This window comes from Gavia stellata, chromosome 4, assembly GCF_030936135.1.
Source record: "Gavia stellata isolate bGavSte3 chromosome 4, bGavSte3.hap2, whole genome shotgun sequence".
Lineage (NCBI taxonomy): Eukaryota > Metazoa > Chordata > Aves > Gaviiformes > Gaviidae > Gavia > Gavia stellata.
In genome coordinates, this window is record NC_082597.1 from 51,834,878 (window position 1) to 51,906,054 (window position 71,177).

At 48.7% G+C, this 71,177-nt stretch overlaps 1 protein-coding gene across 2 annotated transcripts; it reads right to left on the reverse strand.

The window, feature by feature from the left end:
• Positions 1-11,225: 11,225 nt before the first annotated feature.
• NTN4 (netrin 4) lies at positions 11,226-56,810 on the reverse strand. Of its 2 annotated transcripts, XM_059816304.1 has the most exons (9): positions 56,295-56,810; positions 38,095-38,382; positions 28,494-28,620; positions 26,987-27,175; positions 20,493-20,709; positions 19,653-19,765; positions 18,445-18,513; positions 16,467-16,637; positions 11,226-12,945 (listed from the first exon to the last, which is right to left on the reverse strand). In XM_059816304.1, exons 1-9 carry the CDS (start codon positions 56,766-56,768, stop codon positions 12,809-12,811), a joined length of 1,785 nt encoding a protein of 594 aa, XP_059672287.1. In that variant the 5' UTR covers positions 56,769-56,810; the 3' UTR covers positions 11,226-12,808. The 2 variants fall into 2 exon arrangements, with proteins under 2 accessions (XP_059672287.1, XP_059672288.1); XM_059816305.1 differs by lacking the exon at positions 18,445-18,513 and having other exon boundaries at positions 56,295-56,787.
• Positions 56,811-71,177: the final 14,367 nt, after the last annotated feature.

Sequence of the window (71,177 nt, forward strand, 5' to 3'; positions counted from 1 at the left end):
CGCTGGCTGCTGTGAGCACCTGGGAAAGCAGCCAGGAGATGTGCGGCGAGCAGGAGGTGACAGCAATGGGAAGGAGCCCAAGCAGGAGAAGGAGAGGGCACCAGAGAGTGCCAGGAATAAAACCTCCGGAAATGGAACGGGTCAGTGGGAGCAAGGTGCCAGATTTCTCCCTCTCTCTGGCAGCATACCAGCATGATTTCACTGATGGCCTGGTCCTCACTAAAGCTGCATGGCCTGGGGGGCCACAGCCCAAAGCAGCAAGGAGGTTCCCCAGGAGGTCAGGGAAGTCCCTGGGTGAAGCCCGGCAGCAAAACATGCACAGGAGGGCAGACGGCCTGCGGGTGCCAGGGCCACGCATGGCACCTCTCGCCCAGGGGTCTGGAATCCCAGCAGTGAGCCATACCTCACAGACACAGCCCTGGGGGGGATCCAGTCAGTCCCTGTGGCCCAGGGCTGTTGTGGGCCTGCTTCACACCGGGAAAAGCTAGTAGCACAAGCCCTTGTACTTGGCGAAGCCTCTTACTCCTCCCGACAGCTTTGCAGAAGTTGGCTTTAGCTGGCTGCTCTGCTCAGGTAATACCCCGATGGGGTGTCCACCTCAGGGATGCCAGGGACCTTTTGGAGACTTTGGTGTTCCTTTCTGGCTAGCTTTATCATCAGTTGTGGTGCAGCTATTTCATTCTCACTGCATATTACTGGTTAAAATAGTCCCATACTGGCTCATCTTTATCCTGAAGCCTCAGAGAGCCAGCAGACTGAGTTCTCCTGAAGGTATTAATCAATACCCACAGATAAGGGCCGAAGTTTTGCAGTATAACTTGAACCAACATCAGGTTTCATTTGGGTTTCTCAGTTTAGATTTGACTTCAGGCAATTTGAAGATGGTAAGGTGGTAAAGGGCACATTCCCAGGTAGCTACGCTCAACTTGTAGGCACAGGCTTTCTTGCTGGATGTTGGCAGGGTCTTATTGCATATCCACAGGCAGTGCCTTGGGGGACAGAGCGTGTTCAGGGCATCAGAGCTGGTGAAAAAAGTTCCATGTGCAAGGAGATGGATCCATATGGCTTTGCAGAAGGGAAAGATTTTGGGGGGATCTCTGGGCTAAGCAGGACCCTGTGTACCAAGTGTTCCCAAACCACACTGTATGCCAGAGAGCTCATTGACTTGGCTGGGAGGTGAGTGTGCTCCCTTCCCACCGCCATCCTCACCACCTTGCAGGACTGTGCCCGTATTTTGACTCCTAAATGCTTGTCCTCAGGGTGGCCAGGCGCTGGTCCCAGCCTCTTCAGCAAGCAGAGTGTGTTGTTCCGCCTGTCTGCTCACAGCTTTCGCCTTTCTTCTGTCCTCCTGCTATTCTATCGCTACCATAAAATGCAGTTCTGACCTTTTTGTCCTCAGCAAGCTATTCATTTAAAATACAAATGCTGTCCTCAAACAGCAGTCATTAATATGAGGCAGCAAATTCTTTTCTTTGTTCTTTATTGTTGATTTCCCCCCATTGGGAAACTGGGTGGCAGGAGAACTGCATAGCTGCAGGAGCAGCTTCCTAATTGCATACTTTCGAATACTAATTTGTATGGGTTTGTTTAGTTATAAAGGGAAAAAGAAACAAGCCAGGGGGTGATAAAAAAATGTCAAGGTTATAAACCCCGCAGAAGCTCTCTGGCCTGGAATTTTTATTAATTCTTTAAATGTAAATTGCGGGCCCATGGCTGCACATCCGTGCCTCCCGCTGAGTGCCAGGTAGCATGGTGAAATTCGCCCTGCAGACCTTCAGCACGGCACTCAACCCGTGTTGAGCTGAGCTCTGCCCTCGGCTGCCCAGGAGCAAGGCCAGGAGATGCCAGCCAGGCCACTGTTCCCATTGTGGGCATCACTCCCAGCTGGCACCCGGCTGGCTGTAGGCAGGAGCTGGCCCCTGAACCAAGTGGGGTCAGATTGGGGCAGGGGGGGGCGAAACCATTTCTGCCTTCAGGGAGCTGTGGTTTGGAGTGCTATCATGTTAACATGGTGTCTGTGATGGTCTAAGGAAAGAGGTGAAAGAAGGTACACATCAAGGAGTGACACTTTTTACTAAACCAAGAGGGGTAGCTGAAAAAAAGACACGTCTTTGGGCACCTGTGCTGAGAGCACTGCTTAGAGTTTCCCCTAGGTGTGTGAACCTCTCAGCCCCACCAAGGAAAATGCTTACTAAACATGAACTGCAAGCTTTCACCATTTTGTAAAGCAACTGGAAGAATTGTAATAGAAAGCAAAACAAGACTTATGGATATTCAGCTCTTTTAAGTAAGTGGTCAAACCCTTGGGTACCAGCTCCTGCTAGGTTATTAGAGATGCTTTTTTGAACAGTTGTCTTTTTTTGCCTGTTTCCAGTTTTTTTGCCATATTCGATGTCTTTCTGTAGGTTCTCCCTTGCCACCAATGGATGTCTGGCACTTCTCTTTTTAAAAGGATTTTTTACATGCTGTCTTCTAAGAAGCTCACAATACCCATGCATGGTACTCACACATAGCAGGGGCATTTCTGCCTACAGCAATCAAATCTGTCCCCTTTGGACATCATTATCACTTTATCTCCTTCCCTGTCTCTGTTGCGTACAGTCCCAGGTTTGGAGAAGCACACCAGCACCCTGACACCCAGCAAGAGCAAGAGCAATCCTATGCTCACCCTCAGCACCAGCACTGCTCTTGCGCCCGAGGACTGTGGCTGCCGGCAGGCCCCGCTGCCTGTGCGAGGGTGCCTTGAAACGTCTGCCAAGCTGCTGCAAATGTCGCAGATAAACAGCTCTAAGGACCTGCTTTGGTGCTCCCGTGTGAAGGACGTGACAGTGGCCAGTGCCAGGAGGGACCTTCCCAGGGCAGCGAGCGTTGAAGGGATGGGCACAGCACGGGGCCCTGCGATTCACCGCTGTCCTGGTCAGAGCTGCCACTGTATCAGCAGCTAAAGATACCGGAGGGCTCCAAGGCTGTGAATGTGAGGGAGGCAAAATTTTATTAACTGTGTTATTTTGTGTCTGTTTGCACGGGAAAGGTAGCTATCTCTGTTTGTTCACTCTCTTGTTGTCACATAACATGATACAGAGTTAAAATAGATTTTATTGTGTACCACTTGCATTAAGAAAAAAAAAATTTCCCAGTATATACGACAATAGGTCACTGTTATTTCCCCCTCTGCTTAATAAAGTAATCATGGTTGCATGACAGTATCGAGGGAAAAAAAGCATGCAGAGGCACCAGCTCTCTCAAAAATATTGTATTTCATTGATGAGAAAAGGTCAGAGTCATTGGCTAAGTCACACGGCTTGAGTGGGTTTACAGTGCAAAGCACTGTAACCACAGGACTGTGCAGCAACAAAACCAATATCTAATTATAACACATACAAATGTCGTGTTGGCTGGGAACTGATACCTGCAGGTTGTTTCTCAGTTTATAACGGGCAACACAGTGGATCCCTTGACAGGAACCTTTGGTTTTTTGAGTTATGTGATGCTTAAGATAATTGACCAATTAATTTCCTTAACTGGAAGAGGAATGGCTCATTATTATTAAAATAGTGTTTATTCAAGGAGCGGCAAGGAGACAATTGGAGTGGAGGCCAGTGCTCAGCAGCTTGCGAGTCATTAGGATAAACCCACTCAGCCGCAGCGAGTAAGACCCGTAGCACCTCTGGTTTGCAATAGGTGACACTTGCTGGCTCTCAAACCTCCACGCTCTCTCAGTGGAGGGATGCCCCCTGCAAAATCTGTGTTGGGAATGCGGCAAGTGACAGTTGTGGTGGTCTCACCATGAGACCACTGCCGGTCACGAAAGCCCAGCCCTGCTCTGCTCCTGACTAATGTCAGGGAAGGAAAACAAAATCCTCCCAGCAAGACAAGGGTGACAACGCTTCTCCCCCAAGTCCTGGTCTCCCTGGAGCCCTCAGAACCTGCAGTCTTTGGGGAAAAACCTCTTTGGGCAGCACGTAGTATGAGCCAGCACCAGCCTCCCTCAACAAGCCGGGTGCAATCGCTGCACTGGCTGAGGAGGGGGAATCGGGAAGACTATAGCTCTGTTACTCCCCAGCCTTTTTCATGGATGTATCTCCAGGGACTACAGATAATTAAAATGAAAATGTTTCTTCAGCGTAATGTAGAAATATTCAGAAGAGCTCAGAAACTGTACTAAAGTTATGATAACACTCACAGTCCTTTACCAGCAAAGCAACAGGCTTTCTTCATTGCAATTCACTCAGAAAAAAACATCCTTAACATAACATAAAAGCAAAATCCTTGCTTCCACAGGTGAGGGAAACTCAGGCATTAGCCATTTGTGCACCTCGAGTTTCATTTGTGCTTCCTGCAAAGTATGTTGAGCACTGTAAGTTTAGACTCTCATATTTACAAGTTTATGAAAAAAAAAGTTTTCAGAAGACACTTTAACATTTAGGTTTGTCATGAAAGTTTATTTTTCAGGATGCCTTTGGATAAGCTGTCCCCCAGAATACGCTATGCTGCTAACTCACGCCACAGGAACAATAATAGTGCAGAAATTGTACCTTGAAGCAAGAAGTTATCTCAGATGTGGATTCGAGCTTGATGCTGGCATCCAGCTGGCAGAGACTGGATGGCTATTAAATATGTCAACAGCCCCAGCTAAATGCCAGGATAGCCTTGTGAACAGGAACTCCTGATGGTATTTTCTCTTGTACTGCTGCTATTTCAGTTCTATTTGTTTTCTCTCTATTTTGGACGTTAGACAGAGGAAAAAAAAGACTCTGCACAGCTAGAAAAAAATAGAGTCCTGGAAGGAGAAGAATGTGGATGCCAGCTGGTCACTCCTTTGCTCCTGGCTAATATAACTGCTGCATGTTTGATTTTTTCCAAATCACAGAGGGTTTAAATAACTGGTATGGTACATCCTCTGTGTATGTCATCATCTGCTGGGTAGTCAAGGATCTCTAAGGATTTAAGCTTGCCCGCTGTTTGAATACAGGACGAGCAGTGATCCCTGTTCTCTGGCATCTGTAGGGCTTCCCTGAGGGTGGAAAGGGAGACTGGAATTTTAAAAAAATTTATTTAGTATTTCCCTGTACAAAAGCAGGGAGTTTTCCAAAGGTGACTGGAGTGCAGTCATTTGTGGAGAACAACCCGTGGTTGCTACCTGGGTTATGTCGGCGTGTAACAATACCTGTCTGCCTCATGAATGTCAGACAAAGCTGTCATAAATCTTCAAGCCCCGCAGTAAAATTAATGGAAATTGCAGAGAGCAGGACCTTGTCAGCTTCATAATAGGTCTGTGGGTGGAAAAAAAATTCCCGTGCTTTCCTTCAGGCATCAGGCAACCCAGCTACTGATGCTCAGTGGCCATTATCCAATTATAAGTGTTTTTTTGCTCAGAAGAATTCAGTCGTTATCGCTTTTAATGTGTCAAAGTTAAATAGTCACCAGTGGAGTATGGTCAAGGGAGCAGACCCAGCTGCAGTCTGCAGCAGAAGTCCCCCGGGGCCATCTCCTCCTCTCACCCTTCGGTCTCGAAGCTCTTTGCCATATCGCTTGTATTTTGTCATTTGCAATACTGCTTTTTCGTTTCAGAGGTGACGGGGCCCAGCAGGGGCCCAGCCTCTTCCCTTTTCTGCCCCATCCAGCTGATCGGTATCAGGCTGGGGTGGGGCGTCCTGTTTACATCCCTGAGCAGGACTGGGAATGCTGGCCCGTCCCACCGTCCCTGAGCAGGACTGGGAATGCTGGCCCGTCCCACCGTCACCATCCTGGTCCCTGAAGCGCTGCCACAGGGCGTCGGGCTCCTTGGAGCGCCAAGGCCAGGCTGTTTGTCCGTGCTGCGTTGAATTGTATTTACAGCGCTGTTCAGGGTTTCTGTCGGTCACCCGCTGCGACCAGAGAAATATTTTTTTCACCCTCTGCTGCATAACTTGGCTTCTGTTTTCTTGTTGTTGTTTTTTTCCTCCTGCCTTTGTAGCTGTTGGCTGCAGCCGGGGCCAAGTCACGGGGCAGGATGTGCTGCTTCTCCGGAGGTGCGGACATGCGAATAAATTACACGGTTTTCAGGAACTTTTCCGGGCACTGGCAGGTGATCATCGGTACCACCAAGCTGTTGGCATGGCTCCTGGCACAGCTCTGGCCTGCACCACTTCATCCCTTCCCGACTCCCTGGCCTGGGGGCTGCCAAGGGCCAGAGTCCCTCCCAAAATGTCTGTTTCAGAGGTGTTTGATGGCACTGACAGGGGTTGTTTGCGCTGCAGAGCAGCTCTGGGCATGTTTAGTTTGCACACACAGCTCCGTGCGAATGTTTTCAAACTCCTTAGGCGGCTGCCACCTGCACGCGCTGCAGTGACCAGGCTCGGGCTCCCCCGAGTTGGCCTCCCTGTTCCAGTCACCCCAGCAGCTCCGGGGGCCTTTTCAAGGACCTGCTTTGCAGATCAAGAAACGACCCCCCGTTGCGGCTCTCTGGGGGAAGGGGCTGATCAGGTCTGGGCAGCCATGCCGAGCAGGGGGCGATGGCAGTGATGGCTGAGGCTTCCTCATCTCCCACAGCTGGGGTCCCTTGTCCCTGCGTTTGCCCGCAGCTGCAGAGTTGGCAAAGGATGCTGCTGCCGATGTCCCCACTTGGGCCTCCGCTCTGTTTAACTTCCCCACCTCTACAAAGGGTGGGTTTAATCCTCTGCTCTTCTGCCAAGAGCATCTTGGTGATGCTCTTCGAGCTACAGAAGTCCCTGTCCACCTTCCTGGCCCCTGCCCTGCCCCTGCGGGGCAGTTGGGCAGCTGTAATGGCCCCCTCGGGGTGCGCCTGGGTCTCTTTCGCAACCCTGGGGGGATCAGGGGATCCCTGCACAACTGCCACCTGCCACCAACACCTCAAGTTAGGTGGGACAAACCTCCAGCCCTTGTTTGTGTACCTGAAATAATATTTCCTTATCTCCTACAGGTGTTATTCAGGTAAAGCCCAAATAGAGATGACGCAGCAGATTTGACCACCCAGAGGCTGCACAAATGCTCAAGGTCCAGATGCGAGTTGCACCTGATGCAAACAAAGTAGAGGAGAACCAGCTCCTACAAAGAGAAGAGACAGAGAGCAACCGTGGTTTTTTACAGCTATACATTTTAAGGTTATAATGTTAGAAATATCTCCTACTGAACCAGGTAGGGATGACATTTGTGAATCAGGCATGGGCAATAAAGTGATGAATGTTCTTTACTCCAGGTTAACACCAGCCTAATGGACGGTTGCTTGGTTTTGATCTGTTTTTCCCGTGTTTCAGTAACTCAGTGTGTGTCCTGAGCCTGGAGCTGGACTGCATTTTGCACCCGCTGAAAGGGGTACATATCCATGTCCACAGCAAGCCAGTTCAGGGAAACTTCACTAATATTGGGCTTAGGAACAGTTTTAGTCTTCTCAGCAATTTTCATACAGACCCAAGGGCCTTTTGGTAGCCCTGTTTTCCAGATGACTTAAAATCCATGTCCTGTGCTTAATAAGTATATGTGACTTCTATGTAGAAGACTGAGAGAAGAGGCCAAAGAACGAAATGCCGGCAGTGGGAGCAACCTGCCTGGTCAGGGGGAGTTCAGAGATGTGAGCAGAGAAAACACCATCTGAGAAATGAAGCAGTGAGCAGTCCCGTGGGGATGCACATGCACACGCCCGCACCCACACCTACACCCCCCAGACCTCTCAGCAGCCTGATAAACTTCTTTTACACATTGTCTACTGCTGAGAAAGTGTCCAGGTAGAGCTTGGAGATGCCTTGAACTGCAGATCACATTGCAGGGAACAGGACTTGGGCATGTCAAAATCTTTCCTGGCTTATGTGCATCGGTGGGGTTTAAGCATATCCATGAGCACATCACACCCATAAGCACATCACACCCATGAGCACGTCAGGTCTGTGAGCAGCCCAGCATTATTTTTGCTCCAAAGGAGCCACCGGAGTGACGGAGAAGTGAGGAAATGGGCATGGCCTGGAGCTGGGCTGGGCACACAGAGCGGCTCTCCCAGTGCCTGCTGTGGTACCTTGGCCTCTCGGCCATGCTGACGTTTTCAATACGCCAACAAGTTTCCCATATATAGTATATGTCCCAGCCTGTGAGCCCTGCCGAGGTTTCATTGCCTTCCCTTGAAGCAATAAAAGGCATTCGTGATGTTTCTATGCTGAACTGTGGGAAAAGAGCAGCAAGAAGCTGTGACCCCTGGGCAAGGGCATGCTTTGGAAACACTGTCATTGAAAAATCAACACATCAGCCCAGAAGGCCCACAGGCAGCCGATCTCATCCTGCCTTATCAGAAAGAGGGCTCCTCTGGATGCTGGGGCAGCAGCCACCGGACATTTTTGAGATGTTTATTCTATGCAGTGTTGATACTGAAGTCAATACGATAACTAAAAATAAAGATTAAAAAAAAAATACACTGCAGCTATTTGTTCCTGAGTTGTTATGTTTATCCATACCAGCCCGGCTTTCCATTTAGGCAGGCCGGTAGTACCAGATGTTCAGTCATTTTCAGCAACATGGTCATATCCCAGAAGATTCAGTCCTCAGGAGCAACTATATTAAACACGCCTGTAATTTTCCACTGCGACTGGAAGATCGCGTTCCTCTGGGGCGAGTGAGGGCTGACGGATGGGCCCCATGCATGTGCAGCCGGCACAGCCCTGAGCCCTCTCCTGGCTCTCATGATGGCAGGAGGGGACACCACTTCTGCAGCTCACTGGGGCTTGCTCTGGGAGATGCCGAGGATGGAGAAGGCCCCCATCAGCAGCAGCTTCTGGGAGGTGATGGGACATGCTGTTGGGGTCCATGGGCTGCCCCATCACCTTGTGCTTCCTGCTGAATTGGCTGGGCAGAGGTACCCAGCCCGCAGGCCCTGCAGAGCAGGGGAGCACTCACCCCATTTGCAGATGTTTGCTAGCAAGCAGTCAGGTGTGTAAGGTGACCTCCCTGACGGAGTATGTGGGACACCTCTGAATACAGCCTCCTGCAAGCACCCGGCTTCAGGTTAGTGAAGACTGGTGGGCACATTTGGGTGGCTCATCCTGCTTTCTTCCACAAATACCAGTGGTGGCAGAGGACAGTGGAGAAAGCTTCACTTGCACAGCAGCATATGGATTTAGCTTAGTGCCTGGTACTGACAACCCACATGGCACAGGATTTGGGCTTGGAGAGGTGCATGGTGGAGGGAGGGACCGAAAACTTGTTATTGGGGTTGGGTATTCCCCATCTCTGCACTGTAGCATCTGCTACAGGTTTGGGTCATATGCAGACACACTGGAGGGGCTGTAATTGCCATGTCTGCTTTGGGTCTGTGCTGTGGTGGCAGCTGGCTCTAATACACCCACTTTACCTCCTCCAACCCAAGTGTGTGTTGCCAGCTGAGAGTCACTCCTGCGGTGCTGACATCCAGCCAGGAGCATGGGGTCTCTGGCAGCCATCCCTAGCCCCTGTCACTGACTCCTGGCCACTGCTTCCATCTAGCCTCCTGCATTGGAAACAAGGATGGTTGAAGACTCCACCATGCTTCCTTCAGTGGCAGGGAGGTACTTGCTCTTTAGGTGGAGGTGAGGCATGAGGACAGCATGGGGATGCTCTGGGCAGAGCTGCTGCAGTTCCTGGTGCCGCTGCCACAAATTTGGTCCCCAAAACTCTGGCACCTACCTCTGCTTTCCTCTCACCAGGAGCAACATGGAGTGGGCATAGTGGTGTTGGCTGATGGTTGGACTTGATGATCTTACAGGTCTTTTCCAACCGTAGTGATTCTGTGATTCTGTGATTCTGTGAACACGGTCCAGAGAGGGGCAGCTTGGCCTCTTGTGAAGTTGCCTGCTTTGCCTCCATCAGCAACTCTTGTCTGTAAGGCCAGAGGGGTATTTCTGGAAGAAAAGACCCTTTTGTGGATGCTGCTGCCAACTCTGATTATGACCGGGTTGGTTTTCCTGCCACTGATTTTTGTCATACAGCAGGGCTGGTCAAGGCATTGCTACTCCTGGAGTCGTCAAGCAATAAATCTACTCTTTAGGTGGGCAGGGAAAGATATCTTACTCTTATACATGTAACAGATGGGATTAAACAGATAAACCAGGCAGGCTGCTTCCATGAACTCCCTCAATTGCAAAGATTTACTGTCCGAACAAGCTCTTCTCACTGAGAAGGACTTGACTGGCCATCTTGTCACTGTGAGGTGATCTCATATGGATGGAGGGATATCCAGCTTGCCTGCTCACAGTAAAGGGACATTTCTCCTTCCAGCCAAAATCCCCTCACAGAAATCTCTCATGGGCAGATTTGCCCTACGGAAGCTAATCCCTTTCCTTCATAAAACCATCAGTGCCCAGACCCAAGGCTAGGACTGGGGTCAGACAAGGTGCTGTAAGCAGCGTCTGTCACTGGAGCCATCCCAGTTCCCTGCAGTGCTCGAGCCGGCTGGGACTGCGGGCCTCTCCGCTTACACCCTCCGGCTTTCATGATGCCACATTAACCAACCAGCCATTGCAAATGTAGTTTTAATTGCATGAAAATAAAATGAAGCTAAAAATATGTCAAGCAGGTAAAACTGCCAAGTTTTAAATCGAAATGGAGATACTGGAGGCTCTTAGTCTCCAAGTGTCTCCACAGAGGGAGTCTTTCCCAGCCCTCTCCTCCAGCCGCGGGGAGACGGGTGCTGCTGCAGCGTGGTGCCCCAGCAGTCACTGATTAACCACCTGCCCAGGGAGGTGTTGCCCACGCTGCAGATTACGCTTCGACCCCCTGGCTGCTCATTTCTGATGCTTGACTTCACTCTGCGGTGTTTTTATAGACCTTTTGCCACAGCGCTCGTTTCCCACAGCCTTTTTTTTCCCTTTACAGTTTCAAATGTTTCAAATGTAGGGAGTGAGCCTCATTTCCACCATCCCTGGCTTGCTTTTTATGGGTAACTCCTCTGCAGCTCAGCTATCAGGCCCTTGTGGATGTAAGGATCTGGCCAGCTTTGAAAACATTCCCCTTCTTATGAGAAGACCTTATAAGTCTCCGAAAACAGAGGTGAAATAGGATTTCTGTGAGCCATCCATCCTACTTGGCTTTTTACCATATGGTGAATATTATCTGCCAGAGAGGAAAATAGCCCCTATGGCAGCTTCTCCCTACCCAGCTCCACCTCCGCTGTGCTCCCTAGTGCAGGCATGAAGACTGCACTGTCAGTGGCATAAGCAGTAACAGGAGATGGGAATGTTGAAATCATATTATATTTATTACATACATGAGATATAAAAACAAATTACCAAAATAGTATCATTTTTTTTGTGAGTCCACAAGACCTTGAAAGAAAAATACATATGTAAAGTGGATTGGTAGACTCGTGACTTTTCTGGTGTTGCATGTCTTCATTTTCTTTCCCCTCACACTCATGAACAAAATACACTCTATGCAATGTGGTTTAAAGATGCTTTACAGAAAACATATATTTTAGTGCTGAAAACTGCAGTAAACTGTGCTATATTCCATACTGGTGTTAATAAGGAAGTATAATGACCATATATATTGCAAACAATAACACAGAAGAAAACAAATAAAGTGTTCAGTTTTAAATACTAGCATAAAAATAAAATAAACTCCAGGCCCACCATGAATCGTTGGGTTGTGATAGGTGAATGCGAGTCCTTTCTGTCATCGGCATCCACTCCTTTCCCTGCAGGCAGAGTTTTTCTCCTCTGGCAATTGCATCTTTTGTCTCAAAGTCTCTTCTTCTTACGCTGCTTGCGAAGTGTCGCTGGAGTCCTGCTCACGGGGTCCAAGTGCTGGTCTGAAGCTGGGACTTCAGTGCAAATACTTTATCTTTCAGATTGTATCCTCAGATACTCTGAGTGGCCAGTGCCAGGCTGGCCGTTCCCTTTATACCGTTAACACCATCCAACTGGGGGGGTCTTCAGGAGTGCTTCTGTTTCAGGGAGTTTTTTCACGTGCCACCTTCAACCTCATCTTTCCCCAACACAATTAGACTTCCCGCACCGTGAAGTGGCAGGTAGTAAAGTGCTTTATACAATGAAATATTTACACTAGGGCTAGGTTCATTTTTTAACACTTCAAGGACAAAAGCTCAGAGACACTGCACCTTCTGGAGCTGGCTCTTCTCTGCAGCTGTGTGGTCGGTGGAGAGCCGGCCTCTGCCTCACGCCGCACTTGTGCATGGCAGAGGGATTCGATTCACTCTGGCAACTCCATCCTCACCAGCACCGGCAGAGAATGTAGCACCCGAAACCTTCAGTGGGGTGACCAGGTTAAAAATACGCAGTGCCTGATTCTCTTTGGCAGGTGCCGTGTCCCAACCCAAGGGGGTGTTTCTAAAGAACGGTCGTCGCTGCCATGCTGCCGCCAGTGCCTGCCCGCTGCTGTGGCTGTCGCCTTCCCTGCAGTATCCTCTGGGAGCCCCTGGAAGTCACTCAGGAACCATGCTGGTGGCACTGGCAGTGGTGTTTTACTTCTCAGCTGTAGCTCGTGGGCACGCTTTCCCTCTTTAGGGTGGCAAATTAGTTTGGGATGATCAGTGGCTTCACAGGAGTTGCTCCAACATCGCACTGGAGCGAGACAAGCATCTGCCCTTCCTTTTGTTTCCCTCAACATAATGATGAGCTGGGCTCAGGCAAGCCCCTGGCAGGGAAGCTACAGGTGAGTGAATGAACATTGGCCAGGAAGGGTTAAATTAGACAGCGCCTACAACTCTGAACGCCTCGCTACATGTTTTGGCACTATTTTCTTACATTCCAGTTTTCATCCTAGAGGTCTTCTCTCTGTGAAGGCTGTTGCATTTTGTGCATAAAGAAATGCCCTAGGCAGTCGCGCACCTCTAGTTGCAGTCTCTTTTCAAAATCTCCAGGACCTTTCTTCCGAGAGCTGACTTCCACTGATGGACAAAACTTTTCATATTGACGATCAGTCTGCCTGTTCGGACATCCTCGTGTCCTGCCACGAGGTACTCCAAGCCTGCAAACCAGCAAAGTGGTCGTGGACTGCACAGCACTAAGCTTAAGAGGCCTATTGACACTGCAAAGTCAGCCTGGGTATCTAGTCCCACGTAAAAAAGCACTTATACGAAGAAATATTTATACATATTGATTCTCTCATATATCTGTATATCTATACCTCTATCTATATCTATGGAAAAACAACCCCTGTGGCACATCTGTCTGTGAGATGCAGTATAGAAACTTTGATTCTGTTAGCTTCTAAATATAAATGGAAGTTGAGCTCTGGGGGCTGCACTACAAGTTTTTATATCTCATTTGGGAACTGCTATTACCTTCATTTGGCAGCCATCTGCCTCACGCCGCCCTGAATATACCTGGGCCTGAAAAGGGGTTGGTTTAGCACAATCCAGCAATGACAGCGCAGGATGGCCCAGTGCTGGTGTCTTGCTCAAAATGGCCAGTGCCCCCTTGCAGGCAAAGGCACGCTGGACCTTGCCGAGAGGCAATACTAGATTTGCCGGCACGAGCACCCCAGAAGAGCCTGTGGGGTTGGCAGTCACACTGAAGAGAGCTGCACTAACTTCTGTCTCTGCCAGATGTTTTAGAGACATGACAGCAGCATCTTGCAAAGCCTCGCCTGGTGTCCTGAAGGTGTCAGAAAGGGCTGGAGCGCAGCCCCATAGCGCCCCACCGCAAAGCTTGCCCCAGGCATCCAGGTCTGTGCCTGGCTTTCGGGGCATGACTCAAAGAGTGCTTGGAGTCACGCAAGAACTGCTAAGCTGGGGGACGGGACGAAGCCTTTGGCTTGAATTAGCTAAAGAAACACTGCCACAGATCCCAACAGCCTAAATAGGCTACAAATGTGCCATAAACCGGGATAACAAGGATGATAATTCCTCCTGTGGCAGGAGGAGCTCGCTGCCAGAGCCAGCATCCTGCTGCAGCATGGTTGGGGTACAGCAAGCATGACACCTGCCCTGTACCCCCTCCTCCTCGCACTGGTCTGGGGAGCACCACACAGTGGTATGAACTAGCCTGGGGGAGATGGGTCTCCCGAAGTGCTCTCGGTCACCCCGCTCCATCCTGGCCACAGCGGGGACTCTGCTCATGTTTTCTTGGGTTTTCACTTTGTAGTTCAGAAAAAAGGGAGAGCGTCCCTAGTTAAAGGTCAAGCATGTTTTTCTTTAATTCAGTACAATTTGTTATCTACTTCATCTGAGTTTTTGGGCACACACATCCCCTCTTCTGCCAAGTAAACACAGGATATGCGCATGGCAGTATAGCCCTTTGCAAGACATTCGTTTTGGCCACGTCAAGCCTGCTGTTACAAACATCACTCTTCTAGGGCTCCTAAATCTATCTCCCTTGAGAAAGAAATGTGGCACGCACCCTCAGAGAGCAAGTAAATATTGCTGTGGTTGCTGAGTCAGTAGGGCTGTCTAGATTTTCAACCAGACGTTACAGAAGTGTAAAAATAAAAGGAATCAAGCGACTGAGATGATGCCGCAGGCCAGGACTCGAGGCTGTGAGTTTTGCCCTGCGTTGCTGGCAGGCAGCTCTCTGCTTATATGTGTCTGTGCTTGGCAGAGCTGAGGAGGGGAAGGGCTCCTGTTCCCTCGCAGATAGCAGAGACCTTTAAACCTTTCAGCTCAGTGTCCCCCCAGAAGTCCAACCTGTGTCTGTGGGTGTGTGCACAGGGGAAGGTGTGCAAGGGTAGTGAATATCCTCTCATAGGAACTAAAGCACATTTATCATCTGAAAACAGCCCACGGAGATTTGATAAATGCTTGGAGTTTCTATTATAGCTATATGTCAGGAAATTGTTTTATGTATGTCAGCTTGGCTTTTTATCCGGCTGTTGTTGGTTTATTCATCTGGAAGTCATAAGCTCTTACTCTGAGAGAGGGTTAAATCTGCTAATATAGTATTGCTGACCATCCAGAAATGAATGTGGTAGCTAAAGAAAATAATGAATTTTAAAAAAATATTTGGCATCCTTTTATTTCCATTTTGAAATGATTGAATCTCAAAGATGCACTCAGTTGATGTTTTCAAGTTTCCTGTTAGGACCAAACTTCACAACTTCTTTCCAACATGAAAGCTGAGATTAATTTATACTCATGGGACTCCAGCAGCTGCATTTCAAGAAAACACCAAGCTTTGCAGTATAAATCATGAGAGCTGGCAAGGGGGTAACACCCGATGTGTCAGATGCCTAGATTGTCCCTAAAGACAATTGCACCTCCACCCTTCCACTGATGTCCAAGCGATCTTCATCAATTCTGTGATTAATGCTGTCTTTTCCTCTGCTGGGGAAAATCAGTGAAGGTCCTCTGAAGTTAGTGGAGTTGCAAAGCTGCATGTCAAGTGCGGGACTGCCCTGCACAATCAGTGTCTGACAGCTTTCACAGCATTTCTCCAGGTTCATATTAAGGCTTTCTTGTTTGCATTTGCATTGCATATGGAAAAATAAAACACCTGTATCTATTTAATTATAGATTTATGGTGTTTTACTAATATCCAAAGTCTTACTGTGCTTAAACAGCAAATGCCTGCCTAATGCTGCTGATTCATCCGACCCTTGCACCTGACAAGACTTCCTGACTACAGTTGTGCTATCATGGCAGCTTGCCTTCAAAGCCAAAGACGGTCACTCCGGTGGAGATGAAAGAAGACTGCAAACACCTCATCAGTGAATAACCTTTCTGCATGATCCAGCCTTGCAGACAGCCCTTTCCCCCCAAAGGAAGTTCTTAGTGCTGCACGTGTAAGGGACATCTCAGCACTGAAGTCGACATTTCAAGTCGGTGATTTCCAAGTGATGTGTGCGCCTTACGGAAAGAAAACCCTTTATCTGAATTAGTTGGTAACTGTTGGTTTATCTTGGAGTTGTAAAGAAAGGTGTGTCAACTGGAGATTAGTTTTGCTCTGTTGAAGAAAACCCTGAGTCTGCATCTCCGCGTCTGTACCGGAGACTGCATGAACTGTTTTAGCCACCACTGATTATACTCCATTTCAGTGAAAGAAGATGAGAAAAAACTGTGAAGGCAAAGCTGCCCTCTTACTGCATAAGAGAATCTCTTCCAAATCTTGTAGATGCAAATTAGTGTTATTTTCAGAGACATCTTCCCTTGAATTTAGATTAAAACTTCAGTACAATGTCATGACTCAAATTAGATTTAAATGTGTTTTTATGGATTCAAATTAGCATTAGTTTTGAAAAGATATGTCATGTAGTTGTGGCGTGATACACACCTCCCTCCCTCTGGGAACAGACTGAGACTGGTAAAGCTGTAAGACTGCTATTATGCTTCATAAAAAGAAATGTATGTTTGAAAGTCTATAGAATGAACCAAGTTTTTCTCTACAAAATTAAAATTTGATGGAGATTGCTGTTGGAATCCAAATGATGTAACAGCCAATAATTTAATCAACACTGGGCTTCAATCTCAGCTCATTGGCATGAGAGGATGGAGGGGTGGGAATGAAATCTGTGTTAATGTGGTGAGGATGTAGTGCTCAGGGAGTCAAACCTACCAGGATTGAGGATGGGACACGTGCAGCCTCTGTTAGTCCAGGATTCAGGGTAGAGTGTCCTCTTGCCCCGGAGGATCTTCAGCTTTGTAGATTTCAAGACTTTCTTGATCTTCACATTGACTTCTGCATGGGAGCCTTTGTCATGAGCTGACAAGATCTTTGTCTTGATCACTGGGAAGACACAAATTCAAAACCAGGAATATATAAACTATTTACAGTGCTCTCTTTTTTTTTTTTTGTCTAATGCAGGTGACTGGGTGAAGCAGTGAGGACAATTACTTCGTTACAGTGGAGTTAGCCCAATGCTTCTTGCTGGGGAGCCCAAGGTCAGTGCAGCCACCGTGGGAGCACGTACGTCCCCATACCCATGGGAAGGAATGCTGCCAGTTGGTTTGGCCATGGCCCCTGGACCTGCCACGTGGGCAGCGGGAGAGGTCCAATGACCTCATTTTCAAAACTTATGAGGGCCCCATTTTCTCCCGGAGAACAGCAAAGACTTTGACTTCCTTAGCACTTTGGGAAATCAAGTGGAAAGCACTGCTTTTAGGGATGGACCTGGAGGCTTTGCCGGCTTTGGCCCGGGCACGCCAGGCAGCAGGCTGGGGCGTGAGAGGCTGCTCCCATCCCACCCTGGTGAGCACTCCTGCTGCCAGTCCTCCCACTTTGCAGAACTGCCAAATCCAAATGCAGTGGCAGAGAGTGAGACATTGTTGGGGACCGAGGCAAATCGTGGAGTATTTTGAGCTCACAGATACCCACAGGCACACCCCTGTCGTCTGGTATCCCACCTGCTGAGCCGCTGTGCAGTGGAGGCTCAGGGCTCAGGTCCCATGCGTGAGCCTCCTCCCAACTGCGCTGATGCCTACACTGGTGGGTATCACCATATGGTGGTGCTTTATTCAGTGCTGGACATTAGGAAGCTCAGGGAAACCTCTTCTCCTACAGTATGGCCTCCTGAAGCTCATGATGAGCCCCATAATTCATCTGTCTCTCCAGGTTAGCTGACACCTTTGTATGTTGAATGATGAAAGGGTGGGAAGCCTGAGTGCACTTTAGATAAGATTTATGAACTTGGGGGTTTTGTGACTTTTTTTTTTTTAAATTTCTTATCTTTTGCAAGATTAAACATGGTCACTATCGCGGCCAGGGAGCAAAGCAAAGCAGGATCAGATTTTTTCCTAATATCGCTAAGCCAGGGCTATAATTTCAACAGCTGGCGGCCCCTTGAACTTCCCTTTGTGGGTTGCTCTGCAGCCTGTAGAGGTAGGGGTTATCTCTCTGTGCATTTTCAACTTCAGTGCGAGACGAAACAGGTGCAAGAGACCCCTGGAAGACTGCGAAGGAAGGGAGTGCTACACAGAGCATTCCTTGCTCTGCTGTGCTATGAAGGAGGCGGTTCACTGGCACACACCGGAGAGGTCTTGGGAAACAAAGTGCCTCCTCTCATTCATTTAAATCCAACAGACACATAGACAATATACATCACCCCATTGCAACAGCTGAACTTTGTTGATGGGGGAAGCTCCCAGTAGCTGCTGGAGCCATTTTCTCCATGTAGTGGCTTGTGTGGTGATCACTGTCCCTCCTTACATTCAGTGTAATTCAGATTCAGTGATTTCTCAACCATTCTTGGGGCACCTGGTCTACAGACAGAGTTTTAGCGCCCCATTTTTGGTAACAGTGCTTTTCAGTCTGTCTTGGACCTAGACAACCTCTTAGGGACCCTTCCAGCTCTTGTCCTCCCATGATGTTGGCACAAGAGTATTTTGGCAGCAAGAGAGGTGGGTAGCAGAGCGAGACGATTCACCCACCTTCACTTGGCACCATGATATCTATACATTTTGGAAAGGTCAAAGATCTGCCCCCAGACTAAGTAGCCCATGGGTTTGCAGGGACAGAGCAGTGCACACAGCAGCACCTCTCACACTTTACACTCTTGCACCACCTTGCAGCCCCTGCCACCTCACCCAAAACTCACCGTAGGTGTACTTCATCCCACAGAAGACCTTGGGATTCCCTAAAACTTGCTCTTTACATTCGCATTTACCTGGGGAAAGAGAAGGAAGAAAACTTCTGTGGATTGTACTTAAAAGACAGGAGCCTTCACAGGCAGAGCCTGGGACTTGCCAGAGGTTTTCACGTGGTCCACAAGCCCCGTGCAAAAAAAGCCCTATTTTCAGATCCAGGCTGAATATACAATCTTAGTCCAAGGGCAATTATTCCTTGTTTACAAGTTGAAGAGAAGGAAACAAAGGCCTTATTATTTTGCCTTGGGATGCAAATAACACACATATCTTTCCCCATGGTATTTTCCACACGTAATGTACCAGACAAAACTTTAAAAGGAAATGTTGCAGAGGTTAAGGCAGATTAATGACTTCCGTGATCTTAGAACAAAGAATAACATGATATACTTATTTACGTTTAGAATGAAGTTGCTCAGACAAACGATGGAGCTTTCCCCTCAATTAACTAAATTATTGTGTCTTTGAGATTTTATCATACCGCTTTCTGAAAATGGAGGAAATGACGCTTGCCTGCTTGCATGCAGTGATTGCAAGGGAGGACGGCTTGACACTGCGCTGCGGGGACAAACTGCCTCGCAGCAACCTCACACAGCACGCACCTCCTCCAGACTGGGCGGGAAATAACTTCCCCAGCTGAAACTGTAGTTGAAATGCTAGGCAATCTCAAATTGCGTCGTAAGCTGCAACTGATGCCAAAATTGTTGAGGGTCTCGGGGAAATAAATTTTTATTTGGAAATTTCCAATTCCCTGCCCGTGAAGTGGCAACACCCACCCTCTAAATAATGTTGTTTGAACATGAAGACACATCTAAAACACGATGGACAAAATAGAGTGTTCAGCCTTGAAATTCAGAGCTGGGGCTGCAAATTCCGGCAGGCAATTCTTGCCTTACTGACAGCTAAATGCTGGGTGCAGGCTTTCAGTATGGAGCACCTGCCTAAAGGGTTTGCACATCCTCACATTAATGGGACGAGCCATAAGGCTCCTCCAGCTCATGGAGGGGAAGGAGGTGGTCGCACAGGACATTGACGGGGGAATGCCCATACCCTCCTGCAACTGCCAGGGCACTAACTACAAGCCAGTACAGAAGACTGTATCTGCACTGGCTGCTGGCAGAAGGCATGGGGCAGCAAAACACGCGTGAAGCCACTGTCCTACCGGAGTGCCGAAGTGCCGAGAAGCCCCGCTCGTCCTCCCAGCCCCAGGTGGGCTCGCTCTCGTTGAGCACCTCCTGGAAAGGAGGTGCTTCATGGTGCCAGGTCACGTCCGAACTGTTGGGGTGGAAGGGAGATGGTCAGCCTTCCTCCTGGAGCCAGCGGAAAGCAGGGCCACTACTAACCCATCCTCTGGGCTCAATGTGACTGCACGTCTTGGTGGTGTTAAATGCAAGGGCAGTTTTGGAAAGTGAACAGGTTGAGTGTTGTCAGAGTGGGTCATGAATCCATTTTGGGTTTAAAATGTGTTATAGGGATTTATATGCTATAAATATCCCCAGTGTGGTAAAAAAAGGCAACATGAAAGATCTGGTGAGTGGGGTATTATTAAAATGTGCTGTCTTCTAGAAGTCAAAGCCTGACTCTAGGTCCAGCGCATTCAATGCAAGCTGAGTTGCAACAGAACAGTATCAACCCTTTGGTCTCCTCTCACTCAGATCTCCCCAAGGCTCACATTTTGCTCACTGAGAGGAAGCAACAGTAAAGGTTATGGCAAACACCCCATCCATTAACACCAGCACCGAGAGCCAATAATCCAGCCTTGCTGGTGCCCTGCCATGGTGTCCCAGGCACCCAGGTGAGCTGCAGCCTCAGCTCATGCTCCATCCCCAATTCCTCACCATACCAAACCCCAAATATTTTTTACAATGGATATTTTTCAGACTGTGTGCCATGCATAAATAGGGTCTGAGCAGTGCCTCCCTGTGATGGAGATCGCTGGGTGATTGCTGAGGCTGCGGGAATTGCCGAGGCTGGGGGGGTGGCCAGGACGCCCCCAACTCACCTGCTGCTGCGGCAGTCGCCAGTGCGGGGGTCACAGCTGTGGGCGCAGTCGCAGGGGCGGCAGCCGTAGGCACCAAAGCCCCAGTAGCCGGGGAGGCAGTGGTTGCAGCGGGGCCCTGCCACGCCGGGCTTGCAGGGGCAGTCGCCAGTGCTGGGGTCGCAGAATGTGCGGGGGCCCAGAGGGAGTGTGGCTGATCCCAGCGGGTGGCAGGAGCAGGCTGTGGGGGACACCACGGGGGAAGACAGAGAGAGCATCTGTGAGTGCAAAAGTTCTGCGGGACAAAGGTGCAGGAGATGATAGCTGCAAAACCACTGCTCTGCCTAGGGACAATGATGTTTCTGGGCTTTGTTTTCCCTCTCACCCATATAAATCTGACCAGAATCTCCCTTTAGAAACTTACGACTTAACTTTTGTGAGGTATCTTAACTTGTCAACTTACCCTGGTTTTGCATTATGTTTTGCCAAACAGGCCTTTGTTACTTTTCTTATAGCATCTGGACGCCAGTCCAGCCAAGGGGTGTGCCTGGCTCACAGTAATGTTTAAGCAGCTGTGGGTGCTTCATTGCACAAATGAATCAGAGCATAATTGCTTTCTAAAGTAATAACAACTGTCTTGCACCCAAGAGGTTAAAAAACCCCCTCAGAATGGTCATTTTAATTAAGTGAAGGCTGAGCAAAAAGTACCCCTCTGTCTGATTTTCTTTTAAAGCCATCATTTGAAAACATTAAAAAAAAAAGAATGAGGATGCTGATGGCTCAGAGGTACGCTTTTGCATATACTCCGGGACACGGCTTTGCAGAGTGCATGCCAGAAACACTGGCTGCTCTTTTTCCCCCTGCCCAGCCCCGTGCAGCAGAACGATGCACTAGAAGTGTACTGGGACACACTGGGAGAAACGTTCTCACAAATCAGAAAGCATGCCCTAAAATAGGCGGTGTGAAGTTTTCCTTGTCTACTTCTTAGGATTTTTCTTTTGCATAAATGTAATTTGTGTCTGTTGCAAGACTACAATCTTTTTTCCCCAAAGAAGTTAATCTTTTCAAAAATCAGAAATACAGTTATCAAAAATGTGAGCCAAACCTCCGACCATTTGGCCTGGCCAGCAGGCAACACAGTGCCCCGCAGGATCAGTAGCTGGGTGACTCTGCTCTCCTTCCCTCAGGGTTTGGTTCTCTGACCAGGATGTGTTACGGTCAGCCTTGTGCATTATGGCAAAAAATTCCCTGCTGAAAGACTTTTGTCTAAAACTCAATTTACATAAAAATTTGATTTCCTGAGAAAATTTCATTTGGAGGGAAACCTTTTCACCAAATTCTAATACGAATATTTTTATTTTGCAACTGTGAAGGCAATAAAACAGAAAAGCCACTGCATGCAACACAACATTTCTTTCTCTTAAAATACTGATTGCTGCACACTTATATTTAATTTTGCTCTGACAACATTTTTGTGGTTTCAAGGATTTGACATACCTGGAGTGTCGTTTCAAAATATTAAAGGACAGATTAATATTGGCAGTTAACTTAGAGGCGACTACGATTCCAAAATCTTTGCCAAAGTAATCCCCAAATTTTCCCCACCCTTTCCCTTCCCAAATAAATATAATTATATAAAATTAAAAGATTAGAAAGCCTCTCCACAAACTGCGTAACTAGCTGCAGGCAGTGAACTCCGGTGCCTTCAATAGCATAGTTTTCAACAGCGCTCACCGAGATTCACATACCTTTCTCTTGAAGTCTGTGAAGTGTTTTACACCTGTCACATGCAACCAAATGCTCCCTTTTCCTCCTAGATGTGGTGGGTATTTCTGGCATTCCTCAGCCCCTTCAGGGGAAATATCAAGCACTTAAAGCTCTGCTATTCTCCTGCAGTCAGTGAGCTAAACCCACTGCTCAGAGAGAGATTTGGTCCTGTTTCGGTTGGGTTTCAGCTGAGTTTTACACCCAGCCCTATTGGGGTTGGTTTAGACAATGCTTTCACACAATTTTTTTCCTAATGGAAAATTTAATGGCAGTGGCCACACCATGGTGAGGCAAGAATATTAATTTCACAAAGGCTGTTATAAAAAATACAGCAGCAAGCTCACAGGCAATTAAAATGGCAATTAAAAATGAGAATATAGCTGGCTATACTTTTTAACAACAGCTGCAAAGAGGTGTGTGGTAAAGGTTGGTCATTTCTACAAGGGCTGCACACCCATCTCCATGGACCCTGTCCTTTTTGGCTGCTCCCCTATGAGCCACCAAGGCGCCAACCTGCTTTCCATCGGCGGCCAGCAAATTGAAGCTTTTTGGTCTTGCATCTTAGGTGGAGGCCCAAGATGACAGTAAGTAAGTGGCGTTAATCTGGATGATTTGGGTGGCAAATTTGCAACACAGTAAATGTTTGTGACATGCTGCAGTGGGAACATGCGGGGCAATGCAGAGACATAAAGTGCAGCCCATCGCTACACACCATGCACAGAAATGAGACTCTAGAGCTCACATATGAGCGCATTGTACCAGCTTCAAAAGAAATGCATTAAAATAGGACCAAGTGCTTCCATACTATGGCAATGGCAGGAAGAAAAGGACTTCAGGACTGATTATACAACATTTGGCAGCTGCAGCTACTGCTCCCTCATAGGTTGCTGTGCTGAGGGTTGGTTTTAGACCCTGTTTTCCTCCTTCCACCCAATCTGCACCTCACTGTAGCACAGGTAGTAGGAGAACCACCTCAAGGAAGGTGAGAGGAGCAGCCAAGCAGCAGATAAAGCAGCTATAGACAGTGTTGGATGGCACTTCGTGGTGGATACATGGGCGCAGAGCACGAGACTTTCAGTGAGAGGCTTTGGGACAGTGCCTGTTTCATGTGCCGTGGCCACCCCGCTGGGGAGGCTGAGGGTTTCCACAGCCAAGGGAGCTCCAGTGAGAGAAGGGCTGGCTGGGCACCACTAGCCTGGGACCAAGAGAAACCTTCCACAAGCTTGATGTTTTTGCTTTCTTTTCAATTGTAAGCCACATCATTAAAATGCCAATTTACCACCCTGTACCACATAGCAATATTTTGCACATGACTTCCATGCAGGTAGGAATTAACAGCCGCCTGTCCCGACATTGCATGTGCTGATTGGGATCGAAAGCCAGTGAGCGGGACTCCAGCGGAGCTGGATTTCCCCTCCCTGCATTGGTGATACTGTTGTGGTTTCTTCAGCTGCCAGCTAACCTTTGGAAATGACAAATATTTACCCTCAAAAACCTACAGTTCAAAAGCAAAAATAAACTCGGCAATTATAAAACCTGATTTATTGTCTGCAATTACACTGTAGCTGAGGCTTAAAAATTCATGAGGGATGTAAAGAAAAGGACCGATAGGTATGGTGGGGGGAAAGAGTCATCAGATTGTTGTTTTAAATGGCAGAACGTCTCGTTTTATTGGGTACACACCTACTCCTGAGCAAATATTATATACACTCTTTGCCTACAAGAATCTTTAAAGTATCCTTAAAGATTATGGCTTAACAACTCCTTTATTTACTTTGACCTTGGTATTTTTAAATTTTCAATGCTACTCCATGGTTGAGCAATAACGGTGCCTTAAGCCAGAAGCAAGCAGGCAACGCCATGGCCTTCCCGGAAAGAATAACAGGGCACCACGCACGTCCCTTGTTATTGCAGACCATGGCACGGCCCTTGGAAATGTGCCAGGCATAGGCTGTAATCGGTCCTATATAATTTAATTTAACAGTCATTAGTCATTTACTACAGCCCTGCAAACTGCTGGGCTCCCCCGTGAGATGCTGGGTCCCCAGCTGCAGGGAGCAGCCCTGGCAGCAGGAGACCAGAAGGTAAACGGTGACGGGGTCTCAGGGAGGAGAGCATTTGTGAGGGTTTGAGAAGCCTGGAGAGAAATAATCTGTGTGTTTTTGTCAATAGCGTCTCTGAAAGGAAAGCATTCAGATAATCCCTCCATTTTTGTGGAACATAGTTTATGCCGAGGAAAGTTGTCTCCCCAAAAACTTGAGTACTTCATGCTCTAATTCATAAATAACAAAAAGAGCAACAGAGTATATGCACTTAATGCAGAAGGTAAATAAATGTAGACTTTTTCCCACTGTACTCAAGGCTATCTTACAGTTTTTGTCAAATACATGTTACCTTTTGCCTTTAAATACCAGAGTTCATGAATACATAGTGGTCCATAAAGAGGCTGGATTGTTGCATTAAAGAGTAATGGAAACAAATTCATAGTCTTTATGTCAGACACACTTTTTTTGAGGGGGAAAAATGTTGAAAGTGGAATGCCACAGGCCAGTGATTTAGAGATGAATGCTGAAAGCTGAGAGGACCGCGCACCGGCATGTGTGTCTGCCGTTACGTCAACAAAAATACCCATTAATCATCTCATCTCCACAGTTTCCTCCTGCCCAGAAGGGCTGGGAGAAATTTAATCAAGTCTCCTGGGATTTGGCTAATGTATAGCTAATGACGTGATGTAATGCCTGACTTCATTAGCGCTGGTCTAACTTGCACACAGGCACAGGCACACTGTTGGCAGCCTTCCCTTCGAGCCATGGCCGTTTTGCAGCGATAGGTCCTGAGACCTCTGTTTCCATCTGGTTTTGCAAGGAAGAAGGCTCTGTTCTGGTTAGCCCAGGAGGTGCCATTGGACTCCCTCTCGGACCCTCCAAACAGCCGCAGGATTTAGACTGGGTGTTTTGGCACCAGGAAAATCCTATGATGGGTCCTTTGTGAAAGGCTACATGAGATGTCGCAGGAGATGGCAGTCACTCCTACCATCTCCAAGGCGAGTGGCCTCAAGTTGCACCAGGGGAGATTCAGACTGGGTATTAGGAAACACTTCTTTACTGAGAGAGTGGTAACACACTGGAATAGGCTGCCCAGGGAGGTGCTGGAGTCACCCTCCCTGGAGGTATTCAAGGAGCGTGTGGACGTGGCATTGTGGGATGTGGCTTGATGGGCATGGTGGTGTGGTTTTTTGTTTGTGGTTTGTTTTGTTTTGTTTTTTGTTAATGGTTAGACTTGATGATCTTACAGGTCTTTTCCAACCTTAGTGATTCTGTGATTCTGTGATTCTGTTATTTTTAGGTGTGCAGAAGACCGCACTCAAATCAGTGCCAAAGCTTGACTTGGCTTCAATGGCCTTGGAAAATTATGTGCCTTTCCCTGATGGGAGCTGGCACCTAAAGAGCATCAGGAATTACAATCTTAGTGAAGGTAGCGCAACTGCAGTAAAAGCGCGTTTTGGAGCCTGAGGGTCCCATACAGAATTTATTTCAGTCTTTCATCCCGCCTTACCTAGCAGGAGTCAACTAATCCAGCTGCTTTTTTTCTTATTCAGCAAGGCTGAATCCATGAGAGTTATGAAAAAACTCTGATGCCCCTGCTTTGGTTCTAAGTGCAAGATTTAAACCTGCTTTTTACTAATGAGACTCTAAAACAAAAGTTCATTGCATAAGTTCTGGCAATAATTATGGAGGGAAATTATTTGATGTTTCAGAGAACGAGATTTGGGACATCAATGTACATGAGTAGGTAAAAGAACTTTAAAAAGCTGTCATTCCCCACGCAACCCTGCAGACGAAAGTGAAACCGCACACACCCTCCCAGCGCGGGGTGCAGCTTACCACCCCAGAGGGGTTTCTCTTCCTTTAAACGCAGGCGCTTCTCCTTTGGAGGTGGGAGATGTGTGCAGTGTCTCCTCAGATGACACAAGCAGGGTGTCAGTCAGATTTTTTTCTGCCTCCCATGAAGGTCCTCCTCCAGATTTGGGTCAGTGAGGAGAAACCTGGTGAAGCCGGTGCGTGGCTGTAGGTGCAGAGTGGAGAGCATGCCTGCGCCCTATTTTTAGCTGACCAGTGTAATGTGCTCAGCGCAGTTTGTGGATCCGGAGTCCCCCATGGTTAGTCACCATCCCCACAGAGGTCCCTGGGGAGCGTGGCTTTTGGATCACTGCTTTTGCTTGGAAAATATGTAATTTCACATGTGTTCGAGCCATTGCCTTTGGCCTGGCCTCCTCGGTGTCACGCCTTTTGGAATATCACTTAACTCGTGTTCCTGTCTCTCCCTCCATACCCACGTGCAGCTGCTGCGAACATGCGCTGGTGGGCGATGCTATTTATCAGCTGCACCCCTGTTGGCTGAGGCACCCCGCTTCTGGGGTTGCGGCAATCACCAAACAAGGAGAACATGCAAACATGATGCAGCTTTTGCTCTCCAAAAATAGCAGGAGAAAGTCAATGAATCATCTTTCTTCCCCGTCCCCAAGCTACAGGGATCCTTGGGATCGATTTGTCAAGAGAATCTGCAGGCTTTCGCCCTGCAAACTGCACCATTGCTTTTTGCAAACAGCGTCAATAAGGGAATTCAAAGAACTCCCTGTCCCTCACTGAAGCAAGAAGATTGCTCCAAGCAGGAGCAGGAAGATCTCACCTTTCCTTTGACACCCTTCCACTTAACAGAAGCATTGTAGTAATAAAAGGTTGATGACTTACGTTTGCAGGCGTCGGGGGCAGAGAAGGGCTTCCTGAGGTCCCGGTAGAAGCCCGGCTTGCAGCGCTGGCAGTGCTGTCCTTCCGTGTTGTGCTGACAGTTGTCGCAGACGCCGCCGCTGCGATTGCCTGATGCCAGCCACGCATCCATGTCAAAATGACAAGTGTCAGCATGCCCATTACACTTGCATGCTGAGATGAAGCCAAAGGGAACAGAAAGACTCATTAAGGCAGTGAAAGATGTTGATTTATAGAAGAGACACAAAAACCCAAACCATGTTTTGGAATGGGACACCTGACCTATCAACCCATTATTCATTCAAATGCATGAAGTATCATCAACATTTTCATCCATGCTTCCCAACCTCTAGAGGTGATGTTTAAGAAAAACTAATTTCTTTAACTCTTTTATTTCCAGTATGGCTTTCCCAGTACAAGGGCAGCACCGTGGTCAGGCCGGCGCAGGGAGACCTCCCACATTCCCTGGTCCTGCTGGGGCTGAATATTTCCTCCTTGCTTTGGAAATCAGCAGTGCCCCATACAGCATTAACCACGTGGGTGCTGTCAGGATGCTCCTTGCAGGTGATGGAGGGAAAAGGCAGGTGGAGGGGAGGTGTATGAGAGAGGGCGAACATCCCCCTTTCCCTGTGCTGGCAGTGGAGGAAGTCTGGATGCCCACACACCTCAAGTTGGGGCCCAAGTGTGATCTGTTCCAGCCACTGCACATCAAATACTGCTGGTGGAAACAGGGACTCACAGTCACTCCCTTGGGGAACATCCATACTGCAGCGAGGTGTGACCGCAGCCCACATCAGCAGGCTGATGCTAGCTTAAGCGTTGACAGCATGGTAGTCACAGCACGACGGCGCTTAGCATGCCTGCAAACCTTCCCGGGGTGGCGTGGTTAATCCTCAGCGCCCTTCTGGCCAGACTGCTGCTGTTACCGAAGCAGATCACCTTGTGACCTCTGCGGTTCCCTGCAGCCTGCACTCACCCCAAGCATCCCTCCCCGGCACCACAGAAGTAATCCTCAAACCTCCCCAGAGCCAGCAGCTCCTCTGCCCCCAGCACTCAGGGGGTGAGCAGACCCCACATCCAGCAGCAGAAGGCCATACCTCCCACAAAGGTGTTTGTCAGCGGTGCCCGTGGAGGGGACAATGCTGGCCCCCATCACCTCCAAGGCACCCTGGTGGGCTGCAGTCTGCCTGCGACAGAAGACCACATCTGAAGGAGATGCGCTTGAGTCCCACAGAAAGGCCACAGCAACAGACAACATGGTCTCATGAGGATTTCCAAGCAAGGAGCTTTGTGAACAGGGTTGTCCCCACCATACAAACATGTGGTGGGCACTGGGCAGGAGTGTGGCATTGCCTCTACACTTGCTGAGCAAACACCTGCCCGTCGCCCCAGCATCTGCTGCCTCTTGGAAACACAGGAGGAAGGTGCGCAAGGACGAAAAATTTTGCTCTGGCAGAGGCTCTGGAGACACTGTTCCCAGCTGGTTACTTACACTGACACTCTTTGGGGGCTCCAGTTTTTCCGTCGGCAGCCTGCCAAGGCTGGTCATTGTAGAGCGGGGCACAGTGCTGGCAGTGGGACCCTGCTGTGTTGTGCTTGCACATGCATTTCCCATGGACCTAGTAGGGTAAAGAGAGCAAGGATCACCCACAGCAAAGCCCAAAGAGTCTCCGGGGCACAAGCAACGCCCAAGTACAGGAGATACCACACCAGCAAGATGCTATTATATAGACTAGAAAGAGGGCTAGCACAATGTCTGTCTTGGTATCTTGAACTAGACAAACATTCTGCAGTTGCATTTTCAATTAGATTAGTATTTGCAGATCTGCATGTCATGGTACTGCATAATCACACCTTTTTTTTGAGATCTAAAAGGATCTTTAGCAGAGAGTTTCCAGCTGCAGCATGAATTTCCAAGAGAGATTAAAAAAAGCCAAGATCCAAAGCATCCTTGGGACACACTATAAAATCTTCCTCTTTTTCTCCCTCCCAAACACAAATACACCTTTGCAGCACTATAGGAATAGCACTCACAACACCTCAGCACCCAGCTCTGTGTGCACAGGCATCACCAACATAAATAAGTACAAGAAAAAAAGAAATTCAACCCCCTGAAGCATAGATATCTACTCATCCTAGGCAGAGTTTTTGCCCCACAAAGGAAGAATCAGGGATAGCAAAAAGACCATGAGTGACTATACTTGGATATCTTCATGACAGATAAGTAATTTAACAGCTAGACAGCCTAGTGTAAGGGGGTAATTAGAGATGAAAAGCCAGCGTAGCACGCTCAGTGCCAGCTGCCCAGTCAGCCACTGGCATTACTCACTCTGTTGGCAAATGCAAAGAAAACAGGATGTAGCCAGAGGGTAAGAGCAGCCCAGCAGCCCCTAGATGCAATGAAATCAAGCTCTGAAGCAGCATGGCTCTGCGGGCAAGGCTGAAGGCCCTGCCTTTTGCTGTGGAGTGTGGTGGGCAGCTACCTACCACAGCTCTTTCGGTGGCTGCCTGTGCTTGCAGCTTTACTCTGCTTGATGTTTTGCTTTTAAATACAGTTTTACTAAGAGCATTTAAGCTGCAAGTCTCTCCAGACATCTGATGTGCGGCCAGGCTCAAGGCACGACTGGTGTCCTGCGTTTGCTGAAACACAAGCTGAGCGGTGCCTCAGCACCCTGGTGCCCCTTCCTTCACCAGTTGCAGGGAAAGTGATAGAGAAAGGAAGGCAATAAACTGAGTGTCGTTCAGCTTCTCCTGCTGCTCAGTAATGAGCCGGAGACATCAGCCTGCCCTGCCAGTGAGACCCCATGCTCATGCCACAGGTTGGCCATAACACCAACGGAGCTGGGGAGCTGCAGCAGCCGCTGTCTGCCTTTGGCATTGCGAGCAACACTGGGTGGCTGTGGTAGCTGGTGATCCAGCCCGGAGCTGGGGCATGGCTTTAACTGCTACTGGAAAATGCTGCCTTCCACTCTGTTTAACTTGTGGTTTTACAAGTGTGCTCTTCCTAACTGTGTGACTTGCTGCCGACACCTGCCACAAAAAAGGTTCCTGTGAAAAACCTGAACAGTAAACAAAACGGAAGAGGACCTTGAACATGTTGTAAACAACTCCTGCTTGTTACATAGGGGCGCACCCCACCCCACCCCGCCACCCCTGCACACACTCCTGGCTAATGATGACTTTCTGATTTATTTATTTTTAATGAATAGATTTCAGCTGCTATCTCACAGGGGTCAGATGTAACCAGTACAGATAAAACTTCAAAACTGACCTTGAAAGTCCTTAAAAGACTTTTCAGCAGCAATGCAAATAGCAAAATCTTTCAAAAACTTTTCAAGTGATCCTTTCCTGCCTTATTAAAATGTCTGGATCATCAAAGCAGGAATAAGCAAAACACAGCACAGCAACTGGACTGCGTAAACAATGGAGAGATACAGACCGAGTCAGACAGAATGCGCAAGGATCTAAGCTAAAGCACAAATACTAAGATAACATCGCTTTCTATGCTATTTGGCCTCATTGCAGATACCAGTTGCTCTCACCGCAGATACTAGTTGGTCTGTCTGGCTTACCGTATTGATATATGCTTAAATGTGTGTTAATGTTTGAAAAGAATGAGAAGCAAATATAGAAAAGAAACAAAACAAATTTGCAGAGGGAATATTTAGCTCTCAAAGTGTCTTGTGTTTTCATACTTTCATTTTTCCTACCGCCTACAAAACGTTCTTCAAACTCTCAGATGCCTCTCTTTCCTAAATCAACACTCTGCAATAAAATTTCTCTCACTCTTCTATATTTTTTAGGCAAAGTCCACACACAAACCAATGTTACAGAGCTACTTTACACACATTTAAAAGCATCCAACCACATGGAAACAAATTGGTTAAACTTGTATTAGTCATGCAGTCATCTTCAGGTGGTTTTGATGGAGCTTTAACTCTTTGATGCCATTTTTGGTAGGGGTTTCTTGCAAACCTTTTGGCCATTAAGTTGTTAGCACTAAACAGGCTGTAGAAGCCTGAACCGCATCTGTGACCAGAGAAATCCATCAGCTTGTTCTTCACCAGACTGTCCCAGCTGTTAGGGTAGAGGAACCCACCAGACCCAGGATGCATGGGATCAGGAGGGGAAGGCGACCTGAGGGAGCCAGAGGGTGCCATGGTCAAAATCAAGTGGTCTCTTGGTGCTTTGGTGATCATGGTGCCAAACTAAGAAGGATGTGGGAGAAGCCTTGCAAACAGGGGTATGTCTCAGACACGGGGACTCTTGGGATTACTGGGGGGATGTGTGCCCCCCCTGCCTGTGCCCACAGCCTGCAGCCTCACCCCTTAAATTCAGCTCCCACCTTGCCAAAGCTGCACAAAGAATCAGTGGGGACTTAATCAATCAGCCAGCGGCTGCCCAGCATTAATAATATATGACTCTGAAACTCAGCAGTGCCTAAGAAACCCTCAAAGGATTAAGTGTCCCAAGATACCAGCAGAGAGCATGGCAAAACTCCCCACCGAGGACCATTCATGGTCCCAAGGCGTAAAAGCCTGCATTTTCTGAAAGCCCAAGTACTCTATAATAGAGCATGCCATGTTGCCAGAATAGGGGGAGGTGGGTGAAAACAAAACAGAAGAGAACGGGTATCCCAAGATCCTGATGTGCAGCCATTAATTTGGCATGCAGAGTGCCAAACTGCTGAATACCTGTGCGCCAAACTTCTTAATCTGTATGTGAAGTCTAAAGAAAGAGATTTTTAAAACTTAAAAGACAATATCAAATCAAGCAAATCAAGCCAGCTGGTGATTAGAGAGTCCCCGTGGCAGAGCAGGGCATGATGCTCCTCATATTGATCGCTTGTAAATGTACAATGCACCCAGGAGGGAAGGGAATGAATGGTCTGTCTGAAAAGATTAAATAATAACAGAATAATGCAACTCCGACTTCTGCATAACGGCAAGCACAGGACCAGCAGAGAGGCCTGTGGGTGCGGGCTCCCCAGCTGACTTGGCAGGGCTGGAAACCTGCTCCTGAGGCCAGTGCTGAGCACCCGTAGGTGCTGCCACAGCCTGGGTCAGAAGGAGCCATGCATTCCTGGTCCTTGTTGCAAGGGTGCTGCTTTGCTTTGCAGTCTCCTTTCTTCCAGGGGTTGTCACAACTAGATGGATTAGCATCTTCATCAGATGCTCCCTCCCAAGCCCAAATCCTGCCGTGGGTCCCACACCCTCTCTGCAGGAGCTGCTCAGCTCGGTGCGGGCTGGGATGGCCATTCAGTGGCTCAGCCTGCCATGCATTCTTTGCAAACCTGTGTGCCCCTGCTTGTCATGGGGCAAGAGACTTGTAATCTCAGTGGGACTCATGTCTGGGTGAGCATCCATGGGTGCATAGGACGTGATGGCCTGTCTGGCCCCACTTCTGCATCGGATGCAGCCACTTGGAAGCAAGCTTTGGAAAAGGCAGCTGGGTTCCCAATTTCCACAGTGCCAAATCTTTACAGTGGCGTTACTCAAACAGGCTGGACACTGAGAAAACTCTGCCTCTGCAAGGTCCCCCTGGGTCCCATGGTAGCCCTGACCCCTCTCAGCCAGGCAGAGCAGGGCACAGACCTGCTAATCATAGAATTACAGAATGTTTTGGGTTGGAAGGGACCTTAAAGATCATCTAGTTCCAACCTCCCTACCATGGGCAGGGACACCTTCCACTAGACCAGGTTGCTCAAAGCCCCATCCAACCTGGTCTTGAACACATCCAGGGATGGGGCATCCACAGCTTCTCTGGGCAACCTGTTCCAGTGCCTCACCACCCTCATGGTGAAGAATTTCTTCCTAATATCTAATCTAAATCTACCCGCTTTCAGTTTAAAGCCATTACCCCTTACCCTATCACTACATGCCCTTGTAAAAATGAACAAGCTAAACAGCTAAATGGCCCATCTCAACTGAGAGAGGGGAGGGAAACGGGCCCTTTAATAACTTGTTTCTCAGTGCAACTGTTTAGTTAATACCTTTTTTACCTATTCCTTTTTTCCAGAAATTTAGTGAAAGTCAGACCTAAGTGCTTCAAAAACCTTGCCTCAGGCTGATGTATTTATTCTCTTTCAATAGCATTATAATGATTACCCCCCAAAAGAGCTATGCTTTAAACATCTCTCCATCCTAGCTTTACTCCATTGGAGAAAATCTTTTTTCTTCTACACAATTCCAGCATGACACAAAAGATTTTTATGCATCAGAAACAACAAAAGAAGGTGAATATTAGCAAGCCCTTTCTTGCAGCCTATAGGCAGACAGGTATTTTTTTTACTTGTAAAGAAATACTGTGACAGCTGAAAATAGGAGAAAGAAAGGAGAAGAAGAAGGGGTAATAGAAGGAAAAAAGAAGCGGCGGCAGGTGAAAACCAGCCAACAGACTGTCTACACCGGGCAAAATTAATGCCCATAAGAGCTGTAGGAGGGCCAGATGCAAGACTGTGATGCCCTGTAAATTCCCTGTCATGCTGGGGAGCGGCTGGGAGCTGGGGCTGAGAAACCAGCCCGGCAGCTCTGCTGGGACCCAAAGTAGAGCAGGGAAATGATGTACCTGGCCTCGGGGATTTCTCTGGCATCTCAGCACCTTTCCTAAGGCAGAATGTGACCCCCACGCATCGACAAGGGAAAGAGGACATTTTTTTCCTCACTTTTCATTCACCTCGATTTACATTTAACAGTAAGGCATACACTTGGGTCATTCTGGAGAATCGCTAAATACACAAACACAATTCCCAGTACGTCTCACTGCTTTAAGCATTCACACGGCTCTTGACTCATTTAAGCGGCAAAGCTTTCTCATACCATTTTTCATTTTGTCAAGCGGTCTTTACATCCCAGTTCACTTTCACACTGTTTCCCTTCTAAGCTCAACAGCCCTGTCACAACGTCAGTCATTAGAGGGCACAATGCAAACAGTGTTACAAAAGTTGACTTCTGTAAGATAAACGAGTGACTGATTTCTCTATAGAAAGGCAGTTGCTAGGGCATGCTTCCTTCCAGAGCCTTTTGTTGCTGAATTATAACCTTCCAGCGCTTCCTTTCAGATTGCATATACATGGGTATTTTTCTTTAGTTGAATCTTATAAAATAGTTTCCTCCCTATTTATCATGTTCCAAAATGTTGAGCAGTGAGAAAGAAATGCTGCGTTGAGGGAAAAATGCTTTCAGTCACCTGTTATGAATTGATTTATATTGCAAGAACTCACCCACTACATAGAGTCCAACACAAACGCCCACTAAAAGAAAATCAGTATCCCGAAGACCTGATAGTCTAAATAGGCTAAATAGCTGGGAGGGGCAACCACTTTTAATAGAATTTCTTTCTTGGAACTGCTCAAATTGTATTTTCTCTATTCTTTTTTTTCTTTACTTTCATGGAAAATGGGCACGATATCAGCCTAAAGGAAAATCATGGCATTCAGGTCAAGTATCTAATGATAGCTTTTAAACTGTGTTGCACTTGAGCCACTGTGCCAATTTTAGAACCAATGCCTACTGGCTGCTGTCAGCACGTGGGGAGGTATTCTTTCTCAAAGAACCAGACAACCAAATTTATGCATGAGAAAAATTCTCATATCCTATCTCATTCTTGTGAAAGAATACAAAGCTTGTTGTCCAGGGTGTGGGGGGCTGTCTGGTGGGGTTTGTTTAATTCCTTGTACAATAGGCTTCTGTCAGTGCTGCTGGAGAAGACCTTCAGCATCTTTTGATGTCACTGGCATGAAAACAATTTATAACAGGCACTGGGTTGGCCACATGGGAAGGGGGAGGAATATTCACCCTGCCCGACTATACAGAAGTGCTTTAGCACGGTAGCTTAGTCTACCTGGGATCCCAACCATACCGTATTCCCCTCTGCCCTTTCACAGCTATGGAAGGAGCTGACTAACTTGGATACATCAAACACATGCCTAAAATTAGGTGAGGTATATCTGGGGTGTAGTGCCTAATTGTTAGGCAGCTGCCAGAAATCAAGTTCAGATGCATTCACTGATCAGGTTCCTGAACTGGTTTGTCTGTTCAGCCTAGAAAATAACGCCCAGTTCCTGGAAAAGTCCTTGACTGACACTGACACAGCACCTTGGACTACTAAAGAAGCGTATAAACGTAATAGTGGTGAGGGCACAGAAACAAACCTCTTCTCTTACCAGGTCTTGGCTATTGCTTTTTGCTGTTGGGGCTAATGTGAAAATTTTTTTTCTCACAGCAAATGTTTGGACTCTGTAAAGTCCACCTTTGCTCTGACCTGACTCAGAAGGATCACAAAGGAGGTTATCCCACCCCAGTGAATGCAGCTAGAGCTGCTTCTGCTGGGGTGGAAGGAGCCCCTCATTGTCCACAAAGCCACTCTGTTCGCATCTCACTCCCGTGCCCCAAGGATGTCCTGGGTCAGTGTTATCTCATGGCCAAGCTGGACTTCTAGCCTCCCTTCAGCCACTCCTCACACACGATGGCCCAGCTGTCAAGAAAAAATGCTTCTAATGATAGGAATCCTGTGGCAGTGAGCCGGGCCGATGTCCCGAGCTGAGTGGAACATCCTGGCCCCTGGGTCAGGCTCTGGTACCAAACCCACCTGGGCAGCAGCCACCAGCATCCTTGCATCCCCACGTGGCTTTGTCAGATCCTCTCGGGGTGAGATGGCTGAAATGCTTTTCGTTGCTTTGCGAGATCTGCCCGAGACTTGGCATCTATGCCCAGTGCTGCCAGGACACCCTGGCTTGCTACCCAGAGCAGCCCAAGAGAAAAACAAATATATCACGTCCAGTTCTTCCACTGGCCAAGCAGGGACTGAAACTAAGCCTGCAGTTAGGATTTTGCCTGTGGGCTAAGACCAAGTAGGGCATTAAGAAAACTTGTATACACTTTTTTTGGAAAAGTTTTTTTTTTTTTTAAAGGATATTAAACTTGCTTAAATTTTGATGTTACCTCTCTAACTTAGGGGATATTCTTCAGGAGTGCTCTGGTCTAAACAAGCATAAAAACAGAGCCAGATTTTATAATCATATTGTGAAATGGTAGTGTGCTTCCAGCTTTTGTTGCCTTCGTTTTACAGTGAAGGTTCTGCTAAAACCCCATGTAGATACAATTACATAAAGACGAGACTGAAGTCCCCATCTCACCCTTGAATGACTGACCATAATTCTTCAGAATTATCTTTTGTGTGACTTTTTCAGGTGAAACGTACAAAAATGCTCCCTCTCTGAAATCCTGCTCTCTTTTCAGAAGTTTCTCTGACTTCTCCCAGCTAAGCAGCCACAGACCCAGCAATCTTTCGTCCCTTTTCTGTTCATTCACACACATGCGTCTTGCTGTCATCTTGGAAATAATCTTCTCTTCCCATCCTGAAGCAATGCACTGGCAAACCCCAGCCTGGTATGCAGGAGTGGGGTGCCACCGCAATCCCTGAATCGCAGCAGCCTCACGCCAGGCAGGAGCCTGGCACAGACTGGTCTCAGCCCCAGCTGCCCTGGTCCTATGATGGGAAAAGTGGTATTGGGAGAGGAAACATCTTACCATTCTCTGAACCTCCCTGCAAACCATGGGTCTATGTCACCCCTACACCGGCACATCCCTTATGGGACATGCAGAATAAGCTGTAAGGCACAGTAAAACGGGTCAGCCTCACTGCAGAAACATCACCTTTGGGACTCCTGCCCCATACACATTTATAACGGGAGTTGAATTTTCAGTCCCCTCGGGACCATCTCAGGGGCCTGTTGCTATTTCTTGCTCTGGTTTTCAGTGTGATTTTGGCACTTGATTCCTTCCCACAGCACTGCTTGTTTGTTACCTGTGCACTATGGTTTCCATAGGCTATAGCTGTACCTGGCGTGTATTTGGCTGCAGGCTCTGTTACAACTCTCAGTGGTGCTCCGGGGCACGCTCCCAAGCAATTGTATCCCACTGAAATAATCCTGAGCAAACAGCTCCTTTCAAAGACTTTCGCACAGGGAACATCTGTGGAAAGCAGAGCAATGCTACTTGAAATAGCTGTATCAATCATAGCACTGCATGCTTTTAAATTGGTATATTTTCAAGATGTTGCAAGACTAGCTCTATTAGAAGGGAAACATGCTGTCTGCTTCATGTCTGAGACCATAATTTAAGTGAAATGAGAGTTCCCCAAAGAGCTGGACAGATGCCAGACCTCCTTACCTCAAGTAACTGCCTTACGTTTTTTTATGATCTTTCTAACATTATTCAGGGCAATATGTTTGACTGTCCTGCCTTTTCCTACTGCTCCTCTGCCAGCAAAGCCAGGACATTCAGAGCCAGCCAAGACAGGCAGAAAGGACAAGATGTGTTGGGGGCAGCGAGACCAGGGTATCCCCAGGCTGGGAGGGTGCAGGCACACCATGCCGCAGGCGACCAACACATTGGCTGCTGCTGTGCCCATGCCCTCCCCAATGGGTTAGCGGCTCTCATTTCTCTGTTATGTGGGAGGACTGGGGTTTAGGTCTTGGTCAGTCCCAAGGGATTTGAGCTCAGAGCTCTTGTGATGCGAGTCCCCTCAAAACTGGAGCGCAGTGTTTTTATCTGGAGAAAGGTATTGCAAAGTGCAATGGAAATCCTGGGAGTGAGATGCAAACCCCAGCTCTTCTGCCTCTCAGTTTAGAAGCCAACCCAGTATTTGAGGATCCTCCAGAAGCAATGGCAATCACAAGATCCCTAGTACATTCAAGGAAGTTCTCCTCCCTCTATGTCATCAAAATGCCTTGCATTTATTATCTTTTAGGTATTGTGTTATTGAGAGTTAGCGTTTGGGGGAAGAAGGGAGTCAGCAATTTTAGTTTATTTTAAGGATCCACCTGAAATAAATAAACTTAAATTACTGTGGAGCACCCTTGAAGGATGACCGTTCTGGTGGACCCTACACCGAGGCACAAGGGAAGCCCAGCATCTCAGCCTCAGATCACCTCCTTTGTAAAGACTGCTTTTGCTCACTGTGCTTGGAATTCAGGGCATCACATGTCAAATAGCACATACTTGGATCTATACCATACTCTATACTGTTCCCTGCTATTCTTAAAACTCTGCTCTCCTGCAGTGCAGTCATTGTTGGGCGCACATACATACCACATGGAAAATGCCAGCTGCCTTGATGGGCTTGAATCCAGCGACGGGGACACAGTGGTCAGCGTGGCCATTGCAGAAGCAGCTGCCCTTCACGATAAAGTCATAGACAGCGTAGTGCAGGGACGGCGGGGGCTGCAGGGGCCGGGGTGCTGGGCCTGACGGGAGGCAGGGGCAGCCCTGCCGCTCCAGCAGCCGCACCCGCAGGTTGGTGATCTTCAGCTGCGCTTGGGCTTCCGCGCTGTACGGGTCCTCCGCATCATAAGGCGGTGACAGGGCTCGGTATATCACCTAGGCAGAGAAACGCAGCAAGGGAAGCAGAAAGGAGGATGTCAGCCAGCCCTGTGGCGGGCCGGGGGGTGGGATGGCAGCGGGAGCATCCCCCGGGAGCACGCATCAGGCTCTCCTGATGCTCTTCCCCCTCCACAAGCGGCGGGAGCAGCAAACCCACCTCCACCCCACTGTGCGCAAAATGACCCCCTATGATTCCCTAAGCCCCTTTCCACACAAAGTCTGGACCCCATGGGTGTCAAGTGACATTTTGCCATTGACTTAAAGCAGAGGTCAGTGCCGCTGGTACGCGGCATGGCCCAGTGCAGGGACCGGCAGTCCTGCAGGTGATGCTCAGGTGGGGGACTCTTCATTAACCTTCCCTCCCCCAGAATGGGTGTATTTTTTAACAAATAAAGTTCAGATTTCCAAATATTTGGCTCCTATCAGTCCCAGGCTGCTTCCTAGTGGAAAAGTGATTAGGCGTGGCAATTAGTGAGAGCAAGCTGATAGTCGAGAAAACCAAGGTAAGAAAGAAAGAAAAGTGGAGGCTTCTGTTGTTCAAACAAATACTTACCAGTCAGTCTTTATTTTAACTTGGGTTTTAACTTGATTGAATAGGTAAATATTGGCTCAAGCTGAAAATTGAGAGCGCTAGATAAAAATAACTAATTTTCTTGAAGAGGTTTATTTTAAACTTGGTGGTCAAGCTGCCTACAGTGTGACATCAGAAACAGCATATAATTCACGTAACTACTATTGGCATAAAATGACGCATTTACAACACATGTATTAGTTACTGGTATATTTAACTTACAGTGGGACCTTCTAAATAGTTAAATAGCTCTTCATTGAGTAGGCGCCGAAGGCTCAATGAACTACAGTATTTGTAAGGAACAGTTCAATCAGTCACTTGAGGCATGTTTGAGGGTGTGACGCAGCCTAACAGCTTGATGCACTGCTCCCAGCAGCAGCTTAAAACCTTCTCAAACCACCCCACTGCCCAGGTGATAATCACTCATGCCACCTGAAACACTGGCCAGCCTCCTGTGGACAGCAAGGATGTACATTGCACCAAAGGGTGATCACTGTTTCTTGCCAGGAGGTGCTGCGGGGTGCCTGGCAAGACGCAGTGGGTGAGCCCGCCAGTGCCGCTTATGGGGATCACAGCCTCCTCTCCCTAAATCCAATCCTATCAAAGGATGTGGCTGATAGGCTTCAGCTGATGAAGGCTTCCCTTTTATTTCACCAGGACTCATGTATCCTGGAAATAATGACCCTAGTGCTGCCAGCTTGCCTGCCCGCGGGCTTTGCGTGCCAGCTGCTGCCTCCGCCAGCCCCACCACTGCTGGCACCGCTCCTGGCCAGGACTTGGCTTTTCTCCAGAGCTGCCAAGATCCAGCCGGAGGAGGCTTTGTCCCGGCCTGGAAGGAGATTTAGAGCTCGTTTTGGAGCTGAATGGTGAGTCCCATCGGCCTGCCAAGCACAGTTGCTACCAGCATGCTGGTGACAGCGGGGCTCAGGCGTGCTGGTGCCAGATGCTGGGTGCTGGCAAGCATGTCGCGGCTGCAGCCCTGCGCCGCCATCCTGCAGATCCTCCCTCCCAAAGGTATTCCAGCATCTTCTGCCAGAAAGATGTCAATAAGGGAGAAGGTTAACCGGGAGAGGTGGTCAGAGGGCAAGGCTGGTGAGTGGTACACCTCTTGTGCAGAAGTGTTGAGTCTGATGAGGGGTATTAATAAACAGTAACACATTTCAAAAGGTAGTGTTTTTTCTCCTTTCTTTCAGGAACATACAGAGTTTTTTCTGCTTTCCTAAAATAAAAATATCAAGCAGATATTAACAGAAACCCAAGTGAACCTAACTATCAGGCCCTGCACCTCTCCCCAAGGCTTCTAATTTACCCAAACTTAAATTAATGCAATTCCGATCACATTTACTCGTTAATGGCTTTGTGAACACAAGATGCTTTCAGATATGGAAAGAAAATTCCTTGGGAAACATCCAAACTGGAGACATTGATTTCCTTTTAGTGGAGATAATGGAAAATGCTGCGCTGAGAACTTTCAGTAAAAACTAGCAGTTTGGGTTCCTTGCGATTACATAAATTGCATCTCAGAGAATTCTTTGTTCGTCCTGATTCGGATGAGAGCGGTGAAGGACATACATAAAGAGGAACAATTTATGCTAGATGCAGCTGCAGACTTTCTTCTCATCGTTTTCAGTTTTTCTTGTTTATCTATTCCCTTTTAATGCACGTGACCGATGCTTGTAGCTCTAGTAAAGAAAATTGCAGCAAGGAAATCAATAACCCTGAGCACCTTCACGCCAAGAGAGTTAAATCTTGCCTGTGTGGAATTCAGGGGGAGTTATGCTGCTGATTTCAATGGAGCCAGTATTCCTGCTCAGGCCCTAAAATGTTACAAACATTTCTTTTTATGGCTACTTGAAAACAGTGATGCTAAACATGAGCCCTGTCTGTAATTCCCAGGGGCTGCAGGCTCTCAGCCGCTCCCACTGGCTGCCCTGTATCGCTCCGGCTGTGCCCAGCAGTCCTGGCCCCAGCTTCGGAGCCACACTGCACCCTGCAGCAGTGCAACATAACAGGGTCAGCCTGGTCTCAGTGCTGCCAACACAGTAAACACCCTCATCCCTCTGTCCCAGACGCTAGTAGTTCTGTTTTAATAAAATACAAACCCGTCATTATAACATGTAGGATGCCATACAAATAGCAATTCTCTGCTCTGCAACAGCTGATTGAGCTGGAGGCCCTAGAGGCTGCATAATAAGGTCAAGGAGGTGTTTCCCAGCAAAATTTCCCTGTTCAGTTGTTAACCTTGCTGATATCTCGGCAGTCAGCACATCACTGGGGTCACACTGTGCTCATACAGCTGTTATGGGTCTGCACCCCTGTGCTACCCAGCACCTCGGCCCCATGTACACACATGGGCGGGTAACAGCTTTCCTGCTTTTACCTCTCCTTGGACTTTTCCATGCAATTGTCCCACTGATAGGACCGTCCCTGCTCTGCAGCATCCCATGTATGAATGAACCATGGTTTGCACAGCAAACCTGACTGGGTTTTCACACCTACAGTTCTGCCGGCAGCCCCTGGCCACCACAGTCAGAAGCCTCCTCAACCGAAATATTATTTAGCTTTAATGGCACGGGGGAAGCATGTAGGCAGGATTTGAGAAGAACACACTGCCAACATGCATGTGTATCTGACGATGGGGTTTTGCAAGCCCATCATCTCCCTGGTGTCATCAGGCAGGACTTCCTCTGATCAACTCTCTTGGGCCAGCACTCCCCAGCCACACTGGGATGCTCGTGGTGATGTGCCCAATCCACAGCCACCATTTCCTCTTCCCAACAGTTCCCCAAAGCCCTCCAGGTTTATTTGTTAAAACCACACAGAAAACGTGTGCCTGGCTCAACCAGCAGGGACAAAAACTCCCCAGTGGCTCTGCCACGGTGGTCACAGTCTTGGCACATGTCATGTCAGCTTTTTAGCCATTGGGGCAGCCCCTCTGCCAGATGCTATAGGGGGACGGCAGTTCCCTCCTGGCCCCCAGAGAAGTCATTGGCTGGAGACCCATTAAGTCCATTACTCTTCCTATCCCAAAAGCACTGGAAGTCATGCCCAAGGGTCCTGACAAAGACAGCTGTCTTGTGATTACATAAAGGAGATGATAAACAACTCGATGAGGTACAGGAGAACATCCTTTTTGATAGATGATGCCATTCCTGTTTTCACAGAGCAAGGCCTCTGCCAGGAGAAAGTACCACCAAAAGCAAGGGAATGTACCCACCCCCTTGGTAAAGGAGCAATGGCAGCAAAGTCTGGCCATTCGCCTGCAGTGAGCCTCTCCAGAAAGCACCCCAAGGTGACCAGATCTCCGGCTTTCCCACTCAAGTCTGTCTGCATGCAGGTGTCTAACTGACAATATGTTAAAGCCCAGCATTACAATGTTGGGTAGGCAATGTGACTTCTCTTGGTAGTCAGCACCACGTGTGATATAGCAAAGGGTGGGAGGCCTGGATCCTTACATCAGCAGCTCTATAGTGCATGCACTAATCCAAATTTTCTATTTTGTAGAACAAGCAGGAAGCAATAAATTGAAAACCCACAGTACTTCTATGTTAGACATGCCATAATATGTCCTGTCAGAAAGGTATTTTCATTCCCAGTGCTGCTAGCTCAATATAAATCTTATGGTATTTGGGATTCTTCTTAAACACAATCCCAGGAACTGAATCATTATCTCAGCTTCCATTTAAAACTAAGTATCTAGCAGTATCTCATATCTGAGGAGCAAATGTCACAAACCAGGTGGAAAATAAAAAGAATCTCTGTCTTTAAAACAAAATACCAGTATTTGGGGTAATGCTACTTCCACATCACGTGGAACTATGCTGTTGGATCCCATGTCCTACAAATGTGACATCTGCATGAAGCACCATCGATAGAGAAGTGATTTAAAACTTGCATGAGGATTTTTTGGTGGGGGATAAGTCTCTCTACACAGCCAAATAGGAACTGTAGACTGCAATCCCTGAGTGAGTAATGCTACTGCTATGCCTTGAGAGGGTCGGGTTCTCCTGACCCTTCTGGTGGGGTGCGCGGCAGTGGCAGTCCCAGGGGAGCAGGAGCAGAGAAGCTGCCCTGCAGCGCCTTGCACATGCCATGGAGTAAAAATATTCTGCTCTTCAGCCAGATCACTCTGGCTGTCTGTAGTTTGGGCACATCATTACATAGAAACCCTCTAATAAATTTCCACAGCATTTCAATTTCCTTATGGGCTGTCACGAGCAACTCTTGCTCTGTTGATTACTTCACTTTATTTTGTCTTAGTGGAGCAAGAAGCTTTAGCTACTTGCCATTCCGCAGATGCAGTAATGTAGCCCTGTATATAAATAAAACGGCATCCATGAACATGGTGCACTCAAGTAACCGCTTGCACCAAAATGACCTTGATTTATAAATACATAAAAGTCCCTTTGCAAGAAGTACCCTAGTGTGTTTACACTCGAGAGGCGGTGAAAGGACATCTTTATATATATCCACAGTGGGAAAGAAAATGCTAATGAATGATGCTGAGAGCAACAAAATAGGCTCTGAAGTCAAAGTTGACTGAGGAAGTCAACAAAACCAATGAAAGATTTGCCGCCAGCAAAGCCTTCTCAATGAGTCATGGGTGCATCTTGGACCACTGGAGCCTCTACCCGCCACAGCTGCAGGGGCCCAGACCGCTGTCAAGATACAAGTGTCCACAGCGATAAAATGGGGCCCTTTGGGTTGCAAATGCCCACAACATTGAAAAAGTACAAGTGATCCACAAGAAGCTTCTTCCTCACTGACCTTCGGGAATAGCCGCAGCCCCCGTGCACGTGACCCTTCCCTGGGTCCTGGTGCCCGGCTAGAGGCACAACGCTCCAACCTCCAACCAGGAGCCTGGCCTCTGCCAGAGTTTCTCCCCCTGAGCCTGGAAGGCATCAGGAGATGGTTCACAAAATGACAACACCAGTAAATTACAGACAGAGGGAATAAATGGATGGGAGACTCAAGAATTGTATACATATGGGAACAAGCCAACAAATGGGAATACAGCAGAAATAAAAGCAATAAACAAATATTAAAAACGTAACCATATTTTTATTTGGTTGTAAATGAAAACCAAGGTAGTAACACTGCATGAAGTGGTCCGTGGTTTCTTTCCAAAAAGTTCTCCAGATAAAAGAGATTGATGAACTCTACCCTGTCATCTGACCCAGATGCATGAGAATGCATCTATAAGCACTCTATAATAATGACCTATCCATATTAGTGATTGACCTATTTGGCTCATGGGCATTTGATAAATTCAGTACTGGTTTCTTTGGGTTTTGCTGGTGATTTTATTCTTTTCAATGTATTTTACAGGAACACAGGAAAAAATATAAGAATAAAAAGAATGTAAGGTTTACTGGCTCTCCAACTAGAGAGACAGCAAAAGCAATGAGGGACGTGCACCACCATACAACAGGGCCTGTGATGTCTAGGTAACTGTTTAACGGAAAAGTTAAAGTTTGCATTAGGAGTCTGCAGTGTCTCTTGGTACGTAGGCACTAAATGAATGTGGCTAATTGGCCTGTATTATGGGGCCCTGTTGAATCTCCGCGTCACGGGAAGCTATCTGGTTCTTTTAGTGTCTGGACAACGCTCTGAAAAGGTAGGCAGTAAAGGTGGTGGTGGAGCTCTGCCAGTGCACCCTGGACCTCATCCCTTTGCATCCTGAACCTCATCCCTTTGCATCCTGAAAAATTTCCCTCAAGCCCAGCAAGTGGCCGAGGCTAGGCACCGCCTGCCAGGTGCTGGGGCTGAGGCGAAGGGGAGCCCTCATACCCCACCTCCCGGCCCCTGGATTTCCAGCTGTGTGCTCAGCATCACCTCACGTCTATTCATCCTCTCAGGCCCCGGCTGTTGCTTGCAGCCGCATGCAACTGCAGCTCAAGCTGAGATGCTCCATGCTGTACCTGCTGCCCAGTACACCTCTGCCACCCCCAGCCACTCCGTGCCTGTGCCCTGGCACCCCGCACCTCCCTCCACAGCCAGCCCAGCCCGTCCAACAGCCCAGGCCCTCTCCCATAGAGACTACCCAAAATTGGCAACCGCTTTCAGCCTTGGCTGGTCTTGTTTGGAGAAGCTTAGCCGGGAAATTTTATTGGGCCAATTAAGCTTTCCTTCTCAATAGATGTAAAAGTTAAAAGTAATAATTTCTCTTGGTAAGCATTACAGAAAGCTCACAGAGGGAAATAAGGCTGATTTGTAGAAATGGGTAATTTAAAAAATAGTAACAATGATGCGACATGTGTGTGCCCACTGGGGCTTTCTGTAACATCAACCTGCCACGGTGTCTGATTTCAACTTCCACCCAAGAAACTGCATCATCACCACAAAAGCCTGATTAGACTCTTCTTTTTTTCACTTGCAGAGGGAATCCGATATAAATGTAGCTGCGGAAAACCTGCACCAGCCAGGTGCTCCTGGATCAAAGACAGTGTCCCCACACCTCCTTCGCTCATCCCTGCTTGGTCACCTCTTCTTGGTGGTGCAGAGGAGCCTTGAGGCTGACTGCTCTGTGCTCATCCCCTTACACCTTTCAAGGAAAGAGTAATTAAGCCTAATTAAGCCTAACATCCAATGCAAGAAAGACTGAGGTGAGACTGTCTTGCTGTACCTGTGAGGATGGCTTGACTTTCAAGGTTTGCTGTGCCAAGTGGCGAGACTCACGCCACAACAATAAATCCTATTTGGTACCTATGGGGAGCAGCGACAGTCCTACCTGCCCCGATGCCTTTGGGGACCCCTTTTTACAGTGGGAAGCCTCAGGCACAGAAGCTGCCTGGTTTAACGGGGCTCCCTCAACCCTGCCAGTGCTCAGGTGCTCCATCTGTCAGTTGTATGGTCCAATCACCAGACCTAGTGCTTACAACAAGCAACGTATTCCCTGCTCACATACGTCCTCTGAGAGAGACAGATGCTCTGCAGATAGGTTTTTCTTGTCTTGTCTTGTTTTTCTTGTCTCCCAGTTTCAGTATTGAGGGTTCAACCCCATGCTAGCATTTACTCTCCCAGTCAGTGTTTTAGTTTCCAGGGATTTTCTGCATCAGTGTGGTCAACTTCTGCCAAGCTCTCTTCCTTGGCTTTTCCCAGAGGGGAAAGCTGTGTCTGCAGAGGAGTGTTTCGCTTGTGAAGCCTTCCCAAATCTTTTAGGTTAGTTCCCTACTGAAATAGGCCTTATGCCTATTTCTTATGCACTGCATGTGTATCTATGCATCTGTCCATCAGTCCATCCTAAAAGCTTTTGAAACCGCTGGCTAACTTCAACTACGTTTGGGAGATATATCTTAAAGGCCTTAAGCTCCTGAAAGTTTTATGAAAACAATCTTGTTCCTTCACAAAATCAAGCCTGATGGACTCCTCCCCCTGTGAAGAAGCCACAATGCTGGTACCTTCTATTGACAAAACAGACCTATTTGATGCATTACCACACCAAGCAAAAGAGTTTTTAAGAGAGAAATCCATGCATATCTCTGTGCTGTGTTTATTGTGATGACCCTAGGCTAAAAAAAGACTTTTTGGCAGATGCTGTAAATAATTCACATGGTGTGGGAAGTTCATCAGCCTAAACTGGGCAGGTGTCACCCACCAGCTCCTCTAATATACTTTGTTTTTCTGCCTGTCAGACCAAGTAGACTGCAGGGAAGAAGAGCCTCTCTTTTTCTCACAGAGGTCTAAGCATCCCCTGCATGTGCACACTCATGGTGCACACTTCAGCATCACCCTGGTGAGACGAAACGGCAAGAGAAATTGGGAAACCTGCCTCGCCACTGCAGAGAGGTGACCGTCAGAGACACTAAGGTCAAACTGAGCAGTGGAGCTTGTCTTTTGGGTCACAGTGTGAAGCACTCTGTCCATGTCCCTAAGCGATGGTGACAGAAACCCGCTGTGTACCACCAATGCTAGCTCCTAAGCTCCTCGAGATGCTGGAGAAATGTCACTCCATTTTGGCCCATGCCTACAGCCCTTCTGCAATCTTTTACAGCACATAAAGCAAGGCAAATAATCCCTTGTCTCACCGTCCAAAAGTTAGGCAATCTTACAAAGACTTCAGGAGGAAAATCCAACTATTTCAAATAACTGGCCCTTGTGGGGGCCTTGGCAAGTTAATTTATACCAAGGCAACTTTTATCTTTTGGGAAACTCAAGGAATTCTTCTGCCATTCTCAAAAGCAAGAAGCTTTATGGGATGAGCTCCTGCTCACACGCAGCAGCCAGCTGGTGAGGGGCTGGGAAAGGCATAAGGAGAGCTAGGCAAGAGCCTTGGGATTTCTCCAGGATCCTTGACTTCTCTGGCAATAATCAATCAGACGAGAGCCATCTTCTCAGCTTTCTTTTAGCATCCAGCTGCACAATTTCATTGGATGAAAATGAAACAGTGCTAGGTCATGCCTGTCTTCATGCAGACGATGATCACAGAAGTAATAATCTTACCAGAAAAATCTATCTCCAGCTCAAAATAGCTGAAAACATTTGGATTTCTTCACCTCCAGTTAACAGTGCTTCTCCAAGAAGTTGCTAGTTTATTCCACAATGTCATTATTTTGCCGAATCACTACTTTCACTCATCAAACTGATAGAAATGCTCAGTTCTTGGCTCACAAAACCCTCCAGATGCATGATATAATTGGCTATGCACTATAAAGGAAAATAATTATTGCTTTTTTCTCATCTTCAGATCACCATTTCCAAGGCTGCACTATCCTGCATAGGAAAATGAACCAGCACATTTCAGCTGATGATATGAAGTACTTTGACGGATCAGCAAGAAAGATGGTGTTTAAATACTCTTCCCTCCAGCAATTCCCCTCCTTTCCCTATCCCCACAAAGATTTATGTTCTCAGCCTTGGCCTGTCAGCAGTACTTGTTATGCATATGGAAGACCAAGAAAACCTGGAGCTACCTCTAAAGAACCAGACAGAGAACTGGACTTGCTTGTTTGTAGGCAGGGCTGTAAGAAAAGCTGGCTCATTCCTCAGAGCTGCAGAATAACCCCTTCAACAGTTTCTGAGCATGACGCACCACTGCAAAAGCCTGCAAGGCAGCAGGTTGGTGTTTCAGCAAGGATGCCTGTGTCAGTACTAGAGATCAAGGGGACTTCTTTCAGCCTAAGAGTAACCCAATTTCATTAATATTTTTCAATTGCTCTTGCCTATAATGAAAAGGCTTTTTGTCTATAGAGCTGGCTGCTTAAACCATCCAGTTACCATGAGCTACACTTAATTCTGGGAAGAAGAACACCTGTCTGAATTATATGTAAATACACATAGTCAAAAAGGCCATGAGAAACAGCACTGCTCTTTCAACTCATGGCTACAGATTTTGATGACAGCAATAAGGGACGCTGCACAGATACTGGTGATAGAGAGTCATGGCATATGTGTCTAGTAAGTTTGTTTTTGGACATTAACTTCTTTTCTTCCTGGAAATGTTGCCCAGGGAGAATTTGAAGACTTTACCATTCGTGCTGGATTTTGAACGTTGGTAGACTGGATATCTCATGCCAACACCCATTGTGCATGGCAATTCATCTCAGATTAAGTCCCCATGAGCTTTTGATACAAAACTTCTGAGATGTGTTGATTCACTGCTTTAGGTTACACACTTCCTGTGTAACTGGTTGTATCCAGAAATCCCAAAGAGAAGCATGGCAGCCCTACTTTCCAGACAGTGAACTGGGAGCTGAATAAGCAAGTCAGTCCTCCCTTCATGCCAAAAATGGACTGTGAAACGAAGCAGTGGGGTGCAGTGCCTGAAGAGAGGCTCTGGCTGCACCGCTAAAATCCCGCAGCACTTTTCTCAAGGGAAGCAATAGTCCCGCTAACAAGGCCAGATGCCAATTTAGAGAATTAAATTCTGCCTACCCAAATTCCTCTTGTTTCATGTGGGTACAGTCCTCTTCACTTTCTACATAAGTAGTTTGGAAAGGGTCTCCTGCAGCCCTGGGACTCATTCCCTCCTGCTGCTGGCAGCCTACAATATACCGCCTTTCACAGACTGGTCAAGCTCACTCCGAGGAATAATTTGTTTTAGCCATAATTGGAGGTCGATCCAGAAGCCCTGATCCGCAGTTGTTAGAAACTTTCTGTTCTAAACAGAGGACCACCGGTACGCACTGTTAAACACTGGCTATGCTCCATCCCAGGGGCAGCTGCATTTCAGGCCAAGTGGAGGGCCAACCTCCAAGTGTCAAAAGCACTGGGAAAGCCAGGGAGAAAAGGAGATGATGAGACCTTCCTGCGGGCTCGCTTGCAACTGGGGAAATCATGCAGAGGATCACCAGGCAGGCTGGAGGAGCATCTTGCCCGTCGCATGCCCTGGTCCTTCAGAGATGCTGAGCACCCGGGAGGCCCAGCAAAGGGACGTGTCACTGCTCTGGGACTGCCTGCGGCAGAGAAGGAGGGTTTTGACGCAACCTGGCCCAGAGACCTGGCATTATCATCCCTGGTACTCCACATACGGAAAACTTAAAAAGCAGGTGCCGGTTCCCGGAAAACAGCAGTTGTGTCGCTCAGCCCTGATGGTGCCCAATCTCTGGAGGGAAAGTACCTTTCATGGCAAAATTCCCTGGAGACCAAAGGTTTGTCTCCACATGTGCCCAGAAGTGCCCTCGTCTCCTGTCCTCCCAGCCACAGATTGAAAACTAAGCTCAGGTTTCCCCTTTTTCCCTGAATCCCCTTTTTGCTGCCCCATTATTTAAAGGGAGAGGCTCCCCACAACCTGACAATGCTAAAGCTAGTGGAAACCCTGCACAGGGCTTGGGAAGATGGGCTTCCCTGCCAGGAGGGAAAGCTCAGGGCCCAAGCCAAGAGATGGACCTCGCCACAGCCATGGGCAAGGCAGCTGGTGGGAGGACGGCATCCTGCTGGCATGCCGCTGCTGCCAGCGCTGCCACGAGCAGCGAGCCCTGTGCCATGCCGGCCGGCAGGCACGCATCCCACTCAGCTCTCACGAACCCTCCCCAGCCACCCCATGCTGAATGGCCAGCCGCTGCAGCTCGGGATTTCTAGGTTCCTACATCACTTCATTGACTCAGGCCTGACTTCGTTTACTTTGTCGCATTAACTTTTCCCCTAGAAATCATTACTCTTGTGCTTATGAAATAATGGCCCTGTGTCTTGCTAAATTCACTGATACAATGCAAAGAATTGGGCTGGGTCTGGCCATCACCCCATCGCCCCTGGCACCCAGCTGAACAAACTGTTTTGCATGTGGCATTTCTGAACAGAGCCTGACAATTTGCATTTTCCCAAAGACAGAATGATCAGGAAGATGCTGTTAAAGAGGTTTTTTTTCCTACAAAATGCACTTCTACAAAGTGTAGCGATAGGACTTGAAACCACACTTCCCTAGCTGTGTCCTCACGTGTCCTGCGCACTGCTGAACACCAGCCAGGATCCCTCTTTCCTTCTCGTCAGTTTGGGTCTTTGCTCTGTGCAGAAACCAGTGGCACAGGATTATTAAAAAAGCTGTTTGCAGCCCTCTGATGGGCTGACTTCCCGGGCTGTTTTGAGGTTATTCTTGCATATTTGCCCAGGTTCTTTGTGGAGTCCCAAGTCCTGCGAGTGAATGAACTCAAATTTCCTGTGACCCACGAGATCCTTCGAGGATCTCAGAGCAATGGAGGTGTAGCTTCAGTTAAGGACAGCAATGATAACCTTAAACCCCAAGCTTATCCAGGCCTAAACAACAGGCAAAAAATTGGGCAAAAGCTTCTAGGCTGCAACAGAGTGTTTCTACAACCCGACGTTAGGGCTCCAAAATAAAAATCACTGACCATCCTTAACTCCTGTTTGTGTCAGTGAGTATTACAATTCCTCACTGTCTATCAGGGCCAAAGTTGTAAGTAGCAGGACACAATTTACTTCTCTTCTGCATGGCTAATTTCAGGTAGAACCAGTAGGACTGGTGTCCAAATCCTTAAAGAACAGAGGCAGGCTGCATGCAGTAACAGTACAAGGCAAAACATTTGAAGGTTTTTCTGCTATAGAAGGCACAGGAGATCAATAAAGTGCTCAGTAAGACACACACCCCACAGTAAAACAGTGGTATGTGATGTTTCAAAAGTTAAACACACGTTAGAATTTGTTGCTGGAATATAGTCAAGCTGCAAATACGCCTCTCCTATTAATAGCAAACAGCAACAATAGATGAGGTCTCCAAGTGATTTATTAGCAGTATTCTGAATAGATGAACACTCAAATAAGTTACTAATTTACTAAAATCTTGTCAAGGAGACTCTGCTTCAGTAAGTTCTTTTATCCTGGAGCTTGTCTAAATGGGGACACTCAGGCGAGCTAATCTGAATTGACCACAGATGGGAATGTAAAGTGAATGAGATAATTGCATTGCAGAGTGGACAGTCACTCCCACTCACAGTTAAAGAATTAACATCTGCTAAGGGCCCCTTGTCGATGAGCCCTTAACAGTGATCAGATTAGGCTGCGAGAAGGAAGAGATATTAACATGATCTGAACTATGGGAGGGAAGATAGCCTTTTATGCATACTATTAAAATTGGCATTCCTGTCTGAGCATGAAGCTGAAGAGTTTATTTCTGCATCTTGTTTACTTAGATCAGATTATGTTTGGCTGGTGAATCCAGTTCTGATTTCCCTCGCAGTAACTTGGCTGAAGGGTTACCCTGGAAAACAGTGGAAATACTCTGGATTTGTAGCACATTTGTATGATCCAGGCTAAAACTTGGCCTTAGCCTTTCTCTTAAAACACTGGTGATAAAAGGTCAGCATTTAGAGGTTTCTGCCTATGCTAAACAAACTGCTGCTATGAAACAATTAATTCACTAAATTAAGCAAGGGGAAAGTCTTTAGTGACCCTTCTGCACGCAGCTGATCCAAAATTATTCCCTGACAGGAAAGGAGTTTCCTGTCCCCTTCACAGTGTTGCACATCTGACCCCTTAAATTGGCAGATGCTTGAAGCTTGCTGGAAACCCAGGTTGGTTGTACTGAGGTTTCCTCCTCCTTCCTGCTTCTCCTTCGCCCGTACTGGATGGGTCCCACGATGAGGGACAGCCTGGCCCTAGCTGCTGAACGGTAAGAGCTCCCGAAAGCAATGCCAGCCTGCAGGTGAGTTTCTGAACAGGACGCAGTGAGTGCCTGGGGATGCCGGGGCAGGGGGTGGGTGCCCACTGTCTGCCTCTTTTCCTTTGTTCCTTACCGAGGAGGGGCTCAGTTGTTTGTTTGGCTCCTGGATCCTTGCAGAGAAGTCATTGCTTTCCTGGCTGCTGAAAGGGTATTTCTTCTTTGCATGAGGCCAGACTACAGGGAGGCTGTTCCGGCATGGGGCTCAGCTCGGCAAAGTCTCTGAGCATGTGCTGACTTGTGAACTCATGCTTACTTCCACCAAAAAAGCCTTTAAGACCAAACTCAGGGCATCAGTGCAGTGTTCCTGACATCAGTACTGTGCCATGCAGCCTTCAACCTCTTTCCTCTACAGTTCTGCCCAGATTTGTTTTTTCCGTCCTAATCCCACCATCGGGCTGTTGATCCTCCAGCTCGTGCCTGCTTCAGGGTGGAGGACTCAGATGCATCCAAAGCAGAGGATAACCATGCCTGGTGGTTTTGCAGCATCAGGGACAGGTAGTGAGGAAGGGCAGAGACCTGCCAAGTCCCTGCCGAGGTGACTCTACCCATCAGTAGACCTGCTGAGTGCCACATACGGCTTGTGACATTACCACTGCCAGCTCCCACCGCCGTGGTGGCTTTCAGCTTGGGTGACTGCAGCATGGTGACACCCTGCAGCCCCCCCATGCAGACCGCTCACCCAGTGCCCTCCGCCACCCTGGTCCCACCACCACAAAGGGAAGCCCAGAACTACAGAAGAAAGATGAAAGGTGTCTCCCAAAGCCAATTAAGCATCTCTCATTTGTCCACCAGCTCTGAGCCCTGGATCTTTGAAATGAACCCAGAGGCTTGGCAGCTTGCTTTCTGTGGTATCATAAATCTCAAGAACAACATCATGGCAAGTTGTGATGAGGGAGGATTTTTGTCGTAACAGTTGAACTAGGCATCTAAGGAATGACTCACGATGACGAAGGCAGAAGAAATGCAAAAAGCCTGTTTTTTCTTTTCAGTAAGAACCGAAGCAGATACACCTTTGCTCCAAATTAATGCGTGTGATTTATTAAAAAGAGGCCGTAAGCCCCTGAGTACTATGAGCTTCTGCATGCTGCTGCCTCGACAAAGGGCTCGCAGGCGCTGTAACACTCAGCAGAAACATGGGTGGATCAGCTCTGGTGCCATTTGGGGTGAGGCACCATCTCCTGAGGCCTCCCCTGAGCTTTGCAAATTGCTCATCCAGGGGGACGGGAGGCAGTGACCGAGCTGCCAGCAGCGTGCAGAGACCCCACCGTCCCACAAAACCCCACAAGCCCTGACTCTGTGCCTGGAAATGCACATGTGGTGTTGAAGTGGGAGAAAGTGGTATACAGACGGTGTGATATACAGTTTGGATCACATGTTACAGTTGTTACATTGCAGTTAAAAAACTCTAAAAAGTTAAAAAACTCTAAAAAGTTAAAAAAAGAAATCCAGTAGCACTCGAATTTATGTTTGTGCTTTAAAGAAAACTGCAGCAAGTGAGCTTCAATTAAATAATACCCTTCAAACTTGGACATTTCAGATGACTGCATATTTGAAACCACTGTTTCTAGTGAAATTACTGTTTCCATATGTCTGAAATTAGGTGCTACCAGAAGCGGGAGTAAAGCACAACATAACCGCAAACAGAACACAAAACTCTGATGTTTCTTTAGGTGAGACACATGTTGCTATTGGCAGTTACAAGTAATTGATGGAATGTAGCACACTGTAGTAAATTAAATGTGATATTTGCTAAGCATGCAGGCTTGCCATCTGGTCACCAGAAAGCTGCTGTTATGACTTTGTAGGTAAAAAGTGGTGTTTAAGTGCAGGGAACTGAAGTGCACCATATAAATAAAACCTTACAAGCTCAACATTTGTTTAAAACCTGGAATAATTAAATGATCTTGACTTTTATAGCTTCTTTGCAATAACACAAACTAAAGTGATGCCGAAAGAAGAGATCCCACAGAAGCAAGCTCAGTAAATAGCCTGGTTTTGCAGCACGGTACCACAGATGCATCAAACACCACCAAATTCCTTTCCATCTTGAGATAGGCATTGGTTTCTACACGAGACCTCGATCCTACTGTCCCCATGTATTGCAACATCCTGTAGAGAAGCTAGCCTGAGGTTGGGATTGGCACAGGTTCTTGCCAGGCACAGTCCCCATCCTGGTGTGCAGCTACATCGCTGTGGTGACCACAGTGAAAACTGCGCCAGGGTGCTAGCTACATGGTACCCAGCACAACCAAGGCAAATACTGCCCTGAATGATGCCCTGCGTTTCTTACCCCTGAGAACAAACCCTGGGAAAGCTGAAAATGTGCAAGTCAGAGTACCACAGATATGTCCCGCTGGCTGGCCCGAGAACTATAGATTCCAGTCCCTGCGCTGTATCGCAGGCTGGCATAGCCTTATTGTTCAGGTGGTGGGACAAAGAGACTGGCAGAGGTGCTGAGGGACTGGAAAATTCCTGGCGGGGTACATCCATCACTTCTTTTGTAGTGTAGGTCCCACTTTGTATTTAGCCCGGATTCAGAACCACAGAATGGTTTGGGTTGGAAGGGACCTTCAAAGATCATCTAGTCCAACCCCCCCTGGGCAGCGACATCTCCCACTAGACCAGGTTGCTCAAAGCCCCGTCCAGCCTGACCTTGAACACTTCCAGGGATGGGGCATCCACAGCTGCTCTGGGCAACCTGTTCCAATGTCTCACCAACCTCACCATAAAAAATGTCTTCCTTATACTGACTCTAAATCAATTATTTCAGTTTAAAACCATTGCCCCTTGTCCTGTCAGAACAGGCCCTGGTGAAAAGTCTTTCTCCGTCTTTCTTATAAGCCCCTTTATATATTTCACTGTGAAAGGAAGTTCAGGCAGCTTTTTGGGGACATGAGCAAAGGGAGGCAGGAGAAGAAAGGAAGATAGCAGTTTCTCTCGCCAGCCATCTGATTTAAACCCTTTGCTGGGCTAATGAAATAACCATCCTGGGTCTGTCTGGCAGGTCTGGAGATCCTTGTTTCTGAGCTGATGAGGGCATGGAGCAGCTTCTCCCAGAGCAGGACAGCGGCTGCCTCCCAAGACGCAGACAAGAGATGCACTTTGGTGAACAAACAGCTCTCAGTATTTTGGCAGAGAGTGGCTTCCTACTCAGAGCATGGCTAGAGGTGACCCCAAATGACTGCAAAGGGGTCTGAACAGGTGATTTTTCTCAGACTTGAATGCTGGACTCCAAGAACCAGGCTTTCACCTCAAAACATGTTATCAGCAGAATCTAAATGCCACTAACCAGATTTGCTCCTTTCTCTGTGTTAGGTCAGAGGGCAATTTTAAGTTTGATTAAACTTTCAGACAAGCTCATTAAATGAGGCCACTAGAGGGAGCAGCCTTTAAAGTCCAGGGCTGGTCACCGGGGGTGCCTCCCCACCAGTGGGGACCCTGGAGGGCAGCCCTGCAGCCGTGGCTCCCAGGGGAGGGTCTCCAGGGCCGTGGGACAGGCTTAGGCACCAAAGGGAAGACTATTATTGGTATCACCTCCAAATGCATGGTTTATTATCTGCTGTTTCTGTATTGAAAATAATCTGATTTTTCACATCTATTTTTCCTTTTAGCAAACGTGATTTTTTCTTCATTTTTTTCATGCTCTTTTCACAGAACAAGTGTGCACAGAAAAAAAAAAAAAAAAAGATTAAATATAAGGTTTCTTAATGACCTGGCTAATCTGGCTTATGGGAACCGTACTTCAGCGTGGTCAGCAGCTATTTTGACACTCTTACTTCTCAGTGAGGGTGTTCACTATTTAAAGTGAATCTGGTGACCATTAATTCTAACATGGTTGCATTTTGGTCAAACTTGGGCTGATTTGCATAACCCTGAAACCACACAACTGCAAGGACTGGAGAAGACCGTCAAGAGCAATGTTCCCTTTGGCTTTCCCGAGGAATCAGCAGCATCTGCCGCCTCTGCAGTTGTGCCGGGAGGTTTCACCGGGTGAGGGGAAAGGAGTTTTTTGGGAAAGAGGGGGATTACGAGCTCAGCAAAGCAAGGGGCAGGGCAGTGCCTACATCACCTCAGAATGAATTACGTTAATTCACCCTGTGAAATAAATTCGATGACAAGGGATGCTGGTGCAGTAAAATAAGAAGCGTAAATGCCGGAGTGGAGATTGCAGAGGGAAAGGGGGCTGGAGCGAGGGCTTTCTCTTCCTGACCCCGGCAAACCTACCTCTCCTCCGGTGCAGGGGAAGGGACTCGAATATCTGGAAGTGCAAATGGCTCCTCTCTGACTCACGTCATCTTCCAGCCCGAAGGTGGCCGAGCAGTTAGCAGCAAAGTATTTGTAAGGCGTCCACGTCTCACCAAAGTCCTGGGAGCGCTCCAGCACCATGGCAGCCGGCCTGGGCGACTTGAAGACCAAAATCAAGTGAGTGAAGTAGAAGGTGGCTTCCAGGTCCAGCCGGATGGTCTCGCGGGGGGCGTCCTGGGCTGCCTGCCACCAGGTGCGGGGCAGACGGAAGGGGGAATCGGCCATGGCAGCGGGAGGGTGGGCCAGCCCTGCGTGGGCCCCGCTGCACCGGCCGCAGGTGGGGCGCTTGCAGCGGCGCTGCGCATCCTCAGCGTAGGCGCAGAAGGGCTCGGCAGCGTGGTGCCCGCAGACCGTCTCCGTCCACAGTGCTCGCCCATGCGCCAGGTTGCCCATCCGGGGGTTGCAGGCCTTTTCGCAGGGGCTGCCCGCTCCTGCCGCACTGCCCAGACCTGCAAGGCAGAGAGCAGGGGGCTGAAGCCGGCTCCCCAGGAGGGCGCACCCCACCCCGTCCGGAGCAGACATGCCCTGCAGCGTGCGTTTTGGGGACACTGCCCCCGCCAAGACCCCCAGGAGGAGCCAAGGGAGAGCGCGGCACTGCTGCTCAGCTCTCCGCTCTGTGGAGCTCAGTGTGTCTAAAACAGCAAAACAAACCAAAAAAAACCCTCAGGGCTTCCCTGCATTTGGGAAAATCCCTACCAAGAGTTGCAGAGCAGAGCAGGCAGCACGGGAGGAGGGATGCCTCCACCTCGTCCTCCTGCCCTGAGGGACCCAGAGCAGGGCTGAGGCATCGGGGGCAGTGGCCGTGTCACCCCTGCCCCGAGGACTCCAAGGGGATCCAGGTAGTCCAGCGGGAGGCCAGGAGACGGCTGTGGGGGACAGCATTGCTGCGCCCCGGCTCACCGTGCAGCAGATCGAGTGTTGGGGGCGCGAGAGCTGGTAGGAACATCTTCCACCAATGACTTCAAATCTTCACCCCCGCCCTTTCCCACCCCTCCATCCCTACCCCAAATCTCCCCACAGTCCCAAACTGCTGCTGAGGTCCGGGTTGAATCGAAGCGCCAGTTAAGTTTAAGAAGGCTGTCACTGATGTGTGTAAAGGGGGTAAAAAAAAATAAAAATCCTTGGTTGAAATGATGCTGGCAAGCTGCTTCACAGCTGAGGCTCTGTGGTTTTTGTTCAAGTTTCTCTAGAAGCCTTGTTGATTTAAAAATCCACAGCTAAAGTGTCAAAGAAAAATAAAATCACCATGGGGTTTGGTGTGAAACCATCTGCAATGTAAACCTCCTGGTGCAGGAATGTTTGATTAGGGGCTGTCCACCTCTTTATTAATAAATGTAACAGTACGTCAAGGCTGTATTTGATGAACCATGTGTTTAACATAAAAAAAAAGAGCTCTGATGACTCGGATGTGGGCAGGCCAAACCATCTGAGGTGCATAATGTCTTCTTTATCACTGGGCCAGTCATACATAGTCAGCTTTGTGCACCAATTATTATGGCTGCTTCTTGGCATTTTTGTTATGCCCAAAGGTCGTTTCAGTTTAGCATCCAATAAATCCTTTATTTGGGGTTTATTCAGCTTTTGTCTACAGTGTCATAGTTGCAATTAAGCTATATTATGCACTAGCAGAGGCTAAGCCTTCAGAGCCTGACAGCATTCCCCACTCCTGCTCTTCAAGAAACACTCTGGAAAAAAACCATTTCTACCACCAAAGGTCTATACAGGTTTTTTATACTTATTATTCAGAACAGATGTGGACTGCTGCTTGTTAGGCACCCATTAAAAAGCATTTCTGAATACAGTCTCTGGATTTCACCGGGTAAACAGTCTTGGGAAATTTTTAGTGAACAAGAAATGCTCAGTCGACTTCCTACAGGGACCTGGTAAAAATGTGTCTGAGATGATCTATATTAACTGTGCAGAATACATCTACTCTAGAAAAGTAAACAAATATAACTGTAAAATTAATGTAGTATCACTTACATCTCCTGAACATCCTTTTCAAAGCATTGTATAAACATTAACTAACCTACGCAGCTCTCCTGAGGGGCAGGTAAGTAAGTGCTATTATCATATTATCAGTTAGGCTTGCCACAAGTTGGCGTAATTTATGTCTTTGGCTGCTTTCCTGGATTCTTTGGCTACACGTAACGCACTGCAGTTAGCCGCTAAACAAACAGATGAACGTTTACTGCGGTTCCCTCGGCTGCGGGATTGCAAGGGGGATTTGGGAAGAGGTAAATAGAGCAGGGCTCAGTCAGCACCCTGAGACAGGTCGAGCTTATTGCTTGTGTTCATTGAGTCCTTTTGTTTTTTGCACACCACGGATTACAGTCTCCGGAGAGGCAGTGGAGGAGGACCTGATCAGTGGGAGGTGCCCCGGTGACTGTGCTGGTGGCAGGGCTCAGCACAGCTGTCCTCGAGGCCGAGGCAAGACTCTGCCTGAGCCTGGCCAGGAGGGGCTGGCTCCCAAATTCCCATGTGAGACCCTGGGAGCGGAGGGTATTCGATTGCTCCCAGCTCCTAGTATGCTCCTGCCCCATCACTCACTGTCACTGACTGCAGCTGTCCTAGGGCCAGGCATGGAGGGTCCCTTCCTCACCTGGGGCCAGGGACCTTGGCTTCAGTAGGATTTGAGAAATGCTGCCGGCACACAGACCCTGCTCCCCATCCCAGGGGCAGGAAGAGGGGAGAGGAAACCCCCTTTGAAAGGGTGTTTGTTTTCACTTGAATTGGAAAGAGCTGCAGGACGGATGCAGAGCACCGCATGTTATGAAAAGTGACAGCTTTCTAGTGTAATGCTGGCTGCCACAGGAATTCAGTAAAAGGACAAATGAGAGCATAAAGATTTCCATGCCGTCAGCCCCAAACTCATGACTGCTCTGCCACAGACCTGGAAAAGATGCTTTTCCTTACTTGCACTTAATGAATCTGCCCAACTAAATACTCCCATTCTATATACTGTACATGCCACCGGGCTGGGATCTTCAGTAATGAGTAAGAGCATGCAGCAAATACCATGACTCACCTGTAAAACATCCATGGAAAATCATATGCTTCCTGCTTAAGCATTTTAGCAACACTTGCCTTGTGATGTTTCATTTATATCTTGTGCCTGATTAAATGTTTGTTTCCCATCTGGGTTTTTTCTTCTTTTTAAAGAAGAAAATTGGCACTGGGCTTGCGACCGGCTGAGGAAGCGTTATGCAAACTGTTTATGCCCAATTGTCTCTGCTGCGGCGCGGCAGGACCCCGCTGCGGGCAGATCGCAGCGCAAAGCGTTTATGCGGCGGGAAGGGGCTTTGAAAACCCTGCCCGCCCTGCCCGCCGCCCTCCGCACCCCGACGGCTCGGGGCACCGCCGCCCGACAGCGCTCGCGGATCCCGCAGCGGCTTTCCTCCGCGTCCCGCCGCTGCCCCCCGCAGCGCTCCGCTGCCGGGCCCCGCTCCCGTGGCATCGCCCGGCTCCCCCGCCCTCAGTCCCCGGGCCAAGCCCGCCCGGCCCCGCCGCCCCTCCCGGCCCCGGCCCCGGCCCCGGCCCCGGCTCCCCCCGCCGCCCCTCCGGAGCCTCGGCAGGTAGCGCGGCGCGCCCGGACCCCTCTTTGTCTGCGGCGAGGGGCGCGGGGCTGGGAGCGCGGCCCCGGCCCCCACCAGTGCCCCTGCCCTTCTGTTTCCACATACGTACACGCATAGCGCATACCTACATGCATAGCATGTACGGACGTACGCATAGACAGCATGTGCGTACGTATGCGCGTATGTTCAAGCGTATGTGCGTGCACACAGATACGTGCGTACACAGACATACGCGCGTGTATATAGTGCGCACACGCCTATGTGATACTATGCATGCGCGCGCCTACGTACACGCACTCATACGTGTGCGTACATACGCATATATACATACATACAGGCGTATGTATACACACGCGCCTCTACGAACATACGGCCCCCCATCTACCTCGCACGCCTGCGGAGGACGGAAAACGCCGAGCGCCGGACGGTCGCGACCCACCTGCAGCGGCGGCGGCGCCCAGCAGCAGCGCCAGCCACATCCCGCGCCCCATGGCCGAGCGCCCCGCCGCCCGCCCTGCGCGCCCCGCCGCCCCGCGGCGCGACCGGCCCCGCGCGGCATCAGCGCCCCGCGCGGCACCGGCGGGCGGGCGCGCGCCGCCCCGCCGCCCGCCGCGCACCGCGCCGCCCCGCCGCCCGCCGCCCGCCGCGCAGCGCCCCGCCACCGCCCGCCCCGCGCCCCGCCCCGCCGCCGCTCTGCCCTCCCGCCCCTCCCCTCCCCTCCCCTCCCCGGGGGGCGGTTGCCGGTGCGCGGCGAGGCGCGGTACTGCAGCGGAGGGCGCCTCACCCCCCCGCCCCGCAGCCCGAGCGGCCCTGCCGCGGCGGCCCGGGGTCGGCCGTTTGGTGCCCGGGAGAGAGACCCGCAGCCCGCGGCAGGGACCTGCCCCGCACCAGCCCCCGGGAGGCGCCGGCTCCCGATCCCGGGCGCGCTGTCGGGGCCGAGAGGACGGAAAGCCAAGCTTTGAAACGCAGCCCTCCCCCGGCCCGGCTCGGTTTTAAAAGAACGACCTAACTAGCCGCCAGCTAAGCCCGAGGTGCTCGAAACTTTAAGAGGTTTCTTGTTTTATTGGCTCTTTTCTGGTAACCAAAGGACTGAGCGACGGAGCCACGTAAACTAAGTGGCTTTCCCTTCTTTCCCAGAACTTGGCAATCTGTGGCTTAGCTCACAATCTTGAAGAGCCATAAAGTCCCATATAGTCTGGTCAATTCAATAGCACTGGTCATCATACCTCAACAGAAGTTTGGGGCTCTGAAAATAGGAAAAGACACAGTTACATCTATTTTTTGCCACCATATCATTACCTTTCTAGGTCTGTCTCTGCAGAGAGGCATTAGGAGAGCAAAGGTGGAGTGCTTCTTCTGAGCAGTCACTTTTTTTACTAACCTGAATTTAACCTGGGAGCTGAGCATGTTGCACGCGTTACAAAATGTTTCATACTTCTTCCTCTGCCCTTTGAACTGGGATAACTTAAGAACAGCTCGGTTTTAAGACCCAGTGTGATGGTATCTTTAAGCCACCATGCTGCATTCTGCAATGCAATGTTGCACATGCGGGGCTGCTCAGGGTTATGTGGTCACCAAAACGCTCCCTGAGAGGTATTTAGTCTATAATCTACTGATAGCAGTCGAAAATCTGACTCATGGGGCGGTGTTATCTCTATAGCTATACCTTAAAAGATACAGGTAGGCTGATCTTCGTCACCTTTCTAATTTTTCAGTGCTGACTTACATACCACAGAGAAACATTTTGCTCACGTTGCCGCTGTTAGTTTCTCTGCCCTCCAGATGAGCGCGTCTAGACAGGGACTTCCAGCCCCTGGGCACCCGTCAAGTCCCCACGGCCTCTTGTGAGCTACTCCGGGGCTTGTCTGCAGCCTGCCCGTCACGGCGAGGGCTGCACCCATGCTTCTGAGCCTCCTCACGGCTGTGGCCATGGAGGAAAAGGATGTTCTGGAGCATTTCTGTTTCACGTCTCGCAAAAGGGTGATGTGTGGCTGAGGAATCACACGGGGGTTCGTGTTGTTACAGCCAGGTTGCAGCAGTCGCATCACGAAGGGCTAGGAAAGGGAAAGTGCAAGCCACAGGCAAGGAATTTATCGCCATTGTAACTCATGACTCATAGCTCCTCCTACGTCAGAATTACCAGGTGATAAGTCTGCTGTAGGGGGGTAAGGCGGGGCGGACCTGAGCAAGGGCTCGCACTACTGTGTCAACCCATTTGGCATCAGGAGCATAGGGCAGGTTGCGGTCTGTGAGCAGGAGCAGTAATTGTCTGGAAAGAAGAAGAAAGGGCCGGCTGGGGCAGAGGATGTCTCTGGAGAAATCCCTAGGGCAGGAGGGAAGGAGATGATCCGGACTGAAAAACTGTGGAACAAAATCCTGAGGGAGGAGATGGATGGTGGTATCAGTGGCTGGAGAGGAAGAGAGCAAACAGGCATGGGCTTGAGTTAGAAATGAGAGGGAAGACCAGTAGCCAGTGAGGGACAATGGAAGGAGAGAGGCTACACGGTGGGTAAGGAATCGCTGGGATAGGAGAGAGAAAGAGCATGTGGTAAGGACATGCCCACTGCAGTGGCAGCGGCAGGAGGTCTGATATTGCTGAAACAGATCCATTGCATAGAAAACTGGAGAGAATCATAGAATACCAGGTTGGAAGGGACCTCAAGGATCAACTGGTCCAACCTTCCTTGGCAAAAGCACGGTCTAGAAAAGATGGCCCAGCATCCTGTCCAGCTGAATCTTAAAAGTGTCCAATGTTGGGGGATCCACCACTTCCCTGGGAGATTATTCCAATGGCTGATTGTGAAAAATTTTCCTCTTGTGTCCAATCAGAATCTCCCCAGGAGTAACTTGTACCCATTACCCATTGTCTTTTCCATGTCACTCTTTGTAAAAAGGGAATCTCCATCTTCTTTGTAGCCACCCTTTAAATACTGGACCGTGGTGATAAGGTCTCCCCTAGCCTTCTTTTCTCAAGGCTGAAACAAACCCAGTTCTCTCAGCTTTTCCTCATATGGCAGGCTTCCCAGTCCTCTGATCATCAGTAAGAATAAAGGACAATTTCCAGATAACCCCAGGCAGGAAATCCAAAAGTCAGCTGGAGTATGCAAAAATTAAGAGCTGTTGAACTGCCCTCACCTTGGTAGCATAATCCTACTCCTTTGAGATGCTGCTGGCTCACATGCCTTGGTCCTCATAAGCCAAATAATTGGGTTGCACTTGCTTTCCTGCCTAGCAGCTCTGCCACCTGGTAAGACCTGTTTGCTCTTCTTAGATGAATTTGTTTTACTCGTTGGAGGCCACACAGTCTGCAACTCTCGTCACGGGCAGCTCAGATCCTCCCGACAGCCCCTCGTGGCTCTTGGTCACCCCATGGGACCTGCGCAAACACGTGTCTGTAAGTGCAGCCAAGCTGGGGGCTCAGTGAATACCCCCTGAGGAGCTGTGCACGGCCACAAGCTGTGGGCATCTTCCCAGGTCAGGTGTGTCAGCCCGCTGCTTCGCAGGGCGGGTGGGAGTTCAGCAGAGGGTAGGAAGCACACAGAGATGTTTCAGCACAGTTTTATTTTCTTTGTCTGTCAGTGTTGCCTCTTGAGGTGCTGGAAGAACATAGTTACGAGGAGGAGAGTGCTCACCTCTCCCCAAACTTTCTTCAGGATCCTATATAGGCCTATGGGTTCATACAGTAATGCTGCTTAAGGAAGAGCAAGAGATGTTTCCAGCTGTCATTCCTGCAATGTGCCTGTGGGGAGCCAGGTAGACGGAAGGGCCCAGAAATGTGAAGATCACCTGTCTTTGTCTGGTGTTTGCATTTCTCGATTACACTTAAGAAGTCTTTGAAGAGTGATGATGTCCCAGTAAGTTAGAGGGGAGTAAGTAGGGGTGACAGGCCCAGGGGATGGCCTCTGCCTCCTCAGAGACACTGAGGAGGTAACCCGGAGGAAGGAGCAGAGCCTGCTGCTTTGGCAGAGGTCCCCAGGGGCATGGTGCTGGCCATGGGGAGAGGCAGCAGAAGCCCTTCGGTCTTTTCTGTCAGGGTGAAATCCTGGCCCCTGAATCAGGTGACGAGAGAGGATCCTCTGCGAATCTCCTCCCTCAAGCCCCCTGACAAGGGTAGGGGTGAGCCGGGATTAACATCTTCAAGTCAGTGTGTGAAGCTAATTTTAGAAGCAGACCATGGGGGGAATACCTCACCTACTGCCCAGTCAGAGCCATCTGGATTAGACATTTGTCATAAAAATCTCAAAAATTCAAGAGATCAGATTTACTTTTTAACTAGAAACTTGTTCAAAGATCATCATTTTCTGTATTGGCATCTGTGTAAGCATGCAAGACTCCTGTTACAGTTTAACAGGAGGCCCTTGGGGCGGATGCAGTCCTTCAGACATGCCTGACTATTTTAAGTGGTGTCACATGTGCCATCTTGCGCCTGCCCATGCACTCACCGCTGCTTCACCGACTGGGCAAGGCCCGCTCGGTTCTGTGGGGGGAGCGGAGGTGATACCCAAGCAGAGCATCGCCCTTTGGCAGGAAGATGAGCGGCCGGATCAGAGTGCTCTCCACCGAGCTGCGTAACTGCAGGGCAGCAATTCCAGCTGAACAATTACCTACGTGCTTTAGCTCTAGAAATGCTTATTTTTAGTTTGTTAGTTATTTTTCAGGGAGGGGCCCTTTCAGGTATCCTCTGGGCAGGACTGGATGTATCTCATACATTGCTCAGGTTGCTGGTGGGAGAGACAGAGGCAAAAGGATCCCCCCCTCACACTGGTGCAAAGTGTGTTGTGTTGTGCAAGAAGAGCTGCCACGCTCCTGTACAGACAGCCCTTCCCCATGGCAGCTACACCTTGCTCCACATCGTTTTCACTGACCTGTTTTGCCTTTTCCCAATGTTTTGGGTGACCAACATAAAATAGCAAGTGATATGGTACTGGTCCTTTACGGCGTGGGAGACGGTGATGCTACTGTCTCTATGAGAGATCTACTGGATCAGCAGAAACTGTCCTTTTGACTTCAGAGAAAATTTTGCTGATCATCTGGTGGCTGTTTTCAGAAGGTGATCCACTCCTCCAGCTATGAACAGAGGTTAATGTACCACATATACATTTATACATGTCAAAAGGGCTTTGTTGAAAGGAATAGAAATTTATTTCAAGAAAAAATACAGTCTTGATTCAAAGTCCGCTGAAGTCAATGGCACTTGACATGTGATCTGTGGATTTTGGATGGGATCTGAAGCCACCTCCCTCTTGTCTGTTTTGGTACCACATCTTTAATGCTTTCTGTTAAACCCCATTATTAAGTCTTGCACTTTTCCATTTTTTTGCAAATCACTGAAAATCTTCCAACTATCAACAAATGAACAATGAAAACATTTCACTGACTCGTCGTATTTGAAACAGTTTGATTCCTAAGCTTTCTCTGTGAAAATAAACCGAAGGATAATCCAGAGCCATAATTACTGATTAAAGCTTCGTATTTCCTTGTTTAATTTACTGTTCAAGCTGAGTTCTGATATAAGGCATCACCCTACAGACAACTGAAGAAAAAGAGGGAACAAAAGTGCCGTTACTTTTCACTGTATGCAGTGATCGTCTTTTTGGAGCTGAGTATTTTGCATGCTGGACCAGTGTGCGTACAAGACTGGGAGCCCTTTCATGGGATTTAGTGTAATTGGAAGTCAAGTCACAGAAGCATTATGGCAATGATAGCGCTGTTCTTCAGAAGTCTGTAATGAGGATGAAAAGGACCCTATTTCTGCCCACCATGGGGAAGAATGCAGAAGGTCAGTAGGGAACCTGAAAAAGAGAGGAAGAAGGAACCCTGGAGTTACTCACTGCAGTTCATTTACGTGGGGGTAAAGCTGAGACCATCGCAGTTTTGGGGTAGACTTCTGCACATTGCACGTAATGATAAATCCCTTTATTGGGCACAGACAAAGCCATTTACTTTGTAGTCTGGTAAAAATTTGAATCCTTCTCCTCTGGTTATAGCATTGGTCCTTTTAGTGTGCAAAAGGGTCTCCCCACACCAGTCAAAGGGACCCCTGTGCTCCAGCAAGGGTCCATCACCTGGTTGTGAAGTCAGGTATTGCTTCCACTTACAGTCCTCTCTTGGGATTCATGTGAGGAACGAGAGGGTTAAGGCTCATTCACGTGTCCAGGAGGTCCGATAGCTGCTATACTTCTCCGACTAACAGCACCAAAATGCCTTCTGACAGGGATTTGTTTAAGGAAGGAAGGTCAGCCCCCAAGCCCAGTGCTGCAGGAGAATGCCTGGCAACACACAGGGCTGGATCCAGGTGCATTAGATTCTCTGCATCCACTGCTAAAAAAACCCAACCCAAAACCCTATTTTCAACAATGCTTTTTAAAGGTTCTGCTGTCTTTCTGGAAGTAAGGGGTGAGTTGGCGTTTTATTCTCCAAACCACAGTAGCTGAAAACCACATCAATTTTTTTTCACGTGCAGCTGGTTTTTATCCACAAGCCGTAGCTCCAGGCATTTTGAGGTTTTTTTTCCTCTCTCTCTCTCTCTCCCTCTCTTCTTACCATCCATTTTGAACAAGCAGGAATGAAGGGGAACCAGCTAATCTGCCCATGTTCCATTTACAGGGGATTCGGGAGGGAAAAAAAGCAAAGCAAAAGAGAGAAAGAGACGTGGAGGACTTGCTAAAGAAAGAAAAGTGTTGGTAGGCAGTCAGCAAAATTTTTTGCAATAGGACCCATGCTTGCCGGATTATTGCCATCACTGTTCTCTTAGCTCGCAGTAACCTCTACCCCTCCTCCTTCCCTCCTTTCCTGGGTAACTGATATGCAGATATCAAGACAATGATGAAATTTAAATGCCATAGAAACCCACAGCACCAACGCTTTCTACGTTAGTTCTCCAGTCCATCCTGCATGCTACAAATTATTAGGAGGATTAACCTGCCAGCTGCTTCCTGAATGCCACCTCTGCCAACTTCGACATCTAGCTGGCAGAAAGCCTCTGAAACGCTTCCGGCAGCCAGGGACAGCGGCTGGGGCAGTGAGGCAGCCGTCCATGGCCGGCACCACTGGGGCTAGCAGTGGGACCAGGCTGGGCACAGCCCTCCTGGGCACTGGCTGGCTCTTGTTTCAGCCCTGGTGCCCAGCTTGGAAGCTGGGAGCGGGGTGCCGGAGGGCAGCCCTGCAGCCAGCAGCGACTGCAGGATGTGGGGCCAGGAGGAGTAAGCTGGGGGGCAGAGGGAGAGGGGTTAGGCGAGGATGCCTGCTGTCACCTCTCCACTGCCCTCCAAGACCTATGGGGAGCTGGTCTGGATGCTGCCTTGTGCTGGAAAGCCTCCAAGTGCAGCAGGGTCAGCACATCTTTCATCTCTGAGAAACGCCTGGCCAGCCATGGCATACTGCAGTTTGTTTCTCAGTTCCTGATGGGGGAATAATGCTCAGCATTGCTCTGCCTCACTGCTGGTGTAAGGTGAGCCAAACCCTCAAAGCTGGGGTTCAGGGCAACCGAGGGAGGTGTCCTCTGCCAGCTGGCATTAATACATGTGTGGAGACAGAAACCACCATGCCATGCTCCCCTCTGTGCCTTCTCCAGAGCTGGAAGGGAGGGCAGGGCAGCTGTGTTTGCTCCCACATCTTAACCAGAGCATCTGCCAGCAGGATGCACTTGCAAGAGCTCAAGTTTATGGGGATACAGATGTTGGTGGGGCTGTGCCACCCCCTTTGGCATCCACTCTTTGCCTTTTGGTTCAGTCCCTGAGCATCATCCTTCCATAATCCTCCTCACCCCTGGGCTGCCGAGCAGGCTGTGTGCCCCAGGGACTGTCACAGCATCCAGCTCTTCCATGGTGACCTGATCAATGGGAATTTGGTGCCAAAGCACATGCACAAGCCTATTGCAGCGCACCTTACAGAAGGTTAATTAAGCGGATACAGCTGCAGGGACTCTGAGATGCAAACACAGAATGCATTTAGAAAATGGGCTTAAAACGTAACTTCCTAAGTCAGGAGCCGGCAGTGGATGCTCAGGGCTTCCTCCAGGACAGTGACTTACTGCTAAACCTGCCTCCCCAGCGGGACTGTTTGAGAACCATATTACATTTGAATTAAATGAGGTTTAATAGCCTTCAGTTACAATCACTAGTCATGTGGAGGAAGGATGGTATTAGTAGAAAGCAAGACTGGAAAAATGGGCCTTTGTCTGCCTGATCAACAGGATGAGCAATGAAAATCTGACAAACTGAGTTTAGAAAAGAAGCATTTGCCAGTGGTTTCATGGCAAACCTGGGGGGGAGGAGGGTTAGGTCACTGTAAATCAACCCCTTCAGATGTTATGGGTCAATTTAAAGAATAAAATTCTATCAAACATAGCAATAAAGGCAGCACTTAGAGAAAGTAGGTTGTTTTGTGATCTTATTGGATTCCATTGAAAGAGAAACAGAAATGACTGTCAGACAAAATGTGGAAAAACATTGACTTACTAATTGCACTTTGAATGAGCCATTAGAATAGAAAGCTCCTCCCTGGGCCTAAGAGGTACTGTCAGCATTGGTCCCCCTTAAGCGTGAATCCCTTTGGAAAGCAATGCAAGGGCTCCTGCCCTGTGGGCCCAGCAGACTTGCTGCCAGGCGCATGGTACAGCCTCCGAAGGGGAGCAGAGCCCCCCCCCCGAAGCGGTAGAGAGTTTGTGCTGGTGAATCAGTAGCAAAGATGGAAGGAGCCATGGTCCTGGGGGCAACAGTGTGAGAGGCGGCTGGCATGGCCAGGCAGGGCAGGGACACGACCGGCTGCCCTCCGCCTTCCCCTGTGTGTAGCAGAGACTCTACGAAAGTACAACAGAGATTATGTCTGTCCTGCGCTGGTGGGAAAGCTCTCCTGACAGAGAATTTTATTGCAGAAGGTCTGTTTTCCCTCCTCGCTTTGGAAAGCAAAGTATCTGCATCTAGAACACCAGCCAGCAATGTGCCCTTGTGGCCAAGAAGGCCAATGGCCTCCTGGGGGGCATCAAGAAGTGTGGCCAGCAGGTCAAGGGAGGTTATCCTCCCCCTCTACTCTGCCCTGGTGAGGCCACATCTGGAGTACTGTGTCCGGTTCTGGGCTCCCCAGTTCAAGAAGGACAGGGAGCTGCTGGAAAGGGTACAGCAAAGGGCTACGAGGATGATTAGGGGACAGGAACATCTTTCTAGTGAGGAAAGGCTGAGGGACTTGGGTCATTTTAGTGGGGAGAAAAGAAGACTGAGGGGGGATCTTATTAATGCTTATAAATACTTTAGGGGTGGGTGCCAGGAGGATGGGGCCAGCCTTTTTTCAGTGGTGCCCAGCGACACAGGACAAGAGGTAATGGGCACAAACTTGGTCATAGGAAGCTCCATCTAAACACAAGGAGGAACTTTACTCTGAGGGTGGCAGAGCACTGGAATAGGCTGCCCAGAGAGGTTGTGGAGTCTCCTTCTCTGGAGATATTCAGAACTCACCTGGACACATTCCTGTGCAGTCTGCTCTAGGTGAACCTGCTCTGGCAGGAGGGTTGGACTAGATGATCTTCAGAGGTCTCTTCCAACCCCTATCATTCTGTGATTCAGTGAAGAACCCAAAGGAGCCAGAGCCCAGGCTCAGAGGATACCAGTCCTGTCACAAAAAGATCCTTTCTTCTAATGATTGCACCTATGCTGGCATGAAAGTCTGGCTTCTAAGTAGCAGTAAGCACAGTGGACTTGGCATCCTGCCACCGTCTTTGCAGAGAGCTGTTTCATGGAGGGATGCTCTGGGATGCACCTGGTGGCTGCCTCGGAGATGCAGAGCATGGCTAGGTAAGTGGGGATCCACAGGTGTCCTGCTCTGGCTGTTCCTCAGGCCATATTTGCAGGCACACAGCATGGATTTCAGGTTAATGTGGTTCAGAGGAAGCTTCTTGGCCATCCTCCACAGTGTCAACCCAACCAGTGCGCACGACTCAAGTCTCCCAGTATCAGCAAGGAGCATGTGCTGCATGCAACATAGAACAGCCTAAAAACTACTCCTTTGAACATGACCCTGGCATGACAATAAGAGAGGTTATTGCACATGAATTGCTGATTTCAGCATGCCAGAAACAGCAGAAAGGTTTGATGGTGATTGATGGTGCCACCTTGCCACCAAGGCTTTCAGGCACACTGCAATGACCCTATTTTCAGGCATTCCAAATGAGCACATGCGGTGTGAATACCCACAATCTGCATGCACCCTCCTGGTGTCTCTGCTGAGGCATTCAAACACCAGGCACTGAAAGTCAAGCCGAGCTTGAAAACCTTGGCCTTTGTCCTTGCCCACTCCTTCCCTGCTTTGCTTTTTTACTAGTGAGAATTGTGTGATGAATTCTTTGCTTTTGAATCTCTCTTTGGGGCACCAGTTTGGCCACACAGTCACTTTCACCAGGCCCAGCCTTGTTACCTGTGCAGTCTGGTGAGCCCCAGCATGGTGGAAGGTGCCTGTCGCTGCTAATGCTGCTCATTTCCATGAGGCTCTAAGAAAAAGACCTGCATTATCCACAGACACCCAAAGTCTTAATGCGATGTTGTGTAGCTTGGTACTTTTGTTCACTTGGGAGTGAAAGTGTCACACAGTGTTGCTAAGAAAAAGGGAATCTGGCAGCATGGATACGGTGGAGCACCAGGCACTGGATCTGATGGTGGGCTCAGGCTATGCCTTTTGTGCTGGTGGAAGATGCAAAAAGGTGTAATTTGTCCTGCTGGCTCAACATCATCTTTTGTTCTGTTACCTCAGGGTCCAAAATGCTGCTTTTACAGCCAGCATTTATGGCATTGCAAGGAAGAGTAGGCATACTGGGAACCAGAAAAATGCAGCCTGGAGATGTGCTGGAACCTCTCGGACACAGAAGAGGATGCCCATGCAGGCACACAGGCACAAAGAAATCCTGGCGTGCTGGTCATGCCTCTTTTTGGGCTCAGGTAAGTCATGCTATGTATTTGGAGAGCTAGAGGCACATACTGGGACTGAATTACGCTACACTTCTATTTCTCCCTACGCAAACTTATTAAGATCTGTGCAGGTAAATTGTAAAAAGTAATGCATGTGATACAGTGGCATCATTAGTGCTTACTATGATCTTTACATCTGAGGGGACTTAAGTATCCCCACCAGAAAATTAAACATCTGAGATAGTTTGTATATATTAAGGAGAGTGTGAATAATATACAGGGTAAAGAGATGACACTCTTGATCAAACCACAAGGCTGTCTTTAAAATCTTG

What these genes read in the sequence shown, in the direction of transcription:
- NTN4 (XM_059816304.1), bottom strand. Translation starts at nt 56,768, where the DNA reads ATGGGCAACCTGGCGCATGGGCGAGCACTGTGGACGGAGACGGTCTGC. An exon ending in CAGCTGGCATTTTCCATGTG is followed by an intron (nt 28,621 to 38,094) that starts GTATGTATGTGC and finishes TTACCCTACTAG; the next exon opens with GTCCATGGGAAATGCATGTG. An exon ending in GTGTCCCATCCTCAATCCTG is followed by an intron (nt 12,946 to 16,466) that starts GTAGGTTTGACT and finishes GCTGGTTTGCAG; the next exon opens with GCTTGGAGTACCTCGTGGCA.